Source organism: Triticum urartu, chromosome 4 (assembly GCF_003073215.2).
Source record: "Triticum urartu cultivar G1812 chromosome 4, Tu2.1, whole genome shotgun sequence".
Taxonomy (NCBI): domain Eukaryota; kingdom Viridiplantae; phylum Streptophyta; class Magnoliopsida; order Poales; family Poaceae; genus Triticum; species Triticum urartu.
In genome coordinates, this window is record NC_053025.1 from 407,424,366 (window position 1) to 407,496,454 (window position 72,089).

A 72,089-nucleotide genomic window follows, 5' to 3' on the forward strand; every position below is an offset into this window, starting at 1 on the left:
GTTTGTCTATGTTACCGCTTTTGCTCAGCCCCTCTTATAGCATTGCTAGTTGCAGGTGATGTGCAGGTTGTTCCCTGTTGGAACATGGATATGTTGGGATATCACTATATCTATTGTTCAATTAATGCATCTATATACTTGGTAAAGGGTGGAAGGCGCGGCCTTATGCCTGCTGTTTTGTTCCACTCTTGCCGCCCAAGTTTCCGTCATACCGGTTTTATGTTCCTTGATTTTGCGTTCCTTACACGGTTGGGGTTATGGGACCCCCTTGATAGTTCGCCTTGAATAAAACTCCTCCAGCAAGGCCAACCTTGGTTTTATATTTTCCTAACAACCTATAACTTTTCCCTCGAGGTTGCAAACCCGAGGGTCATCTTTATTTAAGCCCCCCCGGGCCAGTGCTTCTCTAAGTGTTGGTCCAAACTAAGTAGACTGCGAGGCCACCTCGAGGAAACTTGAGGGCTAGTTTTATTCGTAGGATGTCTCATCCGGTGTGCCCTGAGAACGAGATATGTGCAGCTCCTATCGGGATTTGTCGGCACATTCAGGCAGTCTTGCTGGTCTTGTTTCACCATTGTTAAAATGTCTTGTAACCGGGATTCCGAGACTGATCGGGTCTTTCCGGAAGAAGGAATATCCTTCATTGATTGTGAGAGCTTGTAATGGGCTAAGTTGGGACACCCCTGCAGGGTATAAACTTTCGAGAGCCATGCCTGCGGTTATGTGGCAGATGGGAATTTGTTAATATCCGGATGTAGATAACTTGACACTTGACTTAATTAAAATGAATCAACCGCGTGTGTAGCCGTGATGGTCTCTTTTCGGCGGAGTCCGGGAAGTGAACACGGTTTGGGTTATGTTTGAACGGAAGTAGTTTCAGGATCACTTCTTGCTCACTTGTAGCTTCACGACCGTTGCGTAGCTTCTCACCTTACTCTCATTTGCGTATGTTAGCCACCATATTTTCTTAGCGCTTGCTGCAGCTCCACCTCATTACCTTATCCTACCCATAAGCTTAAATAGTCTTGATCTCGCGAGTGTGAGAGTGTTGAGTCCTCGTGACTCACGGATACTTCCAAAACAGTTGCAGGTGCTGATGATACTAGTGCAGGTGATGCAACCGAGTTCGAGTGGGAGTTTGATGAAGCTCCTGGTCGTTATTCTGTGTCTTTTAGGATGATCAGTAGTGGTGCCTAGTTGGGACGATCGGGGATCTAGCATCTGGGGTTGTCTTCTTTTATTTTGGTTCCGTAGTCGGACCGTGATTGTACTCTGGATGATTGATACGTCTCCAACGTATTTATAATTTTTGATTTCTCCATGCTATAGTATCTACTATTTTGGACATTATTGGGCTTTATTTTCCACTTTTATATTATTTTTGGGACTAACCTATTAACCGGAGGCCCAGCCCAGAATTGCTGTTTTTTGCTTGTTTTAGGGTTTCGAAGAAAAGGAATATCAAACGAGTCCAAACGGAATGAAACCTTCGGGAATGTGATTTTCTCAACGAACAAGACCCAGGAGACTTGGACCCTACGTCAAGACACAAAAGAGGAGGCCACGAGGTAGGGGGGCGCGCCTACCCCCCCCCCCGGCGCGCCCACCACCCTTGTGGGTCCCCTGTTGCTCCACCGACGTACTCCTTCCTCCTATATATATACCTACGTACCCCCCAAACGATCAGATACGGAGCCAAAAACCTAATTCCACCGCTGCAACTTTCTGTATCCACGAGATCCCATCTTGGGGCCTGTTCCGGAGCTCCGCCGGAGGGGGCATCGATCACGGAGGGCTTCTACATCAACACCATAGCCCCTCCGATGAAGTGTGACTAGTTTACCTCAGACCTACGGGTCCATAGTTATTAGCTAGATGGCTTCTTCTCTCTTTTTGGATCTCAATACAATGTTCTCCCCCTCTCTTGTCGAGAACTATTTGATGTAATCTTCTTTTTGAGGTGTGTTTGTTGAGACCGATGAATTGTGGGTTTATGATCAAGTCTATCTATGAACAATATTTGAATCTTCTCTGAATCCTTTTATGTATGATTGGTTATCTTTGCAAGTCTCTTCGAATTATCAGTTTGGTTTGGCCTACTAGATTGATCTTTCTTGCAATGGGAGAAGTGCTTAGCTTTGGGTTCAATCTTGCGGTGTCCTTCCCCAGTGACAGTAGGGGCAGCAAGGCACGTATTGTATTGTTGCCATCGAGGATACCAAGATGGGGTTTTCATCATATTGCATGAGTTTATCCCTCTACATCATGTCATCTTGCTTAAGGCATTACTCTGTTTTTAACTTAATACTCTAGATGCATGCTGGATAGCGGTAGATGAGTGGAGTAATAGTAGTAGATGCAGGCAGGAGTCGGTCTACTTGTCTCGGACGTGATGCTTATATACATGATCATACCTAGATATTCTCATAACTATGCTCAATTTTGTCAATTGCTCAACAGTAATTTGTTCACCCACCGTAGAATACTTATGCTCTCGAGAGAAGCCACTAGTGAAACCTATGGCCCCCGGGTCTATCTTTATCATATTAATCTCCTACTACTTAGTTTTTTCCTTTGCTTTTTAGTTTGCTTCTTTATCACAAAAATACCAAAAATATTATCTTATCATATCTATCAGATCTCACTCTGTAAGTGGCCGTGTAGGGATTGACAACCCCTATTCGCGTTGGTTGCGAGGATTTATTTGTTTTGTGCAGGTACGAGGGACTCGCGCATAGCCTCCTACTGGATTGATACCTTGGTTCTCAAAAACTGAGGTAAATACTTACGCTACTTGGCTACATCATCCCTTCCTCTTCGGGGAAAACCAACGCAGTGCTCAAGAGGTAGCAAGAAGGATTTCTGGCGCCATTGCCCGGGAGGTCTACGAAAAAGTCAACATACCAAGTACCCATCACATACCCTTATCTCCCGCATTACATTATTTGCCATTTACCTCTCGTTTTCCTCTCCCCCACTTCACCCTTACCGTTTTATTCGCCCTCTCTCTCTATCCTCCATCTCTTTATCTATTTGCCTCTTTTTGCCCGCTTGCTTTTTGTTTGCTTGTCTGTTAGTTTGCTTGCTTTTCACGATGGCTCAAGATAATACTAAATTATGTGACTTCACCAATACCAACAACGATGATTTTATTAGCACTCCGATTGCTCCTCTTACCGATGCTGTATCCTGTGAAATTAATACTGCTTTGCTGAATCTTATCATGAAAGATCTGTTTTCCGGCCTTCCTAGTGAAGATGCCGCTACCCATCTAAATAGCTTTGTTTATTTGTGTGATATGCAAAAGAAGAAAGATGTGGATAATGATATTGTTAAATGGAAGCTATTTCCTTTTTCGCTTAGAGATCGTGCTAAAGCTTGGTTTTCATCTTTGCCTAAAACTAGTATTGATTCATGCAACAAGTGCAAAGATGCTTTTATCTCTAAGTATTTTCCTCCCGCTAAGATCATCTCTCTTAGAAACGATATTATGAATTTTAAGCAAGTTGATCATGAACATGTTGCATAAGCTTGGGAGAGAATGAAACTAATGATACGTAATTGCCCTACTCATGGTTTAAATTTGTGGATGATTATACAAAAATTTTATGCTGGATTGAATTTTGCTTCTAGAAATCTTTTAGATTCGGCCGCGGGAGGCACTTTTATGGAAATCACTATAGGAGAAGCTACTAAACTCCAAGATAATATTATGGTTAATTATTCTCAATGGCATACTGAAAGATCTACTAATAAAAAGGTGCATGCGATAGAAGAAATTAATATTTTGAGTGGAAAGATGGATGAACTTATGAAATTATTTGCTAATAAGGGTGTTTCTTCTGATCCTAATGATATGCCCTTATCTACTTTGATTGATAATAATAATGAATCTATGGATGTGAATTTTGTTGGTAGGAACAATTTTGGTAACAACGCGTATAGAGGAAATTTTAATCCTAGGCCTTATCCTAGTAATCCCTCTAATAATTATGGTAATTCCTACAACAATTCTTATGGAAATTATAATAATATGCCCTCTGATTTTGAATATAATATTAAAGAATTTATTACTTCGCAAAAGAATTTTAATGCTTTGATTGAAGAAAAATTGCTTAAGATTGATGAGTTGGCTAGGAACGTTGATAGAATTTCTCTTGATGTTGATTCTTTGAAACTTAGATCTATTCCACCTAAGCATGATATCAATGAGTCTCTCAAATCCATGAGAATTTCCATTGATGAGTGCAAAGAAAGAACCGCTAGGATGCGTGCTAAGAAAGATGCCTTTATAAGAGCGTGTTCTTCTAGTTCCTATGAAAATAATGATGAAGATCTAAAAGTTATTGATGTGTCCCCTATTAAATCTTTGTTTTGCAATATGAATCTTGATAATGATGGTACTGAATATGATCCACCTTTACCTAGAAGGCGTTCCAAGAATTCGGAATTTTTTGATCTTGATGCTAAAATTGATAAAAGTGGGATTGAAGAAATTAAAACCCTAGATGTTGCTAAACCCACTATTATGGATTTCAAGGAATTTAACTATGAAAATTGCTCTTTGATTGATTGTATTTCCTTGTTGCAATCCGTGCTAAATTCTCCTAATGCTTATAGTCAAAATAAAGTGTTTACTAAACATATTGTTGATGCCTTGATGCAATCTTATGAAGAAAAACTTGAATTGGAAGTTTCTATCCCTAGAAAGCTTTATGATGAGTGGGAACCAACTATTAAAATTAAAATTAAAGATCATTAATGCTATGCTTTATGTGATTTGGGTGCTAGTGTTTCCACGATTCCAAAGACTTCATGCGATTTGTTAGGTTTCCATGATTTTGATGATTGCTCTTTAAACTTGCACCTTGCGGATTCCACTATTAAGAAACCTATGGGAAGAATTAATGACTTTCTTATTGTTGCAAATAGGAATTATGTTCCCATATATTTTATTGTTCTTGACATAGATTGCAATCCTTCATGTCCTATTATTATTGGTAGACCTTTCCTTAGAACGATTGGTGCAATTATTCATATGAAGGAAGGAAATATTAGATTCCAATTTCCATTAAGGAAAGGCATGGAACACTTTCCTAGAAATAAAATTAAATTACCTTATGAATCTATTATGAGAGCCACTTATGGATTGCCTACCAAAGATGGCAATACCTAGATCTATCCTTGCTTGTTATGCCTAGCTAGGGGCATTAAACGATAGCGCTTGTTGGGAGGCAACCCAATTTTATTTTTATTCCTTGATTTTTCCTCCTGTTTAGTAATAAATAAATAATTTATCTAGCCTCTGTTTTGGTTGTGTTTTTTTGTGTTTAATTAGTGTTTGTGCAAAGTAGAACCGTTGGGAAGACTTGGGGAAAGTCTTGTTACACTTGCTGTAAAAAACAGAAATTTAGCGCTCACGAGAACTACTGAAATTTTTATTTGGAAAGTACTATTTAGTTAATTATTTTTTCATATGATTAATAGATAAATTCCTCACCTCCAGCAATTTATTTTATAACTTTTGGGGTTCCAGATCTTGCGCTAGCTACAGATTACTACAAACTATTCTGTTTTTGACAGATTCTATTTTTCGTGTGTTGTTTGCTTATTTTTAAATAAAGAATGAGTTCATTATAGTACCTTGAAGTGGTCTTTTGTTTTCTTTCGCTAACGGAGCTCACGAGATTTTCTACTTTAAGTTTTGTGTTGTGAAGTTTTCAAGTTTTGGGTAAAGATTTGATGGATTATGGAACAAGGAGTGGCAAGAGCCTAAGCTTGGGGATGCCCATGCCACCCCCAAGGTAATCTAAGGACACCTAAAAACCAAAGCTTGGGGATGCCCCGGAAGGCATCCCCTCTTTCGTCTACTTCTATCGGTAACTTTACTTGGAGCTATATTTTTATTCGCCACATGATATGTGTTTTGCTTGGAGCGTCTTGTATGATTTGAGTCTTTACTTTTTAGTTTACCACAATCATCCTTGTTGTACACACCTTTTGAGAGAGCCATACACGATTTGGAATTTGTTAGAATACTCTATGTGCTTCGCTTATATCTTTTGAGTTATGTAGTTTTGCTCTAGTACTTCACTTATATCTTTTAGAGCACGGTGGTGGATTTGTTTTATAGAAACTATTGATATCTCATGCTTCACTTAGATTATTTTGAGAGTCTTAAATAGCATGGTAATTTTCTTAAGATCCTAATATGCTTGGTATATAAGATTAATAATAAAACTTTCTTATGAGTGTGTTGAATACTATGAGAAGTTTGATGCTTGATAATTGTTTTGAGATATGAAGATGGTGATATTAAAGTTGTGCTAGTTGAGTAGTTGGGAATTTGAGAAATACTTGTGTTAAAGTTTGTGATTCCCGCAGCATGCACGTATGGTGAACCGTTATGTGATGAAGTCGGAGCATGATTTATTTTTTGATTATCTTCCTTATGAGTGGCGGTCGGGGACGAGCGATGGTCTTTTCCTACCAATCTATCCCCCTAGGAGCATGCGCGTAATACTTTGCTTTGATAACTTGTAGATTTTTGCAATAAGTATATGAGTTCTTTATGACTAATGTTGAGTCCATGGATTATACGCACTCTCACACTTCCATCATTGCTAGCCTCTCTGATACCGCGCAACTTTCTCCGGTATCATACACCCACCATATACCTTCCTCAAAACAGCCACCATACCAACCTATTATGGAATTTCCATAGCCATTCCGAGATATATTGCCATGCAACTTTCCACCGTTCTGTTTATTATGACACACTCCATCATTGTCATATTGCTTAGCATGATCATGTAGTTGACATCGTATTTGTGGCAAAGCCACCATTTATAATTCTTTCATACATGTCACTCATGAGTCATTACATCCCGGTACACCACCGGAGGCATTCATATAGAGTCATATTTTGTTCTAAGTATCGAGTTGTAATTGTTGAGTTGTAAGAAAAATAAAAGTGTGATGATCATCATTATTAGAGCATTGTCCCAGTGAGGAAAGGATGATGGAGACTATGATTCCCCCACAAGTCGGGATGAGACTCCGGATGAAAAATAAAAAAAGAGGCCATAAAAAAGAGAAAAGGCCCAAATAAAAAATGATGAGAGAAAAAGAGAGAAGGGGCAATGCTACTATCCTTTTACCACACTTGTGCTTCAAAGTAGCACCATGATATTCATAGTAGAGAGTCTCTCATTTCGTCACTTTCATATACTAGTGTGAATTTTTCATTATAGAACTTGGCTTGTATATTCCAATGACGGGCTTCCTCAAAATACCCTAGGTCTTCATGAGCAAGCAAGTTGGATGCACACCCACTTAGTTTCTTTTTGAGCTTTCATATACTTATAGCTCTAGTGCATCCGTTGCATGGCAATCCCTACTCACTCACATTGATATCTATTGATGGGCATCTCCATAGCCCATTGATACGCCTAGTTGATGTGAGACTATCTTCTCCCTTTTTGTCTTCTCCACAACCACCATTCTATTCCACCTATAAGTGCTATGTCCATGGCTCACGCTCATGTATTGCATGAAGATTGAAAAAGTTAGAGAATGTCAAAAGTATGAAACAATTGCTTGGCTTGTCATCGGGGTTGTGCATGATTTATATATTTTGTGTGGTGAAGATGGAGCATAGCCAGACTATATGATTTTGTAGGGATAACTTTCTTTGGCCATGCTATTTTGAGAAGACATAATTGCTTTGTTAGTATGCTTGAAGTATTATTATGTTTATGTCAATATTAAACTTTTGTCTTGAATCTTTCGGATCTGAATATTCATACCACAATTAAGAAGAATAGCATTAAAATTATGCCAAGTAGCACTCCGCATCAAAAATTCTGTTTTTATCATTTACCTACTCGAGGACGAGCAGCAATTAAGCTTGGGGATGCTTGATACATCCCCAACGTATATATAATTTTTGATTGCTCCATGCTATATTATCTACTGTTTTGGACATTATTGGGCTTTATTTTCCAGTTTTATATTATTTTTGGGACTAACCTATTAATCGGAGGCCCAGCCCAGAGTTGCTGTTTTTTGCCTGTTTTAGGGTTTCAAAGAAAAGGAATATCAAACGGAGTCCAAACGGAATGGAATCTTCGGGAACATGAATTTCTCAATGAACAAGACCCAGGAGACTTGGACCCTACGTCAAGACACAAAAGAGAGGCCACGAGGTAGGGGGCGCGCCGCCCCCCCCCCCCCAGGCACGCCCTCCACCCTCGTGGGCCCCCTGTTGCTCCACCGACATACTCCTTCCTCCTATATATAGCTACATACCCCCAAATGATCAGATACGGAGCCAAATACCTAATTCCACTACCGCAACTTTTTGTATCCACGAGATCCCATCTTGGGGCCTGTTCCGGAGCTCCATCGGAGGGGGCATCGATCATGGAGGGCTTCTACATCAACACCATAGCCCCTCCGATAAAGTGTGAGTAGTTTACCTCAGACCTACGAGTCCATAGTTATTAGCTAGATGGCTTCTTCTCACTTTTTGTATGTCAATACAATGTTCTCCCCCTCTCTTGTGGAGAACTATTCGATGTAATCTTCTTTTTGTGGTGTGTTTGTTGAGACCGATGAATTGTGGGTTTATGATCAAGTCTATCTATGAATAATATTTGAATCTTCTCTAAATTCTTTTATGTATGATTGGTTATCTTTGTAAGTCTCTTCGAATTATCAGTTTGGTTTGGCCTACTAGATTGATCTTTCTTGCAATGGGAGAAGTGCTTAGCTTTGGGTTCAATCTTGTAGTGTCCTTTCCCAGTGACAGTAGGGGCAGCAAGGCACGTATTGTATTGTTGCCATCGAGGATAACAAGATGGGGTTTTCATCATATTGCATGAGTTTATCCCTCTACATCATGTCATCTTACTTAAGGCGTTACTCTGTTTTTAACTTAATACTCTAGATGCATGCTGGATAGTGGTCGATGAGTGGAGTAATAGTAGTAGATGCAGGCAGGAGTCGGTCTACTTGTCTCGGACGTGATGCCTATATACATGATCATACCTAGATATTCTCATAAATATGCTCAATTCTGTCAATTGCTCAACAATAATTTGTTCACCCACCGTAGAATACTTATGTTCTCGAGAGAAGCCACTAGTGAAACCTATGGCCCCCGGGTCTATCTTTATCATATTAATCTCCTACTACTTAGTTATTTCCTTTGCTTTTTACTTTTCCTTTATTTTACTTTGCATCTTTGTCACAAAAATACCAAAAATATTATCTTATCATATCTATCAGATCTCACTCTCATAACTGGTCGTGTAGGGATTGACAACCCCTCTTCGCGTTGGTTGCGAGGATTTATTTGTTTTGTGCAGGTACGAGGGACTCGCGCGTAGCCTCCTACTGGATTGATACCTTGGTTCTCAAAAACTGAGGGAAATACTTACGCTACTTTGCTTCATCATCCCTTCCTCTTCGGGGAAAACCAACGCAGTGCTCAAGAGGTAGCAATGATGTATGTTTAACTTGTTATTTGTGTGACATGGCGATTGTCAGCCAACTCTTTATCCCTCTCTTATTCAGTACATGAGATTGTGTGAAGATTACCCCTCTTGCAACAAAACCACCATGCGGTTATGCCTCTAAGTCGTGCCTCGACACGTGGGAGATATAGCCGCATCGTCGTTGTTACAAGTTGGTAATCAGAGCCATCCCAGACTTAGGAGCCCCCTGCTTGATCGAATCGCTCACGTTGTTGAGTCTAGAACAAAATGTTTTGAGTCTTAGGATTATATATATCGGAGAGTAGGATTATTTTTACTCCTCAGTCCCTTCGTCGCTCTGGTGAGGTCTCCTAACGTAGAAGTTTTGACTTTCCTCTTCTCATTTTTTCACTAAAATTTTTTAGCACGCGGGTATCTTGGGATCATTTCGATATTCTTGTGATGAGAACATTGTTCTTGGTGCCTCCTGACATTTAGGGGTTGTGCAGTGTCCCGGGGAGTTGAGCTCCGAGGTGTTGTCGTCACAATTTTATCGTTGCAGTTCTGGTATACCTGAGTTTTCACCGACATCGAAAATCTCTTATATGCAGTTAGTGGTGAGATAACCTCGATGCCAGCCAGCACTGGGGCGGGAGTTCGGGAGTATTGCCACAGATCGTATATCGGATGCTTTTCGAAGGTTGAGGTCACGATTTCCGGAGTTTTCTTGGTTATGTGTTGACGGATGGATATAGTGGAGCGTAGGGCTTGCTAGTTGTGTGATATATATTGTGCCTCCATGTATCCCCAACACCAGATTGCATAACCAGGAAGTTTCGGGAGTTTATAGGTGGGAATTCAAGTATCACGTAGGAATGATTTCCAACAGACACATGATATAATATGGGATCTATCATATGCGTTTGTTCTGGCTTATTTCCTAAGCCAATCTTTTGTTTTGTTTTGAGTTGTGGTACTCGAGTTGCTTCAATGTTAAGTGTTGATTCCATACCTTTTCCAAGCGGTGTTCTCATATTTCTATGGGAGTGCTAATCCTTCTGATCATCAAGATTGTCATGTTAATTCTTTTCTAACCAGCGTGCTACTCTTCAAGTGGATCCAATCATTTTCAACATCTGCATGATCAATTCTTAGTTCTCTTAATGGTGTTAGTTTCATCTGTCCCAAGTTGTCTTTGTTTTCCCCGCCCTCCCACCCTTTTCTTCAAGGACTTAGAGATATCAAATCAACTATCCATTTTATTCATGTGAAGTATCTTCATTCTTTTCAATTAATGTTCTTACCCGGTGGTTCTCATGAAGATGCTTTACAAGTTTATAATCCTTCGTTCTCTTTTCTTCCCCGTTGGAGTTAATTCAAGATTTGGTGTTGAGCATATTCCTTTCATTTGTCCAATGATTTCCCAAGCTAGTGCACCTCTCGCTATTCATTTGTTCCGGTGTGCTAAAGATATATCAGAAGATTCACGTTTCCATTGCTAATTCGTTCAAGCTATTTTGAGGTTGTTATCTCATTCAAGTCATTCAATTCAACTGGTGCAATCTCTCTTCAAAATCATTTCAACGGTGTTTCTCTTGAGTGGGCCCTAACCCACAGGTCTTCTCCCAGGATCTCCTGACTCTTCTAAAAAATTCAGAGTTATTATCAAAAATCCTTTCTAAGTATGACGTAAGAATGAATTGTCATCGGTCATATGTCTTTCTCTAAGATCTTTCAAGTTCTTTTCATCATTGGTTCAACCTTTCTATTATCCATTTCGGAGTGCCTCAACAATTCATGGTGGTGTTTCTCATCGTCATTCTTAGTTTTGAAGACCGAAGAATAGTTTCTCTTCAATCTTACCCATTCTTCCAAAGATGGGTAGTTCAAGCCTGCCGCCATCCTCTCATAATTGTTTTTTGATTGTGATAATTCTTTTCACCCATCCGGAGCAATTCAGGAGTCTTTTCAGTTTGATTCTCCGGAGCCCTTCATCTCAGAATTATTCATTCTCAGCATTCATCTCTCTTTCCCCAATCTTACACGTGCATCATTCAAGTATTCACTAATCAGCTCGTGATCTATTCGTTCTCATGTATCTAAATTCCCTCAAGTATCCTCATTCGTTTTCCAATTCTTCCTGGTGAATTGTGCCTCTGCTACTTTCATTTTCAATTCTTATGGTGGTTCATTCAAGATTTATCTTCCTTCGTTGTTGTATCAATTCATTCGTTGTTTCCAAATCCCACCGGGTTCCATCAAGACCTTCTCAGCTTGTGCTATATCTTCCTTAACCCTTTCAACGAGAATGAGTAGTATGCCAAATCCATTGCTGGTAATCAATTTAATTTGATGAAGGATAAGCATACAGTAAATCTTATTCTTATTTCCTTGAGGTGATTAATCTTTTCTTTTCGGAGTTTGTTCATCATATCACATTATTGGTTTCAAGTTATTCATCTTTCTTTTCCGGAGTTGCAACTTTTCTCTGTGATCTTGTCACGAAGTTCCATCTAAATCATTACAAGGCTCACCTTGTTCTTTCAACTTCTCTTTCTTTCTATCATTCTTTTATTAGCGGGGTTCTTCATGAAGGCTCTACATGGTGGTTCATCAAGGATTTAATTCGTTCTCGAAGTGTTCACCAAGATTCTTATTGGAGGAGCTCAAGCATTCTTCATCTTGCATTCCGAAGTGCAATTCTTTCTACCTTATCTTTTGAGGTGGTGTTATGTCACTCTTGACAATTTCCCTTCGTGTTTCATGATTCACAAGTTGTTAGGAATGAGATATTTAAAACCCATCATTTTCATTTTGTTCATGATATCTTTTTAACCCAATAATTTCTTCGTTGGTGTTATCTTGGTATAGATTTCACTTAAAGCCTTCCCTAAGGAATGTTGCTAATTGTGGTGTCTATCGATAATCCAAGATTCCTCCTATCCTCTCGGTGAAAGAAGTTTTCATCTCTTCGTTGATCTCAAGCAAACAATTGTTTTCCTTTAGTGGCCGGTTGTCACCTCATAACTTTGAGATGTTTCCCATAAGCCCACGAGAAGCATATCTTTTTCTTGTTGATTCTTCCAACAACTCTGTTCAATCCTTCTTTTTAAGGATGCCCTTTTAAATTCATTTTAGGTAGAACATGTTCTTTTCTTCGTTGTTCTTTTGATTCCATTCTTATATTTGTTTCGGAGGCTTGGTGATGTTGCTCTCTTTGACCCACCACTCGTTCTGCCAAGATCATGTTCTTTTCCTTGCGTATCCTTTTAACCAGAGTGTTGTGTCCTCTGCTCAAGTTCTTTTCATCTTATCAAGTCTTGTTTCTCTTTTCTATTGGAGTCATCCCAATTCCGTTCAACTATATTGTGTTCTTTCTTTTTAAGTTTTCAATCTCTCAAGGTTCATTGGTTTCACTCCTTTGTCAAAGAAGCAACTTAGTTTTACCGCTTCCTTCTTCCGTTTCTCTCAGGTGCCATCCTTAGATCTTGGGTCGAGATCTCTTGTAAGTGGAGGAGTGTTGTGATGCCCCGAGACCGATGCTCCAGTTGCCTTCCATTTATTGTAGTTGTTGTCATGTATTTTTATGTTTGTTGCATTATCATAATTATTTTGCATATTTCATTCCTATATGTTTATGCCATGATCATCATAACTTGGTTTGCGTATTTAAGTTTTGTTGTGTGTTCTTTTGTGAACCCTCTTCTTCTTATCTTCACCTCATTTCTTCACCATGCACATACCCGCAGCCATTCATCAAGTTCACCCAAGTTCCTATCCCATCTAACTTCTCATTTCCTCTTTGTTCCATTTATATTTTCTTGTGACATTTTTCCTGTTCAGGAAAATGTTCAACCTTTCCCTATAAATCCCAAATGATGCCAATAGTCACCTCTCCAAATTTCAGCTCATTTGGATGTGTTTTGGTTGGGTTCAAAAATGGCTCAAGTTTGAATTTAATTCAAACATGAATTATTTTTCTATCCTTAAAATGCCCAGACCATTTTATTAAAATCCTTCATAAATCCAGGAACCCATGAATATTTTTACTTCCTCCTTATACTTCTCTAGACACCCTGGTCATTTCCCTTCTTTTATTTGTTTATTTATAAATAAACAGATTTGAAAGAAGTAGGAGATGGGCTTTACCTGGACCCCAGCCTTCTAGCACCAGTAGCATCATCCTCCAGCCAAGGATTTGGATTTTGCTTTACAAATTTTACCGCCGCCGAATGAAATTGGCGAAATTCGGTATTTCAGGATTTTTTCAAAAAATCTCGGGTGAAAATGACAATCTAGAATTTGATATTTTGAACAAAAATTGGGCTAAATTTGGACGAAAAGTGGACGAATTTCTGTCAAAAATTGAAATCCTTCAATAAAAGAAATAAAGAAGAATCAAACAGGAATAGACACAACCAATTGGCCAATTATACGTCCACGGGTCCCAAATAGTTCAACTAGCGGGATCCCTGCACTCCTTGTTAGTCATCTTACACGAGTTAGCGGGATCAATCGGGATGTGCAGAAATGAACACCTACAGACGCCATGCGCACATCCTCCCACGGCCGTACTGGCACTCCTTGCCGCGCCGGCGATGCGCTCCAGGACGAGGCAGCCGCGCGAGCGCATCGAGTGTGAGGAAGGCGCCGTCGCTGAAAGCAAATGGGTAGGGGAAAATTCTTTCATTTTTAGGGTTTGTAGCTTAGTTCAGGCCTTTTATAACACTGGGAGAGTTATCCAGGCTGGGCCGATGGTTGGGTCGGGTCAAACGTTCAAATTGGGCCGAAAGTTTTGCCCCGCAAGCACATCTACCGGGCCTGAACGAAATGAGCGAATTCGCTGAAATTTAGTTTTTTCCGGCCGAAATCCAAAACTCCGCCTCTAGCCCACTAGTGTCGCGGCCCAGCAGCAGCCCCTTCGCCACCAGCCACTTTCACCCACGCGGGGCTTGTATGTCAGCCTCCCTTCGTTACTATGCTTCCTCGTCCTTCGCTCGTTTCCCTCTCACAGTAAAACTCCTTGACTAGAGGCACATGGCCACGAGGGCAGCCACGGCCTCGCGCATCCCCTCCTATAAAGACCACAGCCCCGCGCCCTAGGGTTTCCCTCTCTCCCTTTCTGCACCGCCGCCACCTAGTAGGTCCAAGCCACGCCACCATAGCCATCGCCCCTTCCACCCAGAGAGCTTCTGGAGCACTCCCATGGCTTCGCCGTAGCCATAGCCCTCTTCCATCGTTGTCTTCGCTCCTGGCCGGCTCCCTGACAGAGTCTCCTTCTACTACAAGCGGATCAGGAGCCAGATGGGGACAAGGGAGACGTGATTGTCTTCTTCCACGACGTCCTCTTCTTCCTCTACTTCGTCTTCTTCCCCTGCGGCTGATCTGCTTCTTCCTCGATTCCGGCTGTCTTCGACCACCTCTCGGCAAGCCAAGCATGCATGCGTGTTTGTTGTGAGCACCCGACCCTCCTCATGCCTTTGTCTTGCTCGTTTGCGTCTTGTCCCTCCCGATTCCTTCCCGGCCTCGCATGTCGCCGCGCGTCATTACCGCCGGAGCTCCTCCGGTGGCCTCCTGCCCGTTTCCTTGCATTGCTAGGCTTAGGATCCTCTTGAGGTGCGTTTTTCATCCAGCTAGTTACCCGTTTCACCCCGCCCTTCGCCGTGTTGGGTTGGTCTCCACCGCCTCTGTCCTCCCGACACCGGCGATGTCTGTGCCGTTGTTCGGTGCCGCGAGTGGCACGTGGGAGTGTGGGTTTGTCCCGTGCATCAATCGCGCCCCTCCATCGTGGCTTTTGGTCGCCGGAGTTTCCTCCGACGAGCTCGCCCATGTCCTACTCGCACGTGCCAGTGTGCTCCTCTGTTCTCTCTCTCTGTTTCCTGCTTGCGCATGCCCACGCGCGTACTGCAGTTGTCCCCGCAAGTGTCTGCCTCTGTGCTCCTGCATGATGCGCGACACACGCGCTCATGCACACAGCCAGCGCCTCGTCGTGCCTCGCTGCCGTGGCTGAGACGAGCTCCTGCTCCAGCTCATTCTTGAAGCCCTTGTTCTACCGCGCGCGCACGCGCACGACACCGGCTAGTAGCAGTCATTCATTCCCGCGCCCTTGCAGCCTCATCCTGCCCCTATTCCGCAACCCCGTTGTCGCATCCTGAGCCCTGCTGCTCCGTCGTTGCTCGCCGGCGTCGTCGCCTTCTTCTCTGGGAACGAAGAGGAAGCCAGCTTCCGCTTTGTACTGGTTCAAAAGGAACCGTGCCTCCCCTGTTCCAAACACTCGGAGCCTAGCCCAGTGGTTTGACCCTCTCCTGCTTAACCCGCTGACCCGGATTCGAACCCCCTCGGGAACATAGTTAGAACCCCAATTTTTGCCTATGTCCCCTCTATGACAGTGGGACCCCACTCGTCATCCTCTTTGTCTCACACGCACTCAGCGCTCACTCGGGCCAAGTCCTCCTGGGCCGCTGCAGGTTGCTGCAATCCGGCCTGTGCATATTTTTTCCAGTCTGTGTATTTTAGCATTTTCCAATGCTTCTTATTTACAGAAATGCCACTATTTTGCATTGTTAATAACTAAATATGCATGCATCGAATTTAAGCAAACTATATATGTAAAATGCTTAGATTTTCCTCTAGTTTCATAATATGCCACTTTCATCCATGTGCAAAATGTTTAAATTGTTGTTTGCATTAAGTTGCATAAATGTCATGCTAAAATGCTTTATTTCATAACTAAATAACTGTAGCTCCATTTTAAATAAACTTGATATGTAAATGGGGTAGAAAAATGCCTAGTTTAACATGGTGCACTCATCTTGCATGTTTAACGACTCTAAAATATGGTTTAGGGAAGAACAGTACCAAATCCATAAATTGCATATGAGGATTTTCCGGAATTTTTGTTTGTTGTTTCCGGACTCATTTAAACTTGCCTAAATAGTTAGTTTAATTATGCTTCACCTCTTGCCATGTTTAACAACATTTAATATTGTTGAGTACATAACCGAGAGAGAACTAAATAAGTCATGTGGTGTTTCGTCAATATGCAACTCGTTGCATATTGAGCTCCACTTAATTTGTAGTATTGTTTGTTGCACTTTGCCTCGCCATGCCATGCCTCATTAAACCAGACATGCATCATACTTGATTGTGCATCATGACATGATTATGTTTGGTTGTTTACCATGTTGTTTGCTTCTTTCCGGTTTGCTTCTCTCGTTAGCTTTGGTTTTGTTTCGGAGTTGTGAGGATTCGTTCGACTATGTCCGTTTGTCTTCTTCATGGACTCGTTCTTCTTCCTTGCGGGATTTTAGGCAAGTTGACCATACCCTCGATTTCACTTCTATCTTTGCTTGCTAGTTGTTCGCTCTATCACTATGTCACGCTACCTACCACTTGTTATATCATGCCTCCCATATTGCCATGTCAAGCCTCTATCCCACCTTCCTAGCAAACCATTGTTTAGCTAAATTACCGCTTTTGCTCACCCCCTCTTATAGCATTGCTATTTGCAGGTGCCATGCAGGTTGTTCCCTGTTGGAACATGGATATGTTGGGATATCACTATATCTACTGTTTAATTAATGCATCTATATACTTGGTAAAGGGTGGAAGGCTCAGCCTTATGCCTGGTGTTTTGTTCCACTCTTGCCGCCCTAGTTTCCGTCATACCGGTGTTATGTTCCTTGATTTTGCGTTCCTTGCACAGTTGGTGTTATGGGCCCTCCTTGATAGTTCGCCTTGAATAAAACTCCTCCAGCAAGGCCCAACCTTGGTTTTACATTTGCCTAACAGCCTATAACTTTTACCTCGGGGTTGCAAACCCGAGGGTCATCTTTATTTAACCCCCTCCCCCTCCCAGGCCAGTGCTTCTCTAAGTGTTGGTCTGAACTGAGTAGACTGCGGGGCCACCTCGGGGAAACTTGAGGGCTGGTTTTACTTGTAGGATGTCTCATCCAGTGTGCCATGAGAATGAGATATGTGCAGCTCCTATCGGGATTTGTCGGCACATTTGGGCGTTCTTGCTGGTCTTGTTTTACCATTGTCAAAATGTCTTGTAACCGGGATTCCGAGACTGTTCAAGTCTTTCTGGGAGAAGGAATATCCTTAGTTGATCGTGAGAGCTTGTATGGGCTAAGTTGGGACACCCCTGTAGGGTATAAAGTTTCGAGATTTGTGCCCGCGGTTATGTGGCAGATGGGAATTTGTTAATATCCGGTTGTAGGTAACTTGACACATGACTTAATTAAAATGAATCAACCGCGTGTGTAGCCGTGATGGTCTCTTTTCGGCGGAGTTCGGGAAGTGAACACGGTTTGGGTTATGTTTGAACGTAAGTAGTTTCAGGATCACTTCTTGATCACTTGTAGCTTCACGACCGTTGCGTAGCTTCTCACCTTACTCTTATTTGCGTATGTTAGCCACCATATTTGCTTAGCGCTTGCTGCAGCTCCACCTCATTACCTTATTCTACCCATAAGCTTAAATAGTCTTGATCTCGCTGGTGTGAGATTGCTGAGTCCTCGTGGCTCGCGGATAGTTCCAAAATAGTTGCAGGTGTCGATGATGCCAGTGCAGTTAATGCAACTGAGTTCAAGTGGGAGTTTGATGAAGCTCCTGGTCGTTATTATGTGTCTTTTCCGGATGATCAGTAGTGGTGCCCAGTTGGGACGATCGGGGATCTAGCATTTGGGGCCGTCTTCTTTTATTTTGGTTCCGTAGTCGGACCATGATTGTACTCTGAATGATGTATGTTTAACTTGTTATTTGTGTGAAGTGGCGATTGTAAGCCAACTCTTTATCCCTCTCTCATTTAGTACATGGGATTGTGTGAAGATTACCCCTCTTGCAACAAAATCACCATGCGGTTATGCCTCTAAGTCATGACTCGACACGTGGGAGATATAGCCGCATCGTGGGTGTTACAAGTTGGTAATCAGAGCCATCCCCGACTTAGGAGCCCCTTGCTTGATCGAATCGCTCACGTTGTTGAGTCTAGAACAAAATGTTTTGATTATTAGGATTATATATATCAGAGAGTAGGATTATTTTTACTCCTCAGTCCCTTCATCGCTCTGGTGAGGTCTCCTAACGTAGAAGTTTTGACTTTCCTCTCCTCATTTTTTCACTAAATTTTTTTTAGGATCACGCGGGTATCTTGGGATCGTTCTGATATTCTTGTGACGAGAACATTGTTCTTGGTGCCTCCTGGCATTTAGGGGTTGTAGCAGTGTCCCGGGGAGTTCAGCTCCAAGGTGTTGTCGTCACAATTTTATCGTTGCAGTTCTGGTATACCTGAGTTTTCGCCGACATCGAAAATCTCTTATATGCAGTTAGTGGTGAGATAACCTCGACGCCAGCCAGTACTGGGGCGGGAGTTCGGGAGTATTGCCACATTTCGGGGTTCGTTTGGCCTTTTTTTAGACATTAACTGGGTTTTCTAGGCATTTTATGTGCATAATTCAAATTTGAACTACATGCACATGCTCCAGTGCAGAAAAATGGGTTGACATATCAAATGTGTGTCCTTGGATGCATTCTTAGGTCCCATGGAAGAAATGGGAATGAATTTCAAACACTAGGGCACTGTTGATTGTCGGCAAAACATTGATATACATTGTTTTCAAATTCTAGTAAATCCAAAACTCGTCTGAAATTCATGAAACTTGGCATGCTATCATGGAATGGCACCCGATATGTTGTGGTATTTTTCGTGTCCATTTTGATAGAAGGCACACTCGAATAACAGCCAACAAAGGCATTTTGAAACAAATAGCTGCCATTTTAACATCTCAAACGTTTGTATAATTTAAATCGTGTGTGTTCTATTAACCATTCACGTGACTCCACGTGTCTCTCTTTCAATGGATATAGGAGGTGCCATGCGGACAGCTGCTTGACTGAACGGGAGGCGTGCGAGCGCAGTCTGGTGCGCAAGCTGACATAGAGGCATGCACGCTGTCCTCCAATGCATAAGCTCACCGGGAAGCGCGCGAGTTGTACACTACATAGGCTCACTGGGAAGAGAGCCCTTTGACTTTCATGGTTGCCTGCCTTGCTCGCATCCTCTCCATTAATGGCGCCTGATTCACTGTTTAATACAGGCGGCCTTACTGTTCGCCTCCCATTCCCCTCCCTCCCACAGACCTCCACCAACGCCATGGCGCAGAAGGATCATCTGCCACTAGTCTTCCAATTTGGTGAAGTCAACTCCGAGCTGGAGGAGATAGAAAATAAGGAGGAATGGGGCCTCATGGACATGGCCCTGAATGAGCTGGCCACAGTGGTTGCTGCCCCCGCGCCCGTCCCAGCTTCCATCCCCGCGCCCACACTAGCGACCATCCCCGTAGCGTTGACGGGCTGGTCGCCGAGCACTATCGCAGAGATGGAAGCCGCACGCATCAATGAGGTCTCTGCGGACCCATGCGAGCTCATGTACATGTGAGCGCCAGCGCCCATGCCCGTGCCCGTGCGCGCCATGTACCCACCATGGCGCCAGTCCCCGTGCATTTGCCTGCACCCTCTGTCGGTGTCAAAACCGGTGGATCTCGTGTAGGGGGTCCTGAACTGTGCGTCAAGGCGGATGGTAACAGGAGACAAGGGACACGATGTTTTTACCCAAGTTCGGGCCCTCTCGATGGAGGTAAAACCCTACTCCTGCTTGATTAATATTGATGATATGGGTAGTACAAGAGTAGATCTACCACAAGATCAGAGAGGCTAAACCCTAGAAGCTAGCCTATGGTACGATTGTTGTTGTCCTACGGACTAAACCCTCTGGTTTATATAGACACCGGAGGGGGCTAGGGTTACACAGAGTCGGTTACAATGGGAGGAGATCTACATATCCGTATTGCCAAGCTTGCCTTCCACGCCAAGGAAAGTCCCATCCGGACACGAGACGAAGTCTTCAATCTTGTATCTTCATAGTCCAACAGTCCGGCCAAAGGTTATAGTTCGGCTGTCCGGACAACCCCTAGTCCAGGACTCCCTAAGTAGCCCCCGAACCAGGCTTCAATGACGATGAGTCCGGCGCGCAGATTGTCTTCGGCATTGCAAGGCGGGTTCTTCTCCAAATTCTGAATACCTATTAAATAGTGCCCGGCTTCTTGTAACTGCTGCGCTCCTTGGCTTCCACGCCCAATAATGGCCACCTTCCACGTGTCAAGCGAATGTGAAGAGCTGCTACGTCTTGAGTTTGCGTTGGTTTTCCCCAAAGAGGAAGGGATGATGCAGCAGAGTAGCGTAAGTATTTCCCTCAGTTTTTGAGAACCAATGTATCAATCCAGTAGGAGGCCACGCTCAAGTCCCTCGTACCTGCACAAAACGATAGCTACTCGCAACCAACGCGATTAGGGGTTGTCAAGCCCTTCACGGTCACTTACGAGAGTGAGATCTGATAGACAGAATATTTTTGGTATTTTTGGTATAAAGATGCAAAGTAAAAAGTAAAGGCAAAGTAAAAGGCAAAACAAGATTAAAGTGATGGAGATTGATATGATGAGAATAGACTCGGGGGCCATAGGTTTCACTAGTGGCTTCTCTCAAGAGCATAAGTATTCTACGGTGGGTGAACAAATTACTGTTGAGAAATTGATAGAATTGAGCATAATTATGATAATATCTAGGCATGATCATGTATATAGGCATCACGTCCGTGACAAGTAGACCGAAACGATTCTGCATCTACTACTATTACTCCACTCATCGACCGCTATCCAGCATGCATCTAGAGTATTAAGTTAAAAACAGAGTAACGCCTTAAGCAAGATGACATGATGTAGAGAGATAAATTCATGCAATATGAAATAAACCCCATCTTGTTATCCTTGATGGCAATGATACAATACGTGCCTTGCTGCCCCTTCTGTCACTGGGTAAGGACACCGCAATATCGAACCCAAAGCTAAGCACTTCTCCCATGGCAAGAACTACCAATCTAGTTGGCCAAACCAAGCGGATAATTCGAAGACACTTGCAAAGATAACCAATCATACATAAAAGAATTCAGAGAAGATTCAAATATTATTCATAGATAGACTTGATCATAAACCCACAATTCATCGGTCTCAACAAACACACCACAAAAAGAAGATTACATCGAATAGATCTCCACAAGAGAGGGGGAGAACTTGGTATTGAGATTCAAAGAGAGAGAGAAGAAGCCATCTAGCTACTAACTATGGACCCGAAGTTCTGAGGTAAACTACTCACACTTCATCGGAGGGGCTATGATGATGTAGAAGCCCTCCGTGATGACGGCCCTCTTCCGGCGGAGCTCCGGAACAGGCCCCAAGATGGGATCTCGTGGATACAGAAAGTTGCGGCGGTGGAATTAGGTTTTTGGCTCATGTTCTGATCGTTTGGGGGTACGTGTGTATATATAGGAGGAAGAAGTACGCCAGAGGAGCAACGAGGGGCCCACGAGGCAGGGGGGCGCGCCCTAGGGGGGCGCCCCCCACCCTCGTGACCGCCTCTTTTGTTCCTTGGAGCAGGGTCCAAGTCTCCTGGATCACGTTCGGTGAGAAAATCACGTTCCCGAAGATTTTATTCCGTTTGGACTCCGTTTGATATTCCGTTTCTTCGAAACACTGAAATAGGCAAAAAAACAGCAATTCTGGGCTGGGCCTCCGGTTAATAGGTTAGTCCCAAAAATAATATAAAAGTGGAAAATAAAGCCCAATATAGTCCAAAACAGTAGATAATATAGCATGGAGCAGTCAAAAATAGTAGATACGTTGGAGACGTATCAGGCATCCCCAAGCTTAATTCCTGCTCGTCCTCGAGTAGGTAAATGATAAAAAGAGAATTTTTGATGCGGAGTGCTACTTGGAATAATTTCAATGCAAATCTTCTTAATTGTGGTATGAATATTCAGATTAGAAAGATTCAAGACAAAGGTTTATATTGACATAGAAAATGACAATACTTCAAGCATACTAACAAAGCAATTATGTCTTCTAGAAATAACATGGCCAAAGAAAGTTATTCCTACAAAGTCATATAGTCTAGCTATGCTCCATCTTCCCCACACAAAGTATTTAAATCATGCACAACCCCGATGACAAGCCAAGCAATTGTTTCATACTCTAACTTTTTCAAAACTTTTTCAATCTTCACGTAATACATGAGCGTGAGCCATGGATATAGCACTATAGGTGGAATAGAATGGTGGTTGTGGAGAAGACAATAAGGAGAAGATAGTCTCACATCAACTAGGCGTATCAAGGGGCTATGGAGATGCCCATCAATAGATATCAATGTGAGTGAGTAGGGATTGCCATGCAACGGATGCACTAGAGCTATAAGTATATGAAAGCTCAAAAAGAAACTAAGTGGGTGTGCATCCAACTTGCTTGCTCATGAAGACCTAGGGCAATTTGAGGAAGCCCATCATTGTAATATACAAGCCAAGTTCTATAATGAAAGATTCCCGCTAGTATATGAAAGTGATAACATGAGAGACTCTCTATTATGAAGATCATGGTGCTACTTTGAAGCACAAGTGTGGTAAAAGGATAGTAACATTGTCCCTTCTCTCTTTTTCTCTCATTTTTTTATATGGCATTTCTCTTTTTTATGGCATTTCTCTCTTTTTTTATTTGGGCTTCTCTGGCCTCTTTTATATTTTTTTATTTTTCGTCCGGAGTCTCATCCCGACTTGTGGGGGAATCATAGTCTCCATCATTCTTTCCTCAATGGGACAATGCTCTAATAATGATGATCATCACACTTTTTATTTTTCTTACAACTCATCAATTACAACTCGATACTTAGAACAAAATATGACTCTATATGAATGCCTCCGGCGGTGTACCGGGATATGCAATATGACAATGATGGAGTGTGTCATAATAAACGGAACGGTGGAAAGTTGCATGGCAATATATCTCGGAATGGCTATGGAAATGCCATAATAGGTAGGTATGGTGGCTGTTTTGAGGAAGGTATATAGTAGGTGTATGATACCGGCGAAAGGTGTGCGGTATTAGAGAGGCTAGCAAAGGTGGAAGGGTGAGAGTGTGTATGATCCATGGACTCAACATTAGTCATAAAGAACTCATATACTTATTGCAAAAATCTAGAAGTTATCAAAGCAAAGTACTACACGCATGCTCCTAGGGGGATAGATTGGTAGGAAAATACCATCGCTCGTCCCCGACTGCCACTCATAAGGAAGACAATCAATACATAAATCGTGCTCTGACTTCATCACATAACGGTTCACCATACGTGCATGCTACGGGAATCACAATATTCAACACAAGTATTCTTTAAATTCACAACTACTCAACTAGCATGACTTTAATATTATCGCCTCCATATCTCAAAACAATTATCATGCTTCAATCTTTTCTTAGTATTCAACACACTCAAAAGAAAGTTTCACAAATCTTGAATACCAAGCATATTATTATTAGGCAAATTACCATGCTATTAAGAGACTCTAAAATTAATTTAAGTGAAGCATGAGATATCAATAGTTTCTTTAAAACGAATCCACCACCATGCTCTAAAAGATCTAAGTGAAGCACATAGAGCAAAATTATAACGCTCAAAAGATATAAGTGAAGCACATAGAGCAAAATTATCTAGCTCATAGGATATAAGTGAAGCACATAGAGTATTCTATCAAATTTTAATTCATGTATGGCTCTCTCAAAAGGTGTGTACAGCAAGGATGATTGTGGTATACTAGCAAACAAATACACAAATAATACAAGACGCTCCAAGCAAAACACATATCATGTTGGTGAATAAAAATATAGCTCCAAGTAAATTACCGATGGAAGTGGACGAAAAGAGGGGATGCCTTCCGGGGCATCCCCAAGCTTTGAATTTTTGGTGTCCTTGGATTATCTTGGGGGTGCCATGGGCATCCCCAAGCTTAGGCTCTTGCCACTCCTTGTTCCATGATCCATCAAAAGAATTCACCCAAAACTTGAAAACTTCACAACACAAAACTCAAAATAGGAAACTCGTGAGCACCGTTAGCGAAAGAAAACAAAATACCACTTCAAGGTATTGTAATGAACTCATTATTTATTTATATTGGTGTTAAACCTACTTTATTCCAACTTCTCTATGGATTATAAATTATTTTACTAGCCATAGATTCATCAAAATAAGCAAACAACACACGAAAAACAGAATCTGTCAAAAACAGAATGGTCTGTAGTAATATGTAGCTAGCGCAAGATCTGGAACCCCAAAAATTCTAAAATAAATTACTGGACGTGAGGAATTTATCTATTAATCATCTGAAAAAAGAATGAACTAAATAGCACTCTTCAAATAAAAATTACAGCAGTTCTCGTGAGTGCTAAAGTTTCTGTTTTTACAGCAAGTTCAACAAGACTTTCCCAAAGTCTTCCCAACGGTTCTACTTGGCACACACACTAATTAAACACAAAAAACACAACCAAAACAGAGACTAAATAATTTATTTATTACTAAACAGGAGCAAAAGGCAAGGAATAAAAATAAAATGGGGTTGCCTCCCAACAAGCGCTATCATTTAACGCCCCTAGCTAGGCATAAAAGCGAGGATAGATCTAGGTATTGCCATCTTTGGTAGGCAATCCATAAGTGGCTCTCATGATAGTTTCATATGGTAATTTTATTTTCTTTCTTGGAAAGTGTTCCATGCCCTTTTTAATGGAAATTGAAATCTAATATTCCCTTCCTTCATATCAATAATCGCACCAACCGTTCTAAGGAAAGGTCTACCAAGAATAATAGGGCAAGAAGGATTGCAATCTATATCAAGAACAATGAAATCTACGGGCACATAATTCCTATTTGCAACAATAAGAACATCATTAATTCTTCCCATAGGTTTCTTAATAGTGGAATCCGCAAGATGCAAGTTTAGAGAGCAATCATCAAAATTACGGAAATCTAGTAAATCACACAAAGTCTTGGGAATAGTAGAGACACTAGCACCCAAGTCACACAAAGCATAAAACTCATGATATTTAATTTTAATTTTAATAGTTGGTTCCCACTCATCATAGATTTTTCTAGGGATATAAACTTTCAACTCAAGTTTTTCTTCCTAAGATTGCATCAAGGCATCAACAATATGTTCGGTGAAGGCTTTATTTCGACTATAAGCATGTGGAGAATTTAGCACGGATTGCAACAAGGAAATACAATCAATTAAAGAGAAAATTTCATAATTAAATTCCTTGAAATCCAATATAGTGGGTTTAGAAACATCTAGATTTTTATTTCTTTCAATCCCACTTTCATCTATTTCGTCATTAAGATCTAAATACTCCGAATTTTTAGAACGCCTTCTAGGTAAAGGAAGATCATATTCAGTTTCATCAAGATTCATATTGCAAAATAAAGATTAAATTGGAGACACATCAATAACTTTTAGATCTTCATCTTGATTTTCATAGGAATTGGAAGAACATGCTTTAATAAAGGCATCTTTGGAAGCACGCATCCTAGCGGTTATTTCTTTACACTCATCAATTGAAATTATCATGGCTTTTAGAGACTCATTAATATCATGCTTAGGTGGAATAGATCTAAGTTTCAAAGCATCAACATCAAGAGCAATTCTATCAATGTTCCTAGCCAAATCATCAATCTTAAGCAATTTTTCTTCAATCATAGCATTAAAATTCTTTTGCGAAGAAATAAATTCTTTAATATTAGATTCAAAATCAGAGGGCATCTTATTATAATTTCCATAAGAGTTGTTGTAGGAATTCCCATAATTATTAGAAGGATTACTAGGATATGGCCTAGGATTAAAATTACCTCTATAAGCGTTGTTACCAAAATTATTCCTACCAACAAAATTCACATCCATAGATTCATTGTTATTCTCAATCAAAGTAGAAAAAGGCATATCATTAGGATCAGAAGAAACACTCTTAGTAGCAAATAATTTCATAAGTTCATCCATCTTTTCACTCAACACATTAATTTCTTCTATCGCATGCACCTTTTTATTAGAAGTTCTTTCAGTATACCATTGAGAATAATTAACCATAATATTATCTAGGAGTTTAGTAGCATCTCCTAAAGTGATTTCCATAAAAGTGCCTCCCGCGGCCGAATCTAAAAGATTTCTAGAAGCAAAATTCATCCGGCATAAAAATTTTGTATAATCATCCACACATTCAAACCATGAGTAGGGCAATTACGTATCATTAATTTCATTCTCTCCCAAGCTTGTGCAACATGTTCATGATCAAGTTGTTTAAAGTTCATTATATCGTTTCTAAGAGAGATGATCTTAGCGGGAGGAAAATACTTAGAGATAAAAGCATCTTTGCACTTGTTCCATGAATCAATACTATTCTTAGGCAAAGACGAAAACCAAGCTTTAGCACGATCTCTAAGCTAAAAAGGAAATAGCTTCAATTTAACGACATCATTATTGACATCGTTTTTTCTTTTGCATATCACATAAATCGACGAAGCTATTCAGATGAGTAGCGGCATCTTCACTAGGAAGGCCGGCGAATTGATCTTTCATAACAAGATTCAACAAAGCAGTATTAATTTCACAAGATTCAGCATCGGTAAGAGGAGCAGTCGGAGTGCTAAGGAAATCATTATTATTGGTATTGGTGAAGTCACACAATTTAGTAGTATCTTGAGCCATCGCGACAAACAAGCAATCTAACACACGAGCAAACAAAAAGCAAGCGGAGAAAAGAGGCAAATAGAGAGGGAGGATAGAGAGAGAGGGAGAATAAAACGGCAAGGGTGAATTGGGGGAGAGGAAAACGAGAGGCAAATGGCAAATAATGTAATGCGAGAGATAGGGATTGTGATGGGTACTTGGTATATTGACTTTTTTGCGTAGACTCCCCGGCAACGGCGCCAGAAATCCTTCTTGCTAAGTCTTGAGCTTGCATTGGTTTTCCCCGAAGAGGAAGGGATGATGCAGCAGAGTAGCGTAAGTATTTCCCTCAGTTTTTGAGAACCAAGGTATCAATCCAGTAGGAGGCCACGCTCAAGTCCCTCGTACCTGCACAAAATGATAGCTTGCTGGGGTACTGATCCACGGGCACCTATGGGACCGGCGGACCGAGTCCCTTTCGGTTCGGCGGGGGCGGAGATCGTGCAAAGAGCAAATCGAGACGATGCACGCGAGCGATTTACCCAGGTTCGGGCCGCACGGATGCGTAAAACCCTACTCCTGCTTTGTGGTTTGTATTGATTTCTTGCTCGGGAGCGCGGAGTGCTACAGTACACACCAGCAGCTAGCAAGACCGAGCGTGAGTGTTTTCGAACCCCCCTCTACGTTGCACACGGGCCTCCTTTTATATGCTCAAGGGGTCACCGACAGGTGGCAACGGAGGCAAAGGGTAGAAATGGAAAGGTGCTGCGGTAGGCACAGCTACCTGCTACAGTGTATTGTACCTAACCCTGACGGCAGGGGACAAGGGCCTTAAATGCCCGTCTGCGTCGCCTAAACAGTGTAAAAGGGACCATCAGGGACGCCACCGCTCGCCACGACGGCAAACTTGTCAGCGCCGCTTGCCACCGCACGCTGCTAGCTGCACAGCCTCCTGCCACGTACGCCTGGAAGGGCCCCAGAGCGACACGTTGGTGGATGTGCTGGAGCGCGGGCACGGAGAGGTGGCTTGCCGCGGCAAGCGCCTTTCCGCGGTCGTTGTCTTGTCGCGTCCGGGAGCTTGTCGCTCACCGGGCCTTGCCGGGGCGTGTAGCGCGCCGCGGCAAGTTCCTTGAGATGCCTTGGGTGGCCTTCCCGGCAAGCACCTCTTGTCGGGGTCTTGAGATGCTTTTGTTAGCCTTCCCGGCAAGCTCCTCTTGCCGGGGTCTTGTCTTCTTGGCTTGGACACTTTGTTCTTGAATGGCTTCAAAGGAACCATGGAGGATCTTGGCGATCACCCGGCAAGCCTTGCCGCGGGACGCTGCGACTGCCCGTGCACAAGTTCGGGATACTAGGGTACCCCTACTCTAGTACACCGACATAGCTACTCGCAACCAACGCGATTAGGGGTTGTCAAGCCCTTCACGGTCACTTACGAGAGTGAGATCTGATAGATAGAATATTTTTGGTATTTTTGGTATAAAGATGCAAAGTAAAAAGTAAAGGCAAATTAAAAGGCAAAACAAGATTAAAGTGATGGAGATTGATATGATGAGAATAGACCCGGGGGCCATAGGTTTCACTAGTGGCTTCTCTCAAGAGCATAAGTATTCTACGGTGGGTGAACAAATTACTGTTGAGAAATTGATAGAATTGAGCATAATTATGATAATATCTAGGCATGATCATGTATATAGGCATCACGTCCGTGACAAGTAGACCGAAACGATTCTGCATCTACTACTATTACTTCACTCATCGACCGCTATCCAGCATGCATCTAGAGTATTAAGTTAAAAACAGAGTAACACCTTAAGCAAGATGACATGATGTAGAGAGATAAATTCATGCAATATGAAATAAACCCCATCTTGTTATCCTCGATGGCAACGATACAATACGTGCCTTGCTGCGCCTTCTGTCACTGGGTAAGGACACCGCAAGATCAAACCCAAAGCTAAGCACTTCTCCCATGGCAAGAACTACCAATCTAGTTGGCCAAACCAAACGGATAATTCAAAGAGACTTGCAAAGATAACCAATCATACATAAAAGAATTCAGAGAAGATTCAAATATTATTCATAGATAGACTTGATCATAAACCCACAATTCATCGGTCTCAACAAACACACCACAAAAAGAAGATTACATCGAATAGATCTCCACAAGAGAGGGGGAGAACTTGGTATTGAGATTCAAAGAGAGAGAAGAAGCCATCTAGCTACTAACTATGGACCCGAAGGTCTGAGGTAAACTACTCACACTTCATCGGAGGGGCTATGATGATGTAGAAGCCCTCCGTTATGACGGCCCTCTTCCGGCGGAGCTCCGGAACAGGCCCCAAGATGGGATCTCGTGGATACAGAAAGTTGCGGCGGTGGAATTAGGTTTTTGGCTCCTATTCTGATCATTAGGGGGTATGTGTGTATATATAGGAGTAAGAAGTACGCCGGAGGAGCAACGAGGGGCCCACGAGGCAGGGGGTACGCCCTAGGAGGGGCGCGCCCCCCACCCTTGTGACCGCCTCTTTTGTTCCTTGGAGCAGGGTCCAAGTCTCCAGGATCATGTTCGGTGAGAAAATCACGTTCCCGAAGATTTTATTCCGTTTGGACTCCGTTTGATATTCTGTTTCTTTGAAACACTAAAATAGGCAAAAAACAGCAATTCTGGGCTGGGCCTCCGGTTAATAGGTTAGTCCCAAAAAATAATATAAAAGTGGAAAATAAAGCCCAATATAGTCCAAAATAGTAGATAATATAGCATGGAGCAATCAAAAATTATAGATACGTTGGAGACGTATCAAGAGCCAGGGTGTTCTACACTTACCCCCCTAGGTATGCAAATGAGCTGCCTATTAAAGAGACGAGGATTCAGATCCAAACCACACCCTCCTCCCTTAGCGAGCATTCATCGGAGCGCACCCGGAAGCAATCCATTCCATCATGGCCGGTCGACGCAGCTCCTCCTCTCGTTCCTCCAGCCCCAAGCCCGGAGATTGGGAGAGGTGTTCCGTCTCGCACAGCCAACTAGTGAATCTTTAGACCCGGGGATTTCTCCCCCCATCGTATATGGTCCCGGTTCGAGCCGGGCTCGCCACCTACAATGGCGGAGAGCAAGCGGAAAGCTTTCCCAATCCCTCCAAAGGAGAGCGGGTATGCCTTGTTCCTTATTTGATAAGAGGACTCAGATTTCCAATTCATCCGTTTCTCCGGGGGCTCCTGGAGTTCTACGGCCTCAAGTTGCACTGCCTTACCCCTGCATCCATACTACATATCGCGGGCTACGTAGCCCTCTGCGAGCTGTTTTTGGGTCGCGAGGCTCATTTCGCACTGTGGAAGAAGCTGTTCTGCCTTGTGCCCCATTCTCAGAGGGGGTCAATATATCAAGTGGGCGGAGCCGAAGTATGGCGCATCGCCGGGACCGGATATCTATCCAGAACCCCGAAGAAGGCGTCCGAAGAATGGCCTTCAGAGTGGTTTCATATAGAAGACGTCCCCCTTCCGGATCCTATTCGGATCGGCCTTCCTGAGTTTGACAATGCTCCTTTGAAGAAGCCCCTGAGCTGGCGTCCACGGAGCCCCCAGGAGGAAGATGACAGCGACGTTCTTTACCTGATGAGCCGGATAAAGTTATTGGCTCAATCAGGACTGACCATGATCGAAGTCATGGCGATATGCATTATGCGGGGGGTGCAACCGCTTCAATATCGAGGCCACCCCATGTGTGATTTCAATGGGGAGGATGACACCACCCACTGCGGCCGCAAGGGGCCGGACTCGACCGCTGCTCTAGCAAAAATCTTGTCCGATTTGTACAAGGGAGAAGAGGAGGAATTCCTCCGTGTCAATCCACAAGGCAGATTTTCTATGTACAATCCTCCGAGCTGGGTAAGTCGACACTTTTCATGCCCATCCGTTCCACATTCCCATAGTTAAGTATCTTACCTTGGGATTCCAACGCAGGAGCTGCGTAAGGCTGTAAGGGAGATCAACAGCCCGCCTCCACAAGCAGAGGATCCGGAGCGGTCCCTCGACCCGGCCTCCCAAGAGGATCCGGGCATATCTGTGGAGCTAATTGATAGGGTATTTTACCAATTAAGTAGCGATAATGCCTTGGTAGCCATTACGGCCGATTACCCTGGGCTGCTCCCAGCTTCACAGGTAACTGAGACCGAAGTCCCGACATTTTGAAAAGGATCCGTCCTTGTGTACTTTGCTTACCGTATACCAGCGGTGTTTTGCAAGGGAGGCCCTTGGGACGTCAAGCCGAGCCCGCGACGACTAGCCAACAAGGGGCTGCGAGGCCGGGCAGGCTGAAAAGAAATGCAGTCCGGACTGAGACACCGGCGCAGCAGTATGGTGCGCCGCCTTACTCCATGATATCATTCTTTAAAGGCATATTAACGCCTGCGCTTTCTTAGGAAGAAGAACGCTCGCCGGACTATATCCGGAGAGGTCGCCAATCACGCCTCCACCAGTCAGGCTCCAAGGCTGGACCCGGAAGCGGAAGCGAATACGAGGCGCGCGCCGGATGCTCCTCTGACAGAGGATGCGGACAGACTGTCCGCCACAAATTCTGTGGAGAGCGCCATGAACCACAGGCGTCGCCGAGCCGTTCTCCGTGACGCTTGTTTCTCCCAAGAGGCATTTTATGCCTTCAACTCGGGAGATGCGTACCTCCGTGCTGCTCAAAATGGTCTAGCCAGAGCCACGGATCAGTATGTAAAGGACATACAGGTGAGAAAATTTGATGATTATATATATCAGTAGCCCCTAAGACTTGAAACAGTTAGAATAACTGATTTAAGGATCATTTGTTATGCAGGTTCTTACAGAAAAGAATACCCAACTGTCCCATGAGCTTGAAGAGTGCAAAGCCCAACTTCAGGCCGCACTGGCCGCAGAAGAGAAGTCCAAGAAGACCCCCGCTGGTAACACATATTTAAAATGATAGATAACATATAAAGTGCGGCATATGTGCAAATCTGACAATGAAGTTGTAGATGACGCCAGAGGAAATCCGGATGAGCAACATCTCCTACGCCGTCTAAAGGCTGGCGGGAGCGTGCTTACGAGGGTTAGGCAGGAGAAGAATAATCTCCAGGATGCCAACACCCAGCTGGGCGTGGAACTAAAGAATGTTCGTGCCCAACTGTCAGACTCCATGAAGGAGAATCAGCGGCTTCGATGCGGCATTTTCAGTAAGTGCTTGAACAAACTTTTAAGAAGAGTTCGGCGAAGAAGTTGACTAACAGAGCTACGTCTGTAGGTATGCTAACAGGTCGTCCCACGGAAGAAATGCCCGGGTCTGCGGGTGATATTCTGCCCGAGCTTTTACAGCTGCACGAGCGAGTTTGGCAGGCGATGCAAGGCATTGCCCAGGCCTTGTGGCCATCCGTCTCCGTGCCCGAAGGCCTTGGAGAGCTTGCAGAGAAGCTGAAGGGAGCACGGCAGCGCTTCCGATTGTGGAAGATATCAGCCTGTCGTCAAGGCGCCAGGGAAGCCTGGGCCATGGTGAAGACGCGGTATACCAAGGCTGACCCAAACCACATGGCCGAGGTCGGACCTGTGGGGCCTGATGGGAAAGAGATCCCTGTTAGCCTAGTGTACGGGCAAGTAGAATTGGCCGCAAGGTATTCCCAATAGAATTGTAGACTAGACAGCCTGTTGGATGGTATAGAAGAGGAATTTAGCTAGTCCAGTTGACTATGTAATTAAAACGACATGTATAATGCCTTCTAGTCGGATTGTAGATCATTTGTCATGGCGGACCTTTTTGCTTCAACCTCAGGACCCGATAGTCCGGAGTGTATCCGAATACCCTCTCGATTATATAAGAACCGGGGCATGCTTGGAAACCAGGCGTAGGGGTCATTAGTGCTTGAACAGACAAGTGCCCAACTAGTTATGTTATATTACATGGTTAGTAAGAAACATCTTCCAGGGAGAATAGTTCCGTTAGGGGTTCCTTTCCTTGGGTATGCATGCCCTAAAGTGCATGTCCGGACTGCGAAAAGAATCGCAGCAAAAAACATCTGGGGGCATATATAGAAGATAGGTAAAAAATCGTCTTTTGTTCACCGACCGAATATTCCCTAAAGAACACTAGCTTTCGGCTTCACCCAGTCTGAGGTACACATCCGGCTGACCGGCAGTAACAATCGTAGAGGTGCTCCCCTTATGCCCTAGCTGAATTAACGGGAACGTAGGGCATAAATACAAGAGTCGGGCAACCCAGCTTGGCCAAAACTTAAGTAATATCGATGCATATAATGGTGAATAAAAGGTACATGCGGAAGGATGACACATGTGCTGGGCATGAAGCCCGTATAAATAAATAAGCTTCTGTGAAAGAAGCCCCCAGGTATAATGAGCGCGGATAGCGCACCAGTTGTGTGCAAACAAGGCACAAATTGGCCCTTAAAGGCTGTGAGAGAAAATAAGGGGAGGAGGAGATAAATAAAAGACAGATAGTGTATAAAAATGGACAGTGGAAGGAGACGAACACTGATTCCGGCGCTAGGCGTAGAATCTTAGGAGTCTAGCTGCGTTCCATGGGTTCGGCTTGAATCGGTTATCCGATGCATCCCGCAGACGGTACGCCCCACCAGTCAGAACTTGGTCAATAATGAAGGGACCCTCCCATTTGGGCTTGAGTTTGTCCTTTTTCTTCTCCGGTAGGCGTAGAACTAATTCGCCAACATTATAAGTTTTGGCCCGTATTTCTCTGCTTTGGTATCTTCGAGCCTGCTGTTGATAGAATGCGGAACGGGCTTTTGCCACATCATGCTCCTCCTCCAGGGCGTCCAGACTGTCCTGCCGATCGAGCTCGGCTTCTCTTCTTCGTACATGCGCACTCGAGGTGAGTCATGAATTATGTCGCAGGGTAGAACCGCCTCTGCGTCATATACCATAAAAAATGGTGTGTACCCGGTAGTGCGATTCGGCGTGGTCCGCAGCCCCCAGAGTATGGAGTCGAGCTCCTCTACCCAGTGCGTGCCAGATTCCTTTAGGGACCGCACTAATCTGGGTTTGATGCCGCTCATGATAATACCATTTGCTCGTTCGACTTGACCGTTGGTTTGTGGGTGATAGACGGAAGCATAATCGAGCTTGATGCCCATGTTTTTGCACCAGAGTTTTACCTCGTCGGCCATGAAGTTCGTGTCATTATTAGTGATGATGCTGTGGGGGACGCCATAATGGTGTACGGCCCCGGATATGAAGTCTATCACCAATCCAGATTCGGCCGTCCTAACAGGCTTGGCTTCCATCCATTTGGTGAATTTATCCACCATGACCAGCAAGTATTTTTTCTTGTGGGTTCCTCCTTTAAGGGGTCCAACCATGTCAAGCCCCCAGACCGCGAAGGGGCAGGTAATGGGGATTGTGTGGAGGGCGGTGGGCGGCATATGGCTTTGATTTGCAAAAAGCTGGCAACCCACGCAGCGTTGGACCAGGTCCAGTGCGTCTGCCCGGGCCGTAGGCCAGTAAAAACCTGTACGGAAGGCCTTGCTTACAAGGGCCCAGGCTGCGGCATGGTGGCCGCCAAGTCCGGCATGAATTTCTGCCAGAAGCTTCCGCCCTTCCTCTTCGGAGATGCACCTTTGAAGGACTCCGGTGGTACTTTTCTTATAAAGCTCTCCCTCATGGACCCTGTAGGCTTTAGATCACCGCACTATGCAGTGTGCCTCATTTTGGTCCTCAGGGAGTTCCTGCCTAGTTAAGTAGGCCAGAAATGGTTCTGTCCATGGGGCGATGACAGCCATTATAACGTGGGCTAAGGATGTTATTTCGGTGGTAGAGCCTCCGATTATGTCAGAGTGTTCGGTATCGGGCATTGCGGTTGGGTCCGAGGGGGAAACCGAGGAACAGGACAGATCTATCCTGATGGTAGCAAGAGTAACAATACAGTCTATAATGCTACGTCAACAGTATAGTAAGAAAATACTACGTAAAGAAAAGGGGGGTATGAAATATCCATAGTGGATAATTTAGAGTACTATTTAGGGATAGATCGTACCTCTTTTTTTATCCCCTCGAACAAATCGAAATGATTGAAGTTTTTCTATTTGGAATCATCTTAGGCCTAATTCCTATGTTGTTACTAGTGTCCCCTTCCCATACCACGGATGGCTTGAAAAGCCTCTCCAAAAAGATGTTAGGGGGGACCGCATCGCGTTTTGCGCCGATGCGTGCGAGGATGTCTGCCGCCTGATTGTTTTTGTGGGCTATATGGTGAAATTCGAGCCCCTCGAACCGAGCTGACATTTTTAGGACGGCGTTGCAATAAGCCGCCATTTTCGGATCCTTGGCATCAAAGTCTCCATTTATTTGGGATATTGCGAGGTTTGAATCCCCCCGCACCTCTAGGCGTTGAATGCCCATGGATACTGCCATTCGGAGACCATGTAGAAGGGCCTCGTATTCGGCTGCGTTGTTGGAGTCTGTATACATTATCTGAAGTACGTATTGGACTGTATCTCCGGTTGGGGACATCAGAACGACGCCAGCCCCCAGACCAGCCAGCATTTTGGAGCCGTCGAAGTGCATGATCCAGTTGGAATATGCGCCATACTCTTTAGGGAGTTCGGCTTCCGTCCATTCGGCGACAAAGTCGGCCGATACTTGCGACTTAATGGCTCGTCGCGGCTTGTAAGTTATGTCGAACGGGAGAAGCTCGATGGCCCATTTGGCAATCCGGCCCATGGCATCGCGGTTGTTTATAATATCATTAAGTGGCACTTCCGAGGCTACTGTTATCGAACACTCTTGAAAGTAGTGTCGCAGCTTCCGGGATGCCATGAATACCGCGTATGCTATCTTTTGATAATGCGGGTACCATGACTTGCATGGAGTAAGGACAGTGGATACATAGTAGACCGGCTTTTGAAGGGGGAATTTATGTCCGTCCGTTTCTCGTTCGACGACGAGCACTGCGCTCACAACTTGATGAGTTGCCGCAATGTATAACAGCATTGGTTCGCTAATGTTTGGCACGGCTAGGACTGGTTTGGTTGCCAATATGGCTTTTATTTCTTCCAATCCGGCTGTGATGGCATCCGTCCACTCAAAGTGTTTGGTGCACCGAAGGAGACGATAAAGGGGTAATGCCTTTTCTCCCAGGCGGGAGATAAAGCAGCTTAGAGCCGCCACGCATCCAGTTAATTTATGGATTTGTTTGAGGTCCGTTGGGATATCCAATTGTGACAGAGCTTGGATCTTGGCTGGATTTGCTTCAATTCCTCAGCCGGATACAATGAAGCCCAAGAGCTTTCTGGCTGGCACACCGAAAACGCATTTTTCCGGGTTGAGCTTGATGTCATATGTTCGGAGGTTATCGAATGTGAGCCTCAAGTTGTCTACTAGAGATTTGATATGTTTGGTTTTGACGAACACGTCATCTACGTATGCCTCCACCGTTTTGCCGATCTGGTTTGCCAGACATGTCTGAATCATGCGCTGATATGTTGCGCCGGCGTTTTTGAGCCCAAAGGGCACTGTGTTGAAGCAGAAGGGGCCGTATGGTGTGATGAATGTCGTTGCGGCTTGGTCGGGCTCCGCCATCTTAATTTGGTGGTAGCCGGAGTATGCGTCGAGGAAACATAATGAATCGTGTCCTACGGTAGCGTTGATAATTTGATCGATGCGGGGAAGGGGGAAGGGATCCTTTGGGCAAGCCTTGTTAAGGTCCTTAAAATCGACGCACAGGCACCAGGATTTGTCCTTCTTTGGTACCATCACCAGGTTTGCTAGCCAGTCCGGATGTTTTATTTCTCTAATGAATCCGTCCTCCAATAACTTGGCTAGTTCCTCTCCCATGGCTTGTCTCTTAGGTTCAGAGAAACGCCGAAGAGCCTGCTTGACCGGCTTGAATCCCTTTAGAATATTGAGGCTGTGCTCGGCCAGCCTGCGTGGGATTCCTGGCATGTCTGAAGGGTACCAGGCAAAAATGTCCCAGTTCTCGCGTAGGAACTCTCGTAGTGCGGCGTCTATGTCAGGGTTTAATTGTGCCCCGATGGAAGCTGTTTTTGTAGGGTCCGTTGGATGGACTTGGAATTTGACTATTTCATCCGCCGGTTTAAAGGAGGTGGACTTGGATCTCTTATCGAGTATCACATCGTCCCTGTTCACCGTGGAGCACAGCGCAGTCAGTTCCTCAGCCGCTAGGGCCTCGGATAATGCCTCGAGGGCCAGTGCGGCTGTCTTGTTTTCGGCACGGAGTGCTGTGTCTGGATCACTAGCAAGAGTGATAATCCTATTGGGCCCGGGCATTTTGAGCTTCATGTACCCGTAATGAGGTATGGCTTGGAAGATTGTGAACGCCTCTCGCCCTAACAGGGCGTGGTAACCGCTACAGAACGGGGCCACTTGGAATGTAATATCTTCGGACCTATAATTCTCCAGCGTGTCGAACACCACATCTAGTGTGATTTTACCTGTACAGCGCACTTCCTGACTGGGGATTATTCCTCTAAAGGTTATGCTGCTTCGCTCGATGCAGTTCCAGTATATTTCCATTTTTTGAAGGGTTTCCTCATAGATGAGGTTTAATTCGCTGCCTCCGTCCATGAGTACCTTGGTGAGTCGGAAGCCGTCCACAATTGGACTGAGGACCAATGCGGCTGGTGCTCGGGCTGTTCGGAATTTAGGTTCGTCACTGGCATTGAAAGTAATAGCCGTGTCACTCCATGGGTTTATTGTCACCACATGGTAGATTTCGGCAAGGCTGCGGAGTGTTCGCTTTCGCCTATTATTTGATGCGAAGGTCTCGAAGACCGTTAATACCATACTCGTATTTCTGGGATGGTGCTCTGTGGCTTCTGGAATTAGGAGATCCTCGCCACTTTTGGCTACCTGCCGGAGTATCCAACATGCTCTAAGGCTATGTATTGGTATGGCGCCCTCTGTACTGTGAATTTTACAGGGTCCATTGAGCCATCCCTCCAGTACGATTCCATGCCCTATAGAGGGTTTTTGCTTTTTGGTAGTTGACCCGGGTGTCTTTTGATAGTGCACCCTTTTATTTCAGACTGGGTTCGTATTTAGGGCCGGATTATCCCAAAAGTTTGTTTCAGTTTTCCAGGCACTTTCCATCGCATAGTACTTTCGTACTATGGATGCCAAGTCAGCGAAGCGTGATATCTCACGGCGATTTATGGCGTTAAGGATTCCCTTGTCCATGCAATTATTGCAGAAAAATAAGATTGTGTCTTCCTCGCGACAGTCCTTAACCTTGTTCATCGCAAGGAGGAATCTGGCCCAATAGTGATGTACTGTTTCCTGGGGCTCTTGCCTGATGTGGGAAAGATCGCTTATGTTTGGGTGGGTGGGTGGAATTGAATCTGAACCCTTACCCGATCTGGGATCCAGGGGCCGAGAAATTTCCAATTTTGGAAATTCTGGTTCCGGGGTGTTGCCCGATAATCCTGGCCCGCCGCCTAACTCTAAGTTCAGGGATTGGATGTTGTCCTCCCGTGAACGGGTATCCGGCTCGGAGAGCTCAAGAATCCGGACATAGTTGGTCCTCAATATGGAGGAGAGGTCGCCGCATTGTTCCTCCACCACTGCAATATGATGGGTGACCGGCGGAGAGTTAATCTCCCTTTGATCGGGATTAAGCCCAATCCGTTCATAGTCCGTAGCAACTCCCAGGGAGGCGATGCGATCCAAGAGCTCGTTTAGGGAGGCGAGCTCCATTGGATCCATCTGTTCGGCGAGTGCCGATTTGATGTGGAGGCTGTTTTTGATGACCCGAGAAGTCATCGTCGGAGCGGTGGCCGAACAGGCGGTCATGATGAAACCGCCTAGCCGGAGAGTTTGGCCGACAGCCAAAGCTCCCCCAACAGTAGTACCGTCTTTAAAGACGAGATGAGACATCCTTCCTTCTGGCGACGGCACAGTGGAACTCTCAATGAAAGCACCAATGTCGGTGTCAAAACCGGTGGATCTCGGGTAGGGGGTCCTGAACTGTGCGTCAAGGCAGATGGTAACAGGAGACAAGGGACACGATGTTTTTACCCAGGTTCGGGCCCTCTCGATGGAGGTAAAACCCTACTCCTGCTTGATTAATATTGATGATATGGGTAGTACAAGAGTAGATCTACCACGAGATCAGAGAGGCTAAACCCTAGAAGCTAGCCTATGGTATGATTGTTGTTGTCCTACGGACTAAACCCTCCGGTTTATATAGACACCGGAGGGGGCTAGGGTTACACAGAGTCAGTTACAATGGGAGGAGATCTACATATCCGTATTGCCAAGCTTGCCTTCCACGCCAAGGAAAGTCACATCCGGACACGAGACGAAGTCTTCAATCTTGTATCTTCATAGTCCAATAGTCCGGCCAAAGGTTATAGTCCGGTTGTCCGGACACCCCCTAACCCAGGACTCCCGCCCCCGCCATGCCCGTGTGCGCGCCCCCTCAGCGGCATGGGACGTCGCCGTCAACCGCTACCTTGCAGCGCTGCGAGTTGCCATCCTCCCGCGCCCCGCTCGTCGATCACGCGATGACATGATGTTTGATTTCCAAGCGAAGAACATTCTTTGCTTCCTTGAAGACTTCAACAACGGCGTCCCGGAGGACAACATAGACAACGCCGGTGCGGCACGCCGCCTCCGCCGCCGCCGGAATTAGTTTTTTGGGGTTTAATAATGTATCTCGGTCATATGAATATAAATTCATAGTGTGACTGAATGAAAGATATGGTTTGAACGAACTTGCGTTTTTCTCTCTGCATGTACAGACTTATCAAATGATTTTCTTTAAAAAATGTCAATGGTTTTTAAATATAAAACACTCATTGCAAACGTTTTAGTTAGACCACCCATATGCAAACTGATAGCTTCCCAAGAAAGCCAAAGGAAAATGTGCCAAGCAGGATTTGTGCAGCTCTTGATCGCAAACTTTTTAGACAGAACACCCGTATGTAAACCAACAGCTTCCCCAGTAAGCCAAGGGAAAATGTGTCGTGCGGGATTTGTGCAGCTCGTCATCGCAAATGTTTTAGATAGAACACTTGTATGCAAAGTGAGAGCTATGGTCTTCCCCAGTAAGCCAAGGGAAGATTCGTAGCGTAGGATGTGTGCATCTCTTCAACGCAAATGGTTCAGATTTAATACGGTATGCAAAGCCAGACTTCAGCGCTAAATAGAGAAAATGTGTTGAGGAGGATTTGTACATCCCTTCAACGCAGACGGTTGTTTTGGATGACCCGTGTGTGATACTTATCCAACGTATCTATAATTTATGAAGTATTCATGCCATATTTACAACAATTTTATATGGTTTTGGTATGATTTGCATGGAACTAACCCAGACTGACGAGGTTTTCAGCAGAACTACCGTGGTGTTGTTTTTTGATGCAGAAATGAAAGTTCTCAAAATGAGCTAAAACTTTTTGATGATTTTTTTGGCACAAAAGAGACCCTTGAAGCTTTGTGGGAGGCCCAGAAGATCCACGAGGAGGGCACAACCCACCAGGACGCACCTGAGGGGCCCGGCTAGCCCCGGTGGGTTGTGCTCACCTCGAGGCCCATCTTCGCGTGAAACCGACGAAAAAACCTATAAATAGAGAAACCATCATAAATAACCCTAGATCAGAAGTTCTGCCGCCGCAAGCCTCTATAGCCATGAAAAACCAATCTAGACCCCGCTCCGGCACTCCGTCGAAGGGGGAAACCATCACCGATGGCCATCTTTATCATCCCGGCAACCATCTTCACCATGATGAGGAGGGAGTAGTCCACCCTCGGGGCTGAGGATTTGTACCAGTAGCTATGTGTTTAATCTCTCTCTCGTTTTCTTGAGATTTCATGACCTTGATGTATCGCGGGTTTCATTAATATAGTCGGATCATATGGTGTTTTCCCCTCTCTACCTTGTTGTGAATTGAGTTTTCCCTTTGAGATTTCATTTTATCGGACTGAATACTTTTATGGATTTGAGAGCACTTGATGCATGTCTTGCTATGAACACCTGTGGTGACAACGGGGTATCATATTGATTCATTTGATATGTGTTTTGGCACTCAACTCGCGGATTCCCGAGGTGACATTGGGGTAATCTATGCATAGGGGTTGATGCATGTTCTCGTCTTTTGTTTCTCCGGTAGAAATCTTGGGGCACTCTTTGAGGTTCTTTGTGTTGTATTGAGAATTATGAATCTGAAATTGTTTGATGCACACTGTATAATCAACTCACGAATACTCGCAGTGATATTGGAGTATCTAGGTGACAGTAGAGTTGGTCGATTTGTATCATATGGTGTTATTTTAGTACGAACTCTTGGTTAGATCGATCGGAAAGAATAGCTTAGTGTTATTTTAGTACGAACTCTAGGATAGATTGATCGGAAAGAATATCTTTGAGGTGGTTTTGTACCCTACAAATAATTTCTTCTTATGTTCTCCGCTAGATAAGAACTTAGGAGTGATTCTTCGTCGCACGTGAGGGATGGTTATATGACCCAATTATATTAGCACTATTGAGAGATTGCACTAGCGAAAGTACGGACCCTAGGCCTCATTTTCAAGCATTGCAATATCGTTTGTGCTTCGTTTTATCAATTTCTACCTTGTTGTTTTTATTGTTCCTATTACAAAAATCAATATCTATTATCATTACTATCTTTTATTACGATCTCTTCACCGAAGTAGTGCACCCATACAAATTACCATTGTATTTGGTGTGTTGGGGACACAAGAGACTTTTTGTTATTTGGTTGCAGGGTTGTTTGAGAGAGAACATGTTCATCCTACGCATCCCATGGATTGATAAACCTTAGGTCATTCACTTGGGGGAATTTGCTACTGTCCTACAAAACTCTGCGCTTGGAGGCCCAACATGAGTCTACAAGAACAAGTTGTGTAGAAGACATCAAGCTCTTTTCTGGCGCCGTTGCCAGGGAGGTGAGTGCTTGAAGGTATATTGAGGGAGTCCTGGATTAGGGGGTATCCGGACAGCCGGACTATAACCTTTGGCCGGACTGTTGGACTATGAAGATACAAGATTGAAGACTTCGTCCCGTGTCCGGATGGGACTCTCCTTGGCGTGGAAGGCAAGCTTGGCAATACGGATATGTAGATCTCCTTCCTTGTAACCGACTCTGTGTAACCCTAGCCCCCTCCGGTGTCTATATAAACCGGAGGGTTTAGTTCGTAGGACACAATCACAACAATCATACCATAGGCTAGCTTCTAGGGTTTAGCCTCTCTGATCTCGTGGTAGATCTACTCTTGTACTACCCATATCATCAATATTAATCAAGCAGGAGTAGGGTTTTACCTCCATCGAGAGGGCCCGAACCTGGGTAAAAACATCGTGTCCCTTGTCTCCTGTTACAATCCGCCTAGACGCATAGTTCGGGACCCCCTACCCGAGATCCGCCGGTTTTGACACCGACATTGGTGCTTTCATTGAGAGTTCCTCTGTGTCGTCATCATCAGGCTTGATGGCTCCTTCGATCATCGTTAGCGATGCAGTCCAGGGTGAGACTTTTCTCCCCTGACAGATTTTTGTATTCGGCGGCTTTGCACTGCGGGCCAATTCGCTTGGCCATCTGGAGCAGATTGAAAGCTACGCCCCTAGCCATCAGGTCAGGTTTGGAATCCTAAACTACATGGCCGATATCCGTGGAGACTTGATCTTCGACGGATTCGAGCCCCTGCCAAGTGCGCCGTACTGTCACGATGGGCATAATTTAGCTCTGCCACCGAATAGTGTCCTAGAGACCGCACCTGCGGCTGCTCCGACCTTTAATTCGGAGCCAACTGCGCCATCCGAGGGCGGGTGGTTAGACCCCGCCGCGGAGGCAGCAGCCTCAACGGAGATTGAACCGAACACCAACCTTATCCTTCGCGAGGCCCGTGACTCCCCATCGCCGGACTCTCCTCCGGACTCTGGACCATCCGCGCCCCTAGCAATCGAATCCGATTGGGCGCCGATCATAGAGTTCACTGCTGCAGATATCTTTCAGCACTCGCCCTTCGGCGACATACTAAATTCACTAAGGTCTCTCTCTTTGTCAGTAGAGTCTAGGCCGGATTATGACCGGCAGGATTGGGATGCGGACGACGAAGAAATTTGACGCCCACCCACCACCCACTTCATAGCCACTGTCGATGACTTGACCGACATGCTCAACTTCGACTCCGAAGACATTGACAGTATGGACGACGATGCAGGAGACGAACAGGAGCCAGTGCCTATAGGGCACTGGAAAGCCACCTCGTCGTATGACATATATATGGTGGACACAACCAAAGAAGGCAATGGAGATGGAACAGTGGAGGATGACCCCTCCAAGAAGCAACCTAAGCGCCGGCGTCAGCAGCGCCGCTCTAAGTCCCGCCAAAGCAAAAACGGTGATTCCGGCACAGGAGATAACAACACCCCGGACAGTGCCAAAGACAACCCCCTCCAGCAAGATTCAGCACAGGAGGATGGAGAAGCCAGCCCTCATGAGAGAGCGGCAGATAGAGAGGAAGAGGATGATAATTACATACCTCCGTCCGAAGATGAGGCAAGCCTCGGCGACGACGAATTTGGCGTGCCTGAGGATCCCATTGAGCAAGAGCGCTTCAAGCACCGGCTTATAGCCACGGCAAATAGCCTTAAGAAAAAGCAGCAACAGCTTAGAGCTGATCAAGACTTGCTAGCCGACAGATGGACTGAAGTCCTTGCGGCCGAGGAATATGAATTCGAACGCCCCTCCAAAAGCTACCCAAAACGCAGGTTGCTACCCCGATTAGAGGAGGAAGCACCTAAACCTACGTCCCCAGTGTATGACGCAGCTGACCGGCCACCTCGTGGCCACGACAGAGAGGCCTCTCGGCCCACAACTCAAGCCGCACCCCGGCACCACTCAAAAAATACCAAGGCTTGGGGAAACGCGCTAGACCAGTGAGATATATTGGAGGACAAAGCAAGGCAAACAAGATCGATCTACGGATCGCGTGGGCGCCTGTAACGCCCTCGATGCGGCTATATCTCCCATGTGTCGAAGCACGACTTAGAGGCATAACCGCATTGAAAGCAATGTCGCAAGTGAGGTAATCTTTGCAAACAACCCATGTAGTACATAAGGGAACAAGATTCCTAGTTGGCTTACACTCGCCACTTCACACAATTACATGAATAAAGCATTACATCATCCAAATACAATCAAGGTCCGACTACGGAACCAAAATAAAAGAAGAACCCCAAATGCGACAAGGTCCCCGATCGACCCCAACTGGGCCCCACTACTGATCAACTAGAACGAAACAACACAAAGGACAAGATCTTCATCGAGCTCCTCCTTGAGCTTGGTTGCGTCATCTGCTCAACGGCACCTGCAAGCTGGTTTTGGAAGTATCTGTGAGTCACGGGGACTCAGCAATCTCGCACCCTCGTGATCAAGGACTATTTAAGCTTATGGGGTAAGGTAAGGTATGAGTGGAGCTGCCAGCAAGGCGACTAGCATATCTGGTGGCTAACCTGTTCGCAAAAGAGAGAGAGAAGAGGAGGCAAAAGCACGATCGAGAAACTAATGATCAGGAAGTGATCCTAGAACAACCTACGGTCAGCATAACTCCAACAAACCGTGGTCACTTCCCGGACCCCACCGGAAAGAGACCCATCACGGTTACACACGCAGTTGATGCATTTTAATAAGCTCAACTTCAGGGTTTCTACAACCGGACATTAACAAATTCCCATCTGCCCATAACCGCGGGCACGGCGAAAGTTCAAAACCCTGCAGGGGAGTCCTAACTTAGCCCATGACAAGCTCTCACGGTCAACGAAGGAATAGACCTCCTCCCGAGACATTCCAATCAGGCTCGGTATCCCGGTTCTACAAGACATCCTCGACAATGGTAAAACAAGTCCAGCAAGACCACCCGATGCGCCGACATCCCGATAGGAGCTGCACATATCTCGTTCTCAGGGCACACCGGATAAGCTAAGCGTACAGAAGCCGACGTAACCCAAGTTGCCAAGGGATGGCCCTGCACGGTGCTCTGGGTTGGACCAACACTTAGACAAACACTGGCCCGGGGGTTTAAAATAAAGATGACCCTCAGGATGCGCGACTCCCAAGGGAAAAGGCTAGGTGGCAAATGGTAAAACCAAGGTTGGGCCTTGCTGGAGGAGTTTTATTCAAGGCGAACTGTCAAGGGGTTCCCATTATAACCCAACCGTGTAAGGAACGCAAAATCCGGGAACATAACACCGATATGACGGAAACTAACACGGCAAGAGTGGAACAAAACACCAGGCATAAGGCTGAGCCTTCCACCCTTTACCAAGTATATAGATGCATTAATTAAATAGGATATATTGTGATATCCCAACAAGTAAAACATGTTCCAACAAGGAACAACATCTCCATGTTCCAACAAGGAACGAACTTCAATCTTCACCTGCAACTAACAACGCTATAAGAGGGGCTGAGCAAAGCGGTAACATAGCCAATCAATGGTTTGCTAGGACATGGTGGGTTAGAGGTTTGACATGGCAATTTGGGAGGCATGATAAGCAAGTGGTAGGCATCGTAGCATAGGCATAGCAAAAGAGCGAGCATCTAGCAAAGCAAAGATAGTAGTGATTTCGAGGGTATGATCATCTTGCCTGAAATCCCGCAAGGTAGAAGAACGAGTCCATGAAGAAGACAAACAAACGTAGCCAACGGATCCTCACACACGCAACTTTATCAGAACCAACCCGAAGAAGCAACACCGGAAAGAAGCAAACAACATAGTAAACAACCACCACATAGACATGGCACGATGCGCAAACAAGTATGATGCATGTCCGGTTTAATGAGGCATGGCATGGCAATATGCACAAACAATACTACAAGTTAAATGGAGCTCAATATGCATCGGGATGCATATTGACAAAACACCACATGACTTATTTAGTTCTCTCTCGTTTATGTACCCAACAAGGTTAAATGTTGTTAGCATGGCAGAAGGTGAAGCATGATGAAACTATCTAATCTAGGCAAGTTTAAATGAGGCCGGTACAACAAAACAACAAGTCCGGAAACTCCTCATATGCATATATTAGGTTTGGTACTGTTCTGCCCTAAACACAATTTTAGGGTTGTTAAACATGCAATATGAAATCACCATGTTAAACTAGGCATTTTTCTACCCCATTTACATATAAAGTTTGTTAAATTTGGAGCTACGGTTATTTAGGTATGGAATAAAGCATTTTAGCATATTCATAGAGAAAAATTTAAACAAACAACATTTTAAACATGGATGAAGATGACATATTATGAAACTAGATGCAATTCTAAGCATTTTTCATATATAAGTTATTTTAATCCGATGCACGGTTTGTGAGATATTAAATGAATGAACATGGAGGGTTTTTCTGTAAAACTGCAGTTCCCTGGAATAAATACTAAATTTGCAGAACTAAAAAAACATTACGGGCTGAAACTGAGCAAACGGGCCAACAGGGTAATAGGCGCAACATGACTATCACACGCCCATGGCGCCAAATAGCGAAGAAGGTTGTGGGGAGCTCACCCATGGGCTTGGCCCGTTCTGTGGTGCGGTTTGGTTCTAGCAGCGGCTGGGCTAGGCCTTGCTCACGCGGCCCACGATGGCGCTAGAGGCGCGGTCAACGCTCGGGGTGAACACGCGGTCGTTCTCCTCGCTCGTACATGAAGCAGAGGAAACAGGGGAACGGCGGCACGGCTGGACGGCGGCAAAGCAGCAGCGGAGGGCGGCGACTGGCGCTGCGAGCGGGCGCAGCGGGCGGCTGGGCGGACTTGGCGCACGAGGAGGAGCGGGAACGGCAGGATCTGGCCGGGTCCTGGCGACTGCGTTCGTCTCTTGAAGCTCCTGCAGGTTGCGGCGGTTCGGGAGAGCGACGACGCGAACTTGGCGCGCGAGGGAGGCAGGGGTTGTAGGCGCGGTTGAGGAAGGGGTGCCGGGAGGCAGCGGATCCGGCGAACCCAGTAGCGGCGCGACGAACTTAGGAGGCGACGGCCTCGGCTCCTGCAGCAAAACGACGGCGAGGCGGGGAAATCAGCAGAGGCGCGACGCGAGGAAAAGAAAGGGGTTGGAGGCGGTGCAAAAGAGCTCACCAGTGGGCGGTGAGGACGACACGGAGGCAACCCAAGGTCGCAGGTGACCAGGGCGGCGCGGCTCACTTCCATGGACGGACGGCCATGGCTGCTCTCCTGTCCAGTACGAGAGAGAGAGAGAGATGAGCCCGGCAACAGGTGAAAGAAAGAAGGAACGGGAGGAGGAGACGCGAGGTGGCTCCGGTGCTGCTGCTGGGACGACGAGGGCCGTGGGGATCTCTGGTTGGAGGGGATGGATCGATGGAGTTGGTCCAGTGGGGAAAATTAGGTGGAGCTCGGGCTGGCTACGAGGTGGATCTGGGAAGATCCCGAGGGGAATGGTGAGTGGGTGGCGGCGGCGCGATGGGACAAGGGGGAGGATTTTTAGGGTTAGGCTAGAGTTGATCTATATATAGCAAAAGGCTAAATTTAGGGGCATCTGGACCCTCCGATCTTAATCGGACGATCCCAGATAAATAGGTTAGGGGGCCCAAATAAGAAAAGGGTGACGTTTTGTAGATGTTTGGGGATGATCCGGACACAACGGTGGCGACAGTCCGGGTCGGGTTCGGGACAACTTTCGGACGCGCACGTGAGGGGGTCGATGCACCGTGCAAGGAGGGGTTTTGGGGCCTGGCGGTGATAGCGGACTGTGCAGACGGACTAGAGAGGAAAGAGAGGGAAAGTCCGACAACAGTTTTCGAAGACCGAAAACGTCCGACGTGTGCCCGGCTATAATGCCGCTATAGTTTAACGTTGGGACGTTAAACGGACTCCGAATGCGATGAAACTTGACAGGCGGTCTACTGACAATAAAACAACACCGCACGTCAACTTTCATCCCATTCCGAGAACATTTTCTGGCCACTTATAAAAATAAAATTTCGGACACGCCGCGGGCGCGTGCAAGTGTGGTTGGGCTCAGAACGGACAACAGAGAGAAACTCGGAGAACCCGGACGAATGCAAGTTTTAAAATATGATGATGCAATGCACATGATGACATGATGAGATGCAACACGCAAGCAAATGACATGACAACGACAGCGAAAACTGGAAGACACCTGGCACATCGGTCTTGGGGCGTTACAACACTCCACCACTACGAAAGGATCTTGTCCCGAGATCTAGAATGGCACCGGAGGGAAAACGGAAGAGAAAGAGAAGAGGTAAAACTAAGTTGCTTCTTTGACAAACGAGTGAAACCACGAACCTTGAAAAGGTTAAGCCATTTCGAGAAAAGAATAGAATGGAGATAAATCAAGTTGAAAATACTCTGTAAGCAAAGAGGAACAAGGAAGAACAACTTTGGGCAGCACTCCGGTTGAGAAGTGATGCAAGGCTTGATAAGGCGAAAGAACTTGAGCAAAAAGGACAGAACACTCCGGTTAAATGGATAATCACGAAAAGAACATGATCCAAGATGATGAGAGAAAAGAGCAACATCACAATGCCTCCGGATGAAAGAATCAAAGGTAGATTGTTGGAACAAAAGAGCGGAGAAGAAAATGACAACTTCTATCACAATTGAACTTGGAAAGCATCCTTGCAAGAAAGGATTGCGCGGGGTTGTTGGGAAAACAACAACGAAGAGGATAAGCTTGTAGTGGGCTTATGGAAAACATCTCTAGAACTTGAGGTGAAATTCCACCACTAACGAAAACAATATTGGATTGATAAGAACAAGAAGACGAGGAACTTGTTCATTGGAAGGATAAAGAAGAACTTGGGTCCTTTATAAGCACCATAAACAGCAACAATCCTTAGGGAAGGCTTTAGGTGAACTATCACCCAAGATAACTCCAAAGAAGAGATTGATGGATTTTAAAATATCTCATTCTTGACAACATGTGAATCATGAAACATGAACTCAAATTATCAAGAATGACATAATACCACCTCCAATGATACGGAAGAAAGAATTGCACTCCGGATAGGAAGATGAAGAATGCTTGAGCTCTTAGAAAAGAATCTCAATTAACACTTAGAGAAGGAATATAAATCCTTAATGAACCATCATGTAGAACCTTCATGAAGAACTCCGGTAAACGAAAGAATGATCAAACGAAAGAAAGAGAAGTTGAAAATACAAGGTGAAACCTTGCGATGATTATATGGATCTCTGTGGCGATATAATTGAAAAAGCGGTTGGAACTCCGGGAAAGAAAAGATGAAACAAATGAAACTGAGAATTTGATAAGCCTCCGAGATAAGGAAATAATCTCTTGGATGAAACAAGAATAAGAATTACATTATGCTTATCCTTCATCAATTAAATTGATGGCAATCAACGGATTTGACATATTACTTATTCTCGTAGAAAAGATTAAGAGAGATATAACATAAACTTGAGAATGTCTTCGACGAACCGCCGGTAAGATTTGAAAAGCACGAATGCATAGATATGATACACGAAGGAAGAAGAACTCTTGAACGAACCACCGTAAGAATTGAAAAAGAAAAACGATTACAACATGAAGAAAACATCGGGAAGAATTATAAAAAGAACGAAGATACTTGAGAGAATTTAGATACAACTGAAACGAAGAGATCACGCGCTGATTAAAAAATATTGAATGATGCACCGGTGAGATTTGGGGAACGAGAGCTGAAAAGTGAGAATGAACAAGTCTTCTAAAATGATGGGCTCCGGATAATCGAACTGAAAATACCCTTGAATATCTCCTGATGGGTGAAAAGGATTCTCACAATCGAAAATAATTAGGAGAGGATGGCAACAAGCTAGCACCATGAATCTTGAAGAGAATGGAGCAAGATTAAAGAGAAACTCTTCTTCGGTCTTCAATATCTGAGAATGACGATGAGAAACACCACCAAATTGTTGAGGTACTCCGGGATGAAAAATGGAAAGGTTGAAACAACGATTAAAGAATTTGAAAGATCAAGGAGAAAGGCATTTGACTGATGACAATTCATTCTTACGTCAAACTTTGAAATGAATTTGACACTAACTCTGGGAGAATAAGAAGAGTCAGGTAAGATCCTGGGAAAAGACCTCTGGGTTAGGGCCCACTCAAAAGATACACTGTTGAAAAGATTACTTGAAAGAGAGATTGCACCGGTTGAATTAAATGACTTGAATGAGATAACAACCTCGAACGATCTTGAACAAATGTAGAGTGGAAAAAACACGAATCTTCAGGATATCTTGAGCACTCCGGAACAATTGAATAGCGAGAAATGAATGAATATGATGAGCACCGGTATGATAAAACTTCTGAAATGAGGAAAGGATATGATCAACACCAAAAGCTTGTATTGAAACCACCGGAGAAGAAAAGAATGAAGAATGACGAACTTGAAGCTCCATTAGAATCTTCCTGAGAATCACCGGATAAGAACATTGACGGAAAAGGAATGGAGAGACTTCCATCAATAAAATGGATACTTGAATAAGAAATCTGGGTCCTTGCAGAAACAAGGGTGGGAGGATGGGAAAAACAAAGGCAACTTGGGATGGATGAAAACAACCAACGTTGAGAAGAACTGATACTTGATTTTGCTGATGTTGAAAAGATTGGAACCACTAGAAGAGAAACACTCCGGATGAAAAGGATTGTCATGACAATCTCGATTATCATGAAGGATTAGTATTCACATAGGAGTATGAGAACACCGTTTAGAGAAGGTATGGAATCAACATTTGACTTCGAAGCAACTCGAATACCACAACTCAAAACAAAAACAAGGATTGGCTTGCAGAATAAGCCAGAACAAACATATGATTGAGATTTCGTCTGAAGTTTTCGTGGTGGGGCCTACACGGGCACGATCGTACAGCACCATCATGTACAAGGCAGTGCACATGACATACGAAGCGTCCCCGAGTCGGCATAGCCAAGGACTCTTTAAGACACAACGAGACCACTGTAAAACCAACCGTGAATAGGCGGACCACTAGACGTCGAACCCCAATTTCATATCATGCATCTGTCGGAAAGATTTCCTAAGAGCTACTTGAATTCCCACCTATGAAACTCCCGAAATTCTCCGGTTATGCAATCAGGTGTTGGGGATACAGGGGAAGCATAATATCTCACCCAAAACTAGCAAATCCTACATCCAGTTGTATCCATCCTTCAACACATAACCAAGAAACCTTCAGAAATCGTCTACCTCAACCTTTGAAAAGCATCCGTTATACAAGTTATGGCAATACTCCCGAACTCCCGCCCCAGTACTGGGTGGCGTCGAGGTTATCTCACCAACGAACTGCATAAAAGAGATTTTCGATGTCGGCGTACTGAACTCAGGTATTGCAGAACTGCAACGATAAAATTGTGACGACAACACCTCGGAGCTCAACTCCCCGGGACACTGCCACAAGCCCTAAATGACAGGAGGCACCAAGAACAATGTTCTCGTCACAAAACCATCGGAATGATTCTAAGATACCCGCGTGATCCTAAAAAAAATTTAGTGAAATTTGAGAAGAGAAGAGTCAAAACTCTACGTAAGGATGCCTTACCAGAGCGATGAGGAGACTGGAAAGTAAAAAGAATTCCTAAACTCTCCGATATATAATTCCTAAATGACTCAAAACATTTTTCTAGACACAACTCGGCTGCTAAAAACGATCAAGCAATGGGGGCTCCTAAGGTCGGGGAAGGCTCTGATTACCAACTTGTAACGCCCTCGATGCGGCTATATCTCCCACATGTCGAAGCACGACTTAGAGGCATAACCGCATTGAAAGCAATGTCGCAAGTGAGGTAATCTTTGCAAACAACCCATGTAATACATAAGGGAACGAGATACATAGTTGGCTTACACTCGCCACTTCACACAATTACAAGAATAAAGCATTACATCATCCAAATACAATCAAGGTCCGACTACGGAACCAAAATAAAAGAAGAACCCCAAATGCGACAAGGTCCCCGATCGACCCCAACTGGGCCCCACTACTGATCAACTAGAACGAAACAACACAAAGGACAAGATCTTCATCGAGCTCCTCCTTGAGCTTGGTTGCGTCATCTGCACGGTTCAACGGCACCTGCAAGCTGGTTTTGGAAGTATCTGTGAGTCACGGGGACTCAGCAATCTCGCACCCTCGTGATCAAGACTATTTAAGCTTATGGGTAAGGTAAAAGGTATGAGGTGGAGCTGCAGCAAGCGACTAGCATATCTGGTGGCTAACCTGTTCGCAAAAGAGAGAGAGAAGAGGAGGCAAAGCACGATCGAGAAACTATGATCAGGAAGTGATCCTAGAACAACCTACGTCAAGCATAACTCCAACAACCGTGTTCACTTCCCGGACCCCACCGGAAAGAGACCATCACGGTTACACACGCAGTTGATGCATTTTAATTAAGCTCAACTTCAGGTTTTCTACAACCGGACATTAACAAATTCCCATCTGCCCATAACCGCGGGCACGGCTTTCGAAAGTTCAAAACCCTGCAGGGGAGTCCTAAGGTGTGGAACAAAACACCAGGCATAAGGCCGAGCCTTCCACCCTTTACCAAGTATATAGATGCATTAATTAAATAGGATATATTGTGATATCCCAACAAGTAAAACATGTTCCAACAAGGAACAACATCTCCATGTTCCAACAAGGAACGAACTTCAATCTTCACCTGCAACTAACAACGCTATAAGAGGGGTTGAGCAAAGCGGTAACATAGCCAATCAACGGTTTGCTAGGACATGGTGGGTTAGAGGTTTGACATGGCAATTTGGGAGGCATGATAAGCAAGTGGTAGGCATCGTAGCATAGGCATAGCAAAAGAGCGAGCATCTAGCAAAGCAAAGATAGTAGTGATTTCGAGGGTGTGATCATCTTGCCTGAAATCCTGCAAGGTAGAAGAACGAGTCCATGAAGAAGACAAATAGATGTAGCCAACGGATCCTCACACACGCAACTTTATCAGAACCAACCCGAAGAAGCAACACCGGAAAGAAGCAAACAACATAGTAAACAACCACCACATAGACATGGCACGATGCGCAAACAAGTATGATGCATGTCCGGTTTAATGAGGCATGGCATGGCAATATGCACAAACAATACTACAAGTTAAATGGAGCTCAATATGCATCGGGATGCATATTGACAAAACACCACATGACTTATTTAGTTCTCTCTCGTTTATGTACCCAACAAGGTTAAATGTTGTTAGCATGGCAGAAGGTGAAGCATGATGAAACTATCTAATCTAGGCAAGTTTAAATGAGGCCGGAACAACAAAACAACAAGTCCGGAAACTCCTCATATGCATATATTAGGTTTGGTACTGTTCTGCCCTAAACACAATTTTAGGGTTGTTAAACATGCAAGATGAAAGCACCATGTTAAACTAGGCATTTTTCTACCCCATTTACATATAAAGTTTGTTAAATTTGGAGCTATGGTTATTTAGTTATGGAATAAAGCATTTTAGCATATTCATAGAGAAAAATTTAAACAAACAACATTTTAAACATTTTAAACATGGATGAAGATGACATATTATGAAACTAGATGCAATTCTAAGCATTTTCATATATAAGTTATTTTAATCCGATGCACGGTTTGTGAGATATTAAATGAATGAATATGGAGGGTTTTTCTGTAAAACTGCAGTTCCCTGGAATAAATACTAAATTCGCAGAACTAAAAAAAACATTACGGGCTGAAACTGAGCAAATGGGCCAACAAGGTAATAGGCGCAACATGACTATCACACGCCCATGGCGCCAAATAGCGAAGGTTGTGGGGAGCTCACCCATGGGCTTGGCCCGTTCTGTGGTGCGGTTTGGTTCTAGCAGCGGCTGGGCTAGGCCTTGCTCACGCGGCCCACGATGGTGCTGGAGGCGCGGTCAACGCTCGGGGCGAACATGCGGTCGTTCTCCTCGCTCGTACACGAAGCAGAGGAAACAGGGGAACGGCGGCACGGCTGGACGGCGGCAAAGCAGCAGCGGAGGGCGGCGACTGGCGCTGCGAGCGGGCGCAGCGGGCGGCTGGGCGGACTTGGCGCACGAGGAGGAGCGGGAACGGCAGGATCTGGCCGGGTCCTGGCGACTGCGTTCGTCTCTTGAAGCTCCTGCAGGTTGCGGCGGTTCGGGAGAGCGACGACGCGAACTTGGCGCGCGAGGGAGGCAGGGGTTGCAGGCGCGGTTGAGGAAGGGGTGCCGGGAGGCAGCGGATCCGGCGAACCCAGTAGCGGCGCGACGAACTTAGGAGGCGACGGCCTCGGCTCCTGCAGCAAAACGACGGCGAGGCGGGGAAATCAGCAGAGGCGCGACGCGAGGAAAAGAAAGGGGTTGGAGGCGGTGCAAAAGAGCTCACCAGCGGGCGGTGAGGACGACACGGAGGCAACCCGAGGTCGCAGGTGACCAGGGCGGCGCGGCTCACTTCCATGGACGGACGGCCATGGCTGCTCTCCTGTCCAGTACGAGAGAGAGAGAGAGAGAGAGAGAGATGAGCACGGCAACAGGTGAAAGAAAGAAAGAAGGAACGGGAGGGAGGAGACGCGAGGTGGCTCCGGTGCTGCTGCTGGGACGACGAGGGCCGTGGGGATCTCTGGTTGGAGGGGATGGATCGATGGAGTTGGTCCGGTGGGGAAAACTAGGTGGAGCTCGGGCTGGCTACGAGGTGGATCTGGGAAGATCCCAAGGGGAATGGTGAGTGGGTGGCGGCGGCGCGATGGGACAATGGGGAGGATTTTTAGGGTTAGGTTAGAGTTGATCTATATATAGCAAAAGGCTAAATTTAGGGGCATCTGGACCCTCCTATCTTAATCGGACGGTCCCGGATAAATAGGTTAGGTGGGCCAAATAAGAAAATGGTGAAATTTTGTAGATGTTTGGGGATGATCCGGACACAATGGTGGCGACAGTCCGGGTCGGGTTCGGGACAACTTTCGGACGTGCACGTGAGGGGGTCGATGCATCATGCAAGGAGGGGTTTCGGGGCCTGGCGGTGATAGCGGACTTTGCAGACGGACTAGAGAGGAAAGAGAGGGAAAGCCCGGCAACAGTTTTCGAAGACCGAAAACGTCCAATGTGTGCCCGGCTATAATGCCGCTATAGTTTAACGTTGGGACGTTAAACGGACTCCGAATGCGATGAAACTTGATAGGCGGTCTACTGACAATAAAACAACACCGCACGTCAACTTTCATCCCATTCTGAGAACATTTTCTGGCCACTTATAAAAATAAAATTTCGGACACGCCGCGGGCGCGTGCAAGTGTGGTTGGGCTCAGAACGGACAACAGAGAGAAACTCGGAGAACCCGGACGAATGCAAGTTTTAAAATATGATGATGCAATGCACATGATGACATGATGAGATGCAACACGCAAGCAAATGACATGACAACGACAGCGAAAACTGGAAGACACCTGGCACATCGGTCTCGGGGCGTTACAGCGCCCCACGACACGAGACGATAAATGTCACGCCGGATACAGCAAAAGTAAATCCGGTCGGGCCGAACACAACAGACAAAACTCATTCGAGCTGCGTCGTGATATAGCCCAGTACAGAGGCGCCGCACACCCATTATGCTTCAAAGTTGAAGTAATGGATCATCAAATCCCAGAGGGTTTCAAACCCGTGAATATCGAATCATATGATGGTACGACAGATCACGCGATATGGATCGAGGACTATCTCCTTCATATCCACATGGCCCATGGTGACGACCTACACGCCATCAAATACCTCCCACTCAAGCTTAAAGGACCAGCCCGGCATTGGCTCAACAGCTTGCCAGCAGAATCCATAGGTTGTTGGGATGACCTGGAAGCCGCATTCCTTGACAACTTCCAGGGCACCTATGTGCGACCACCAGATGCCGATGACTTGAGCCACATAATTCAACAGCCAGAGGAATCGGCCAGGAAATTCTGGACACGGTTCCTAACTAAGAAAAATCAAATCGTCGACTGTCCAAATGCAGAGGCCCTAGCAGCTTTCAAGCATAACATCCGCAACGAGTGGCTTGCCCGGCACCTTGGACAGGAAAAGCTGAAATCTATGGCAGCCCTCACGACACTCATGACCCGCTTTTGCGCAGGAGAAGACAGCTGGCTAGCTCGTAGAAATAACATGTCAAAGAGCCCTGGTAATTCGGATACCAAGGACAGCAATGGCAGGTCACGTCACAACAAGCACAAGCGCCGCATTAACAGCGACAATACCGAGGATATGACAGTTAATGCCGAATTCAGAGGCTCTAAGCCCGGTCAACGGAAAAAGCCATTCAAAAGAAGCACTCCGGGCCCGTCCAGTTTGGACCGTATACTCGATCGCTCGTGTTAGATACATGGCACCCCTGACAAGCCAGCCAACCACACCAACAGGAATTGTTGGGTGTTCAAGCAGGCCGGCAAGTTAAATGCCGAAAACAAAGACAAGGGGCTACATAGCGACGACGAGGAGGAGCCCCGACCGCCGAACACTGGAGGACAGAAGGGGTTTCCCCCACAAGTGCGGACGGTGAACATGATATACGCAACCCACATCCCCAGGAGGGAGCGGAAGCGTGCGTTAAGGGACGTATACGCGTTGGAGCCAGTCACCCCAAAGTTCAACCCATGGTCCTCCTGCCCGATCACTTTCGATCGCATGGACCACCCCACTAGTATCCGCCATGGCGGATTTGCCGCATTGGTTCTAGACCCAATCATTGACGGATTTCACCTCACTCGAGTCCTTATGGACGGCGGTAGCAGCTTGAACCTGCTTTATCAGGACACAGTGCGCAAAATGGGCATAGATCCCTCAAGGATTAAACCCACAAAAACGACCTTTAAGGGCGTAATACTAGGTGTAGAGGCCCATTGCACAGGCTCAGTCACACTAGAAGTGGTCTTCGAATCCCCGGATAATTTATGAAGCGAGGAGTTAAACTTCGACATAGTCTCGTTCCGCAGTGGCTATAACGCACTGCTCGGACGAACCGCATTTGCAAAATTCAATGCGGTGCCGCACTACGCATACCTCAAGATCAAGATGCCAGGACCTCGGGGGGTCATCACAGTCAATGGAAACACAGAGCGCTCTCTCCGAACTGAGGACCACACTGCGGCCCTCGCAGCAGAAGTGCAAAGCAGCCTATCAAGGCAATTCTCCAGTCCGGTGATCAGACGTCCGGACACCGTCAAGCGTGCCCCAAGTAATCTGCAACAGGACCGCCTGGCACGTTCTGAGCTCGCATAGCAATGCGGCCCCTACCCCAGCCCCATCCAAATGGCGACACACGTGCCACGTGTACACAATTACGCATTAAAAATACCATGGGCACAGGGGAGGGGCACGACTACGGCATGCCTCGAAACGCGGCTCAACCGCACTAGGGGCTCCCTACTTTGTTATTGTTTTTCTCTTCCAGGACTTCACTCTCTGGAAGCCCTGTCCGGTAATATAATCGCCGAACACACGATGCAAGGACCAGGGGGCCGGAAGCTACGTCGCATCATGGAACTCCCAGGTGGTCTCTATAACGAGCAAAATACCCGCTTTCACTACCATTCCACAGCTTACCCTTGGAAGAGGCATGTCAAATAGTCCCATTTTCTGCTTATCGCACTACTTGTATCGTTTTGCTTCAATGCATCTTTTCGAATAAACAATGCATAGCTTCAGTCTGTTTTTGCATTTTTCTTTTATATATGTGTTCATTAATGACACCTTGCAACCGTACACTTTGGTACGGCCAATACACCAGGGGCTTAAGTACCCCACAATATGGTGTGAGAAGTCCAAACACTTTCACAAGTGCGGCACCCCGAACTTATAGCATTATATGCATCAGCTCCGAATCATGTCTTTGGTCAATAGTTGGGTTTGCCCGGCTCCCATGTTTTGGTACCTTACGTTCCGCTATATCGGCTAAGGTAGCACTGGGAGAACTACTGCGATTGTGCCCCGGTTCAGCTGGGCTAAGCACCTCAGTAGAGAAAGCTAAAACTGACTGTCATGATAGGGCGAGAGCTGGTCGCTGTACGAGAGGTTTCGAGTCCCTAAAGACTTATGCCGCTTAGGGCGAGGAGCCGACTTTGTCCGGCCTAGGCGTGTATAGCGCCCCGAACTCGGTCCTCCGAACACTAGGGGCTTCGCCAAAATTTAAAATTATAGAATTCTCTGGCTAAGTGAGAGTGATAACGCATTATAGTCTGATTGCCTTGTTCGTTGTGCTGAGCACCTCCCTCGAAGGACCCAAGAATGGGAAAAGGAGTGCTCGGGTTTATCCCGAACACCCCAGCACTCGTGGCATGGGGGAAGAAGCCGACGACTCGCCATCTCTTAGATTTAATAAACGGTCGTATAGAAGGTAATATTTTAAATTCAAACAAGCGTTGCACAGCGCGTATGAACAAGTTTTCAGCGTACAGGATAACACGAGCAAGTTTACTCAAATATTACATCTTTGGAACATTCATCCTCCACAAGGCGGGCACCCTTCAGGACGCCCTCATAGTACATCTCAGGGCGGCGATGCTCCTTGCCCTGCGGTGGCCCGTCCGTCACCAGCTTCTCATCATCCATCTTGCCCTAGTGAACTTTAACACGGGCAAGCGCCCTATGGGCACCTTCGATGCAGACGAAGCGCTTGATCACCTCAAGCCACGGACAGGCATCCGCTAGCCGCCTCACCAGCCCAAAGTAGCTCCCAGGCATGGCCTCTCCAGGCCACAGCCGAACTATAAGACCCTTCATGGCCTATTCGGCCACCTTATGGAGCACGACCAATTGCTTCAGCTGGTCGCTCAAGGGCACCAGGTGTCTGGTCTCAGCATACTGAGACCAGAACACCTTCTCCGTCGAGCTCCCTTCCTCGGCCCAGTAGTAGGCGGCGGCATCTGACACGCTGCGGGGCAAATCTGCGAATGCTCCTGGAGAGCTCCGGACTCGGGTAAGTAACAAGTAATTCACTTTCACGTGCTTGCTTTGCATAATGAATGCCTTACCCACCGCTATATTCTTCATCGCCTCAATTTCCTGGAGGGCTTTTTGGGCTTCGGCCTTGGCAGACTTGGTGCTTTCGAGGGCCGCAGCGAGCTCGGACTCTCAAGTCTTCGAGTCAAGCTCCAAAGTCTCATGCTTCTTCACGAGAGCATGGAGCTCTTGCTGCACCTCGCCAACCCGTGCCTCATGTTTCTCCCGCTCGGTGCACTCCGTGGCCGCCTTGTTCTCGGCCTCGGTAAGCGCTTGCTTTAGGGTCGCCACCTCGGTCGTGGCCCCTAGCGCACCAGTAACGATCCTGTCATTTTTTTCGCAACCACATCTTTTTAATATACTTACACAAGGTATCACTTACCTTCTTTCTCCTCGAGCTGCTTCTTGGCAAGGCCGAGCTCCTTCTCAGACCGCTCAAGGCTATGCTTCAATGCATCGACCTCCGCAGTCAGTGCGGCAGAGGTCAGCAGCGCAGCCTGCATACCCATATTGACATACTTATGTTAGACTCCTGTGTTTATTATTAGATCCTCTATTCGGCTTTTCTTTGTGAACACCAAACAGAGCATCGGGGGCTACTGTCTATGCGGTAATATTTTCATATATTTTTTACATACCTCAAAGCATGTTAGAAGGCTGGCACAGGCTTCAGTCAGCCCGCTCTTGACGGACTGAACTTTCTGGATCACCGCACTCATAATAGTGTGGTGCTCCTCGTCGATGGAGGCGCCGTTAAGCACCTCCAGTAAGTTATCCAATGCCTCCGGTTGGACGGAGGTCACCGGCGCGGTAGGCTTGCCCTTCTTAGTGGGGGGGCGCCTGCCGGTGTCCGGAACCACTGAAGGTTCCGGTGCGATGTTCGGCCCACGGCCGGACTAGGAGCCCTTGGGAGCCTTGCTCCCCTTGTGCCTGCAGTCCGGAAGGTCGCCTTGTGGCGCCTCCAGGACCACCTCCCCTCGGTTTGGAACCCTTTGGGACAGCACCTCGGCATTATCTGTAGGGCGAGGGGTGGAAGCGGTCGGAAGCGAAAAGCTATTCACATCCGACGAATCCAAGGAACCACTCGACGATATGTCGACTTGGGCTCGAGGCGGACTGCATGATTATATTCGGCGTTAGGAGAAGTTGTGCAATAAAGGAACACTACGAGTCACTCTGGTGTCCGAATACTTACGACTTCGCCAGGGGCTTGGCCCTGGGCGGCCACTCCTCTTCGCCGTCGGTGGCGTTGGTGGAGTAGTTCGGAGGAAGGGTCCTTCCCTTCTTGGACCCTCCGGCCTCTCCCGTTGGGGAGGCCTTCCTTTTCTTTTTCTCCCCCTGCTGGAGGGGAAGAAGCCTCTTTTTCCTCCTCCTCATCTTCATGGGAGGAGTGCACCTCGGAGTCATCGGACGACGAGTCCGACACCACCGGGTGCCGGGAACGCTTTCGGGTTCCCGTGGCCTTCTTCTTGGCCTTCTTCTCCGGCACCACGTAAGGTGCCGGAACCAGCAGCTCCGCCAAGCGGGTGTCTGCTGGGCCTTCGGGTAAAGGAGCCGGACAGTCGATCTGTCCGGCCATCTCCTGCCAGTCCTGTCAAAGGTACGGGAGCTTAGATCCCGCATAGAGTCAAACTATGAAAAACAAGTATCCTGTAAGAGGTAAAAACAGCTTACCGCGCTGGCTTGGCGCTACGCGTAGAATCCGCGATCCTCGGTAGTGGGAGGGGGAACCTCGGCGCCCTTGAATAGCACCTTCCAGGCATCCTCGTGTGTTGTGTCGAAGAGCCTGTTCAGAGTTTGGTGCTGGGCCGGGTCGAACTCCCACAAGTTGAAAGCCCGTCGTTGACACGGGAGGATCCGACAGATGAGCATGACCTGGACTACGTTGACGAGTTTGAGCTTCTTGCTCACCATGTTTTGGATACATGTTTGGAGTCCAGTCAGCTCTTCCGAACTACCCCAGGACAAGCCCTTCTCTTGCCAGGAGGTGAGCCGCGTGGGGATGCCAGATCGGAACTTGGGGGCCGCTGCCCATTCGGGGTCACGTGGCTCGGTGATATAGAACCACCTCGATTGCCACCCCTTTATGGTCTCCACGAAGGAGCCCTCGAGCCATGTGACGTTGGGCATCTTGCCCACCATGGCGCCTCCACACTCCGCCTGGCGGCCGCTCACTACCTTTGGCTTGACATTGAAGGTCTTCAGCCATAAGCTGAAGTGGGGCTTGATGCGGAAGAAGGCCTCGCACACGACGATAAACGCCGAGATGTTGAGGATGAAGTTCGGGGCCAGATCGTGGAAATCCAGGTCGTAGTAGAACATGAGCCCCCGGACGAATGGGTGGAGAGGGAATCCCAATCCGCGGAGGAAATGGGTAAGGAACACTACCCTCTCGTGGGGCCTGGGGTGGGGATGAGCTGCCCCTCATCTGGGAGCTAGTGCGCGATGTCGTCGGGCAGGTATCCGGCTCTCCTCAGCTTCTTGATGTGTCCCTCCATGACGGAGGAGACCATCCACCTGCCTCCTGCTCCGGACATGGTTGGAGAGGGTTGAGGTGGGAAGTGCGGACTTGGGCGCTGGAGCTCGAGTGTGCGAAAATGGATGAGCAGAGGAGGAAGAAGGCGTGGATGAAAAGGTGAATCCTTATCCCTTTATATGGGCGAACGAAACTATGCGTCCCCACCAGCCTGGTAAAACTCGCTTATCCCCCAAGCGTCGTAATCAATGGCACGGTTGGGTTACCCGCGCCCGTATTGATGAGAATCCCGTGATAAGGGGACACGATCTCTGCTTTGATAAGACGTGCCAAGGAAACTGCCTCGCAAAACGCGCTGAGGTGGGACAGTAAAAAATGATTCGAATAAAGGCTTGGCTATGGTGTGATGTCACGCTGCCGAATATGTCAGCAGATTAGATTTGTGGAAATGTTACTCTCTCCCTCTACAGTGGTATGTGGAACTTGTTTTGCAGAGCCGGACACGATCCTCGTGTTCAAAATCTTCTATGAAGTATTCGGAGGAGGAACCCACCTTGCAATGCCGAAGACAATCTGCGCGCTGGACTCGTCGTCATTGAAGCCTGGTTCAGGGGCTACTGAGGGAGTCCTGGATTAGGGGGTATCCGGACAGCCGGACTATAACCTTTGGCCGGACTGTTGGACTATGAAGATACAAGATTGAAGACTTGATGGGACTCTCCTTGGCGTGGAAGGCAAGCTTGGCAATACAGATATGTAGATCTCCTTCCTTGTAACCGACTCTGTGTAACCCTAGCCCCCTCCAGTGTCTATATAAACCGGAGGGTTTAGTCCATAGGACACAATCACAACAATCATACCATAGGCTAGCTTATAGGGTTTAGCCTCTCTGATCTCGTGGTAGATCTACTCTTGTACTACCCATATCATCAATATTAATCAAGCAGGAGTAGGGTTTTACCTCCATCGAGAGGGCCTGAACCTGGGTAAAAACATCGTGTCCCTTGTCTCCTGTCACCATCCGCCTAGACGCACAGTTCGGGACCCCCTACCCGAGATCCGCCGGTTTTGACACCGACATATATCTTTAGATCTTGCAATTGAATAGTTTAGTTTCTTGTTTTATCACTAGTTTGGTTTATAAAAGAAAACCACAAAAAATGGAATTGAGGTTGCATCATATCATTCATCTTTATAATGTCTTTTGTGAAAATGATGGAAAGGAATTTTTTTCTCAATTGATAGAAGAAGATATCTATAAAATGTTTGACAAAAAATCTTTGAATGATGAGCATGATTGCAATGTTGTTAGTATGAATTCTTTGAATATCCATGATGCTAATAATATGCAAAGCTACAAGCTTGGGGATGCTATATTTGATGAAGATGATATTTTTAGTCCCCCAAGTTTTGATGACAAATTTCACTATGATGATAGAATGCCTCCTACTTATGATGATTATATTGATGAAAGTGGGTTTGGAAGAGTGTCAACTCTAGGTACTAATGATCCCACTATTTTGGAGGGTATTGAATCTTATTGTGATAATTATGAAAGTGGATTTGGAGAGGCCGTGACTTTATTTAGTGATGAATCCACTATTTTGGAAGAGGTTTCAATTGACTATGAAAAAAAAGTTGCTATCTATGATGATTATGCTGATGACATATATGCTATAAAGAATAATGATAACCATGAAACTTGTCATCATGATTTGAATTTTCAATCCCATGATAGGTATTTGTTGAGTTTGCTCCCACTACTATTCATGAGAATAAATTTGCTTATGCGAAGAGTAATAAAATTTCTATGCTTGTGGATCATGAAAAGAATGATTTATGTGATAGCTATATTGTTTAATTCATTCATGATGCTACTGAAAATTATTATGAGAGAGGAACATATGCTTGTAAGTATTGCAATAATATCAAGTTTCCTCTCTATGTGTTGAAAATCTTGAAGTTTTGCTTATTTTGCCTTCCTATGCTAGTTGATTCTTGTTCTCATAAGTTGTTTGCTCACAAAATACCTATGCATAGGAAGTGGGTTAGACTTAAATGTGCTATTCATATGCTTCATGATGCTCTTGTTATGTGTCAATTTCTATCTTTTATGCGAGCATCATTGAACTCTTCATGCCTAGCTAAAAGGCATTAAAGAAAAGCGCTTGTTGGGAGACAACCCAACATTTACCCCTACTATTTTTGTGTTTTCACATGATTAGGCTACTATATTAATCATGTTTTATAGCTTTTGTTTCAATAAAGTGCCAAGTAAAGCCATTGGGATAGTGTGGATGATACTTGACTTGATTCTGTGCAAAAATAGAAACTTTTGCGCTCAGTCCAGGAATTTTAAAATTTCACTGGAAGGTGATTTTTATCTGAATTTTTTATAGAGGATTAATATACAAATTTCCTAAATTTTCCTAATTTCTCAGAATTTTTGGAGTTACATAAGTATGGTTGGAGTATAGATTACTACAGACTATTCTGTTTTTGACAGATTCTGTTTTCAATGCATAGTTTGCTTGTTTTCTAGTTTCTATCGCTTATATTGCTCAATATAAATTGTGGAAATGATGAGGTACAGTAGGAATTGTGTGAGAACAATTATGAATCTTGTCTTTGACAGTACCAGAGTGAATTATTTGTCTTTATCATACTAACCCATCTCAAGAAGTTCCGTTAAGTTTTGTGTGATTGAAGTTTTCAAGTTTTGGGTGACATATCGATATGAGGAGAATAAGGAGTGACAAGACCCTAAGATTGGGGATGCCCAAGGCACTCCAAGGTATTATTCAAGGAAGATCCAAGCAACTAAGCTTGGGGATGCCTCAGAAGGCATCCCCTCTTTCGTCTCCAACATTATCGGTAATCTCACTTGGAGCTACATTTTCATTTGTCACATGATATGAATTTTTCTTGGAGCGTCATTTTATTTTGTTTTGACTTGCTTTCTGTTATTTAGAATAATGTTTTGTATCTTTTATTTCAATAAAAGTGGCAAAGATAACCTTTACCATGCTTATTTTGCAAGTATATGAGTTGCTGTTTCAAAACAGAAAGTTTGTCGCAGTTGCAAAAATTCCCGAGAAAAGTCAGAATGTGATAAAATGTTGAATTTTTTTGAACAATAAGTTATGATAAATTTTCTACAGCGTGGTAAAGTTTCAGAATTTTTTGAGTTAAATAAGTATGGATACCTCTTCATCCATTACAGATTGTCCTGTTTTGGCAGATTGATGTTATGTTTGCATATGTTTGCTTGTTTAATGCTTCTATTTGAGGATGGGAGTATTAAATATGCAGAGGCATTTAGTATGAAATGTTAAATAATAATTTTAGTGATTATCTACAGTAGAGAATGATAAGGTCTTGCATTGATTTATACTAACTTATCTCATGAGTTCTTGTTGAGTTTTGTGTGGATGAAGTTTTTGAGATTTAGGGAAACCGTGATATAAAAGGAATTAAGGAGACACAAAAGGTCAAGCTTGGGGATTCCCAAGGCATACCAAGATAATATTTCAAGAAGTCTTGAGCATCTAAGCTTGGGGATGCCCCGGTAGGCATCCCACCTTTCTTCATCAACAATTATCGGTTTGTATCGATTGAGCCTAAGTTTTTGCTTCTTCACATGAGTTGTGCTATTCTTGGAATCTCATTTTATTTTGTTTTCCTTTCTGTTTTAATAAAATACTTAAATATGAAAGCTTTTAAATAATAGAGAGTCCACAATTAGCTACTTATTTACTTAACTACTTGCTTGATCTTCACTTATATCTTTTTCTAGTAGCTTGTCATTTACTCTTGTGTTTCACTTATATCCTATGAGTAAATTGTTGAATGAATTGAATATCATGAAGTTGAAATTATATCATGCCTAGTGGTAGCTTCACATTGGGTTTAGAAAGTGAAATCTTTCGAAGTTGACAATCACAATATTGGTCATACAAGCAATTCATGAATGATTACAAGGAAGAGAAATATTACATGCAAAAATATTATCTTGGACATCTTCTATGATTGTGAATACACATTAGTTATTTTCAAACTCGAGCAAATTACTGGAAGTTGGAAAAGGAAGACAACGTAATGAGTTATGTTTGGGTATATTTGCATAGAAGTTATATTGTTATGGATCCTCCAACATGTGGTGTTTTCCTAGGATGTTTTGATAGCCAAAATTTGTACTAAGTAGAGATACTACTTGTGCATCCAAAAACCTATAAACCCAATTTCTTGCCATGAGTGTCCACCATACCTACCTATGGATTGAATAAGATCCTTCAAGTAAGTTGTCATCGGTGCATAAAGCAATAAAAATTGCTCCTAAATATGTTTGGTCTTTTATTGTAAGGGAAAATTGAGCGTTGTACGAACTTGTGATGGCAAAGTAATAAAAGCGACGGATTGCATAATAAAGGTTGCTATCATAATGGGCAATATAACGTGACGTTCATTTGCATTAAGAGCTTGGGCATCCAAATAAAAAGCGCATGACAACCTATGCTTCCCTCTGCGAAGGGCCTATCTTTTACTTTTCAGTACTTTTATGCAAAGAGTCAATAGTATGCATTCTCATATCAACCTCAGTTATTCCCTAGTTGGCAAGCATCATGTGGTGGGGATCTAGGCACATATGACCAGTCAAATATTTGATCATGATTTATTATTGTTGACAATTATCTCTATGATAAATGAGTTGGGAGGCAAAATATTAAGCCCCTATCATTTTCTGTGTTCGATGGATGCCATTTGTTCTAAGAATATGCTTTGAGTACTAGCAATCATGGAAGACTATATGATGATTGACTATGTGGAGCTCTTACTTAGACTGTTGAATAAGTTGAATTGCAATTGTTTGTGACTAAGAATATAGGTTGTTGAGCTTCAAGAGAATTCATTGTTTGAACCTTAACATGTGAATTGATTGCTACTTTATCATGATGAGTTTTATGAGAAAGAGTTACTGTTATGATGCTAGGAAAAGTGATTGAAATTATCATTGATCAAACTTATGCACTATAAGTAACGTCCCGGATGTAACATTCCATATTGTACCTCCAACTCTTGCCATTTCCGGCAATGTTATATGTTACATCATCCGTGGTTGGGTTCTTTCCTCGTTATTGAATTTTATTCATGTCTTGCATTTCATCTCATGTCATCATGTGCATCTCATTTGCATTCGTGTTCGTCTCCTGCATCCGGTCATTTTCTCCGTTGTCCGTTTTGGAATCTGACACTCTCACATGCACCCGCCGCACATTCCAGATCTCGTTTCGTGAGCGGGAGATAAACGTTCTTGGAATGGGCCGAGATTTGTCGAGTGGCCTTGGTACATCACTGGTAGGCCGTCTGTCAAATTTCGTTCCATTTGGAGGTCGTTTGATACCCCAGCGGTTAACCGCGTTAACTGCTGGACCTCTCTCTCTCTCTCTCTCTTTGCATCCTAGAACCCCTCCACAACAGCCCACTAGCCCATCTAAACCCCCTTCATGCTCTTCGTCGTTGGATCGCGATCGTGTGGGCGAAAATCGCACCTCAATAGCCCTCTCCTAGCTCCCAGAATCTATATAAAGGCCTCCCCCTCCTCAAATCACGGGCAAACCCTAGCCACCACCTCTCCGCGCGCTGGACACGCCCGTCCGGCGCCTGACGGGTCCGCTGCCGTCCCCCTCAGCGAACCAGACGCCGCCAAGTCAGCCCCGCGCCGCCTCACTTTGCCGCCGGCCCGGGAGCCCAGATCGGGCCTACGTGAGCCCGGATCCGCCCACCGCTGCTCGAGCACTCCGCCGTCGTGCGCCGCCTCAACGAGCTCCTCCACTCCGGCACCACCGACCGGAGCGCCGCCGTCCGCCTCCACCGCGCCAGCCCCACCGGCCACTGCCACCATCGCCGGCGCGCCACCCGCGCCCCGCACCTCACCTGCGGCGCCGCCAGACCTGCTGCTCCGCTACCTCGCTGCCACCGAAGGGCCGACCAGCGCCGCCGACGTCGCTCCCAGGAGGTCGGCTCCCTCGCCGCCGTCTGCCTTGATCGGGAGCCCCGTCGACCGGATCCACCGCCTGCGGGTCCCGCCACGCCGGATCCGCGCATCCCTGCTGGACCCCGCCACCGCCTCACGTGCCTCGCCGGAGATCCATGCCGCCCCCGTTGACCACTGTTCATCCGTGGGGTATAATTTCTTCGAAGTCCCCAGATCTGCTACATCATGTGCACTTGTTTGAATTGCCATAACTTCCTGCTCGTAGCTCCGTTTTGCATGCATAATATGTCGAAATGTTCATCTCTGGATGCTCTACATGGTGGTATAATTTGCATGCATGTTACTGCTTATCTTGATGCCTTAATCGTCATTGCAAAAGTGCTAAATGATGTTATCTGCTGGAAATTGTCATAACTTGCTGAATTGTCTTTTTCATAGCATTTTGTGTTATTATCTTTTGAGCACCATGTCAACATGTTTTAGGAGCATCTTCATGCCATATTTACAGTGGTGCAATCCATGTATTTTTTATATGCCCTGTGGTGACTAGAACAAGCATGTAAAGTAGGGTACTTGTTGTTGCTGATTTCAGTGACTTAGTGTTTTCTGCTAAGTCTGAACCTGCTATATTATGTTGCCGTGTTAACTTGATGCTACTAGTGAATCCATGCATAATCTAGAGATGCTCGGTAAGGATGTTTTGTAGATCTTCTTATGCTCTAACATTTCATGCCTTTTCTCGCAATTATGCCCTACTTTAGCTTGTCATAACCATGCTCTAAAGTTGCTAAATAATGTTTCTGTCAACCTGTTATCAGTAAGTTCATTTTTTCCATGTGAATATCTAGTGATCTATGCATACTATAACCATTCTCTTGCCATGAGTTGCTGCATAATTGCGTCTTCTTGTTGTTGGTTGCATTCATATGCCATGAAATGCTTTGTGGGAGTTGCAAAACCTCGCAAACATGCCTACTTGTCATTGTTTCTGCCATGTTTAGTTTATTTCTCCAAGTCTGTGAAGCTGTTATTATTTGCAATCTTGCCATGATGTTTTGAGCATTTTCTAGCGATTTCTAGCAGTAGCTCAGTGATCATGTTTTGTAGTGTTCTACTTGTACATCACTACCATGTATTTTGTTTTCATGTTGGAGTGTTGTAGGATAGTTTGATGTTGCATCCAATGTGCCATGTTGTTGTTAATCGCAGATTTGAATTGTTATTGTTTTGCTCCCTGTTTGAGTTGTGTGGATCCATTCCCCATGATCTTTCTATCGATTTCGACCAAAATATTCCTATCTATCCAGTGGCATGCTTGGTTTTCCAAGATGTTGCCATGTTCATCTTTTCCCCTTCTGGAGTAACCATATGCATTCCACATCATATCTTGCATACATGCCATGTCTTGCATCATGTTGCTTGAACATTGCACCGTGATTGATTGTTGTTCCACTGCTTGTGTTCTTGCTTTGGGTAGAGCCGGGAGACGAGTTCGTGTTCGAGGACCCTGTCGAGTACGTTCACGAGGAGCAAGGATTCGGTACCACTGAGAACATTGCAGGCAAGATGATCATTACCCCCGATATCACTTCTATCTTTGCTTGCTAGTTGTTCGTTCTATCACTATGTTGCGCTACCGACCACTTGTTTTATGCAACCTCCCATGTTGCCATGAAAGCCTCTAACCCACCTTCCTAGCAAACCATTGTTTGGCTATGTTAACGCTTTTTCTCAGCCCCTCTTATAGTGTTGCTAGTTGCAGGTGCAATGCAGTTTGTTCCATGTTGGAACATGGATATGTTGGGATATCACAATATCTCTTATTTAATTAATGCATCTATATACTTGGTAAAGGGTGGAAGGCTTGGCCTTTTGCTCGGTGTTTTGTTCCACCCTTGCCGCCCTAGTTTTCCGTCATATCGGTGCTATGTTCCTTGATTTTGCGTCCCTAACACGGTGAGGGTTTATGGGCTCCTCTTGACAGTTCGCTTTGAATAAAACTCTTCCAGCAAGGCCCAACATTGGTTTTACCATTTGCCTAATAACAACTAAAAACTTGCATAGGGAGTAATTAACCCAAGGATTCTTAATCAACAACCCGGGCCAGTGCTCCTCATGAGTGTTGGTCCAAATTAAAGCACCGTGTGGGACCGCCCCAAGGAAACTTGGGGAATCTGGATCTTGTACGCTTTGCTCATCCGTCGTGGCCTGGGACGAGATACGCGCGGCTACTATCAGGGTGTCCGCATGTCGGGAGGTCTTGCTGGTTTTGTTTTACCATTATCGAAATGTCTTGTGCACCAGATTCCGAGTCTGATTGGAGGGTCCCGCGATGGAGGACTGTCTCCATGGATCGTGATCGAGAAAGGTTTGCAGATTTGCATTCTTAAACTCCGTTCCATTGTCGCTGCGAACCTTCTTGATCTTCACTTCAAGTTGATTTTGGGCCTTCCTAGAGAAGTTTTTGAAGATCTTTTGGACCTGCGATTTATCATCAAGAAAGAACACCCACATAAATCTTGAAAAATCATCGACTATGACTAGACCAAATGAGTTACCACTGAGATTCTTGTAGGCATTGGGACCAAAGAGATCCATGTGAAGTAGCTCGAGCGGTCTTCTCGTGGTCATGATGTTCTTCACGGGGTGGCTTCCTCCAACTTGTTTTCCTGCTTGACAAGCACTACAAAGTCTATCCTTGTCAAATATAACATATTTTACTCCAATGATATGATCACCTTTAATAAGCTTATCAAGATTTCGCATGCCCACATGACCTAACCTTCTATGCCACAACCAGCCTTTCGAGGATTTGGCAATTAGGCAAGTTCTAGGTTGAAACACTTGGCAATCTACTTCAGTAAATAGGACATTGAAACCAAAGTCAACAAGTCTAGATACGGAAAGTAAATTATAGCCAAGAAACTGAACGAGCATAACATTTTGTATAGAGATATCATGTGAGATGGCCACCTTACCAAGGCCAACCACCTTACCCTTTGAGTTATCAACAAAAGTGAAATACTTTCGAGGGTCGTTGTTTTCATCAAGCTCACGAAACATATCTTTGTCTTCGGTCATATGATCGGTACACCCACTATCAAGAACCCATTCCTTTCCTCCAGCCATGTAGCCGCGAATATTTGCCATAAGACCAAAGTGTCGCATAGATTCATCAAGATCAAGGTCAATATCATCATCCTCATCATAGTATCCATGTTCATCATCATCTTGTGATGGATCAATTCCTAGAGAGGGAAATTCGTTAGATAAATGGCCATCACAATAGTCATCTTTATGAATTCTAATGGCTTTGGAGATGATATTGCTAATGATTCCAACATCTCCTTTGGCACTTGTAAGATTAGTAAGCTCAAATAGACAATCACCAAATTTGGGATCATCGGAACTCATCTTACTCAAGGCAATAGACTTATGAAGGATCTCATCTAAGTTTTTCAAGGAATAGTTTGGAAATCGTTCCTCAAGGAATCTCCATATGGTGTAGGCACAATCAAGAGCAGGCAAGCTAGCAAGCAAGTTTCTAGGCAAACCTCTAGTGATTAAATTGACAGTTCTAAGATTATGGATCATGTCAATAGATTCATCAAGGGTAGGATGCAAAGGATCAACATGAGGTGCACAAGGGCTAGTAATGTACTTGTTCAAATGATATTCATTGAAAATCTCAAGAATCTCAATTTTCCACTCATGAAAGTACTCTCCATCAAGAATAGGCACTCTACGTCTAAGACTCCCCAACGTAGACTCATCCATCTTCCTACAAAGGTGTTTAAACCAAACCAATGGAAACCAATGCTCTGGTACCAATTGAAAGGATCGAGAAGAGGTGTCTAGAGGGGGGTAAATAGACACTTAACAAGAAAAAGTTGCAGTTTTTATTTTCTTCAAGTTAAGGTAGAGTCTTAGCACAAGTTTAAACATTCACAATACATATCAAGCAAGCATGACAAGAGTATATGAGCAGCGGAAAGTAAGGCATGCAATTTGCAAGAATGTAAATGGATGGGATTTGAATGTGCAAACACAGTTGGAGACACGGAGATTTTTGGTGTGGTTCCGATAGGTGGTGCTATCGTACATCCACGTTGATGGAGACTTCAACCCACAAAGGGTAATGGTTGCGCGAGTCCACGGAGAGCTCCACCCACGAAGGGTCCATGAAGAAGCAACCTTGTCTAGCCCACCATGGTCGTTGCCCACTAAGGACTTGCCTCACTAGGGTAGATCTTCATGAAGTAGGCGATCTCCTTGCCCGTACAAACTCCTTGGTTCAACTCCACAATCTTGACGGAGGCTCCCAAGTGACACCTAACCAATCTAGGAGACACCACTCTCCAAAAGGTAATAGATGGTGTGTTGATGATGAACTCCTTGCTCTTGTGCTTCAAATGATAGTCTCCCCAACACTCAACTCTCTCTCATAGGATTGGATTTGGTGGAAAGATGATTTGAGTGGAAAGCAACTTGGGGATGGCTAGAAATCAAGATTTATGTGGTTGGAATGGAAGGTCTTGATCTCAACACAAGTGTAGGTGGTTCTCTCTTAGAAAATGTAAGTTGGAAGTGTA

General features: G+C 45.2%; 1 protein-coding gene across 2 annotated transcripts; it reads right to left on the reverse strand.

Annotated features, from left to right (window-relative positions):
• Window positions 1-45,693: 45,693 nt before the first annotated feature.
• LOC125553880 (proline-rich receptor-like protein kinase PERK2) lies at window positions 45,694-47,506 on the reverse strand. Of its 2 annotated transcripts, XR_007304250.1 has the most exons (3): window positions 47,154-47,506; window positions 46,591-47,064; window positions 45,694-45,753 (listed from the first exon to the last, which is right to left on the reverse strand). XR_007304250.1 is itself a non-coding variant. In XM_048717536.1 (2 exons), exons 1-2 carry the CDS (start codon window positions 47,223-47,225, stop codon window positions 46,642-46,644), a joined length of 495 nt encoding a protein of 164 aa, XP_048573493.1. In that variant the 5' UTR covers window positions 47,226-47,506; the 3' UTR covers window positions 46,336-46,641. The 2 variants fall into 2 exon arrangements, 1 of the variants encoding a protein (XP_048573493.1); XM_048717536.1 differs by lacking the exon at window positions 45,694-45,753 and having other exon boundaries at window positions 46,336-47,064.
• Between the last annotated feature and the right edge of the window lie 24,583 nt (window positions 47,507-72,089).

Coding starts and splice junctions, on each gene's coding strand:
- LOC125553880 (XM_048717536.1), bottom strand. CDS start 47,225: ATGGAAGTGAGCCGCGCCGCCCTGGTCACCTGCGACCTTGGGTTGCCT. Junction 47,065..47,153: donor GTCGTCCTCACCGCCCACTG/GTGAGCTCTTTT, acceptor GTTTTGCTGCAG/GAGCCGAGGCCGTCGCCTCC.